The 72089-nt window shown below is 44.8% G+C and overlaps 2 pseudogenes; one reads left to right on the top strand and one right to left on the bottom strand.

The window, feature by feature from the left end:
• Positions 1-9509: 9509 nt before the first annotated feature.
• Positions 9510-10782, bottom strand: LOC115309065 (annotated as a pseudogene).
• Positions 10783-25644: 14862 nt separating this feature from the next.
• Positions 25645-60355, top strand: LOC120836217 (annotated as a pseudogene).
• The last annotated feature ends 11734 nt before the right edge of the window (positions 60356-72089 follow it).

Raw genomic sequence — 72089 nt, 5'->3', positions numbered from 1 at the left:
TGCAAACAAAATATACACTTTCTAGGCTTGATTTTCGTGTAGACAACTATGATATCTACATTTAAACAAAAAATAAAAAAAAAATGTTTTTTTTTGAGAAAATCAGTTTCAAAAATGGTACTTTTTGGTTTTTGCATAATATTAACGTAAACGTACCGCAAAGGATGTCTTATACAGCCAAGGCATTTTATGGTAAATATAAAGAACGTGTTTTGGGCTCTCCATGGACATAAAAAATATCGGTGTAACCCAAGTAGATCGCCAGTAATTAATTGCCAAAGTTCGTCAACAATTGACCGAGGAGGCGTTTTTGACATTTTTACAGAAAAAAAGCAAAAGACCTAAATATATTTCATGGTATTGGAGCCTTTTAAATGTGTCCACAGTGTGCTTCAGAAAAGATAATATAATGTGGACTGAAAATCCATGGCGGGAGATCAAGCGAAACATCCGACCCACGACGGGTGTGGAAAACACTGCTTTTCGCCGCGGCCTGTTTAAAAATTCACAAGTCGAGAACGAAAAATCCGACGAACTTGCGGTTTGTGTCGACTGTGGTTTTAGAAACGGCGCCATAACATATATTTTTTTCATCGAAATTAAAAATTCGACCCTTTTTGCCTGCACGATTTGAGATGAAACCACCCATTATATATATATATATATATATATATATATATATATATATATATATATATATATATATATATATATATATATATATATATATATATATATATAGGTGGTTTCATCTCAAATCGTGCAAGCAAGAATTGTCGAATTTTTAATTTCGATGAAAAAAATATATGCTATGGCGCCGTTTTTAAAACCACAGTCGCCACAAACCGCAAGTTCGTCGGATTTTTTGTTCTCGACTTATGAATTTTTAAAGAGGCCGCGGCGAAAAGCAGCGTTTTTCACACCCGTCGTGGGTCGGATGTTTCGCTTGATCTCCCGCCATGGATTTTCAGTCCACATTATATTTTCTTTTTTTTCAAGCACTCTGTGGACACATTTAAAAGGCTCCAATACCATGAAATAAATTTAGGCGCTTTGCTTTTTTTCTGTAAAATGTCAAAAACGCCTCGTCGGTCAATTGTTGACGAACGTTGACAATTAATTACTGGCGATCTACTTGGGTTACACCGATATTTCTTATGTCTACGGAGAGCCCAAAACACGCTCTTTATGTTTATTATAAAATGACTCGGCTGTACGGTTTATCCTCTGTGGTACGTTTACGTAAATATTATGCAAAAACCAAAAACTACTATATTTGAAATTGATTTTCTCAAAAACCCATTTTTTATTTTTTTATTTTTTGTTCAAATGTAGATATGATAGTTGTCTAGACGAAAATCAAGCCTAGAAAGTGTATATTTTGTTTGTATGTATGTTTTATATTTAGGCCTCAATATCGGAAAAAGACGTCTTTGTTTTGCAAGACCTAAGTCAGACATAGCTACCCATGCGTCTCTATGAACTGTGAAAAAGTTTTCTTGAATTTTCTTCTGCATTTTTGTAATCAATTATAAACGGATTTTGTGGTATTTATATTTATGTATGTTTTGATAAGAGCGGGAACCACGAGATAAATATCTAAGCAAATAAGCAGGCCTAGTAGACTTTCAATAACCAAAAGGCACAGACGTTGTACTGTTTCGATTTATAAACCTTTCACAGTAAAATAGCATGACTAGCTATTAACTGTCATATTACTAAGACAAAGAAAGTCACCACATCGTCGACATATTATATACAATTCTTTCCGAAACCAAACACGGGGTTTGTTCACCGCACATCGCACAGGTCACCAGGGAATGTCTTTTCACTTCCGTAATACACAAAAGTGGTGACACAGAAACGATCCGAAACACACAGAGAGTGTGTCATGGTGCGGGGTAGGAAATAAAAATAAATAAATAGGAATTAAATTGCCCAACTCTGATCTTATCGAAAATTGCGTTATAAAAAATAAAGTATTTAGGTTCGAGCGGTGGCAAGGCGATAGGTCCCCGCCTGGTGGAGAGTCAGGCAAAGAAGTCGACGGCACGTAAAGGTAAAATAAGAAAATCAATAACTTAACTCAGCCGCACATGGCAAGAACAAAAACCAACTCCTCCGGGCATTCCCTAAACGGGACGCAACCAAATGCGTGCGAACACGCTCTCTACATCACCGCCAGGCCGCTGCGCCATGACGAAATAAACCCAACAACTGAACAGTGCTAACAAACAGTTAGTAAGAAAACATTGAAAAAAAAAAAAAAACGTTCAGAAAAAACCGCACCCGAGAAACAAAGTTCAGCGGGGCGAAGAAACACACACGAGTCGGTCCCACGACACTGAAGTCTGGCAGGATGACGGCGTCCAGATGATGCTCGAATCTGTTCCTCCCTCTATTACGCACATCCACGACGGCTGTGCGGAACAGTGGCTGTGCGAAACAAAGTGAAGAATAGATTCGAGCAGTGATGCGCGAGAATGTAACCGTGACTATGCCTCAAGCTTCATATCGGGAGAGGAGCTTTCGAGGTAGTTTCTGCAGTTACTCAAACTTTCTCGTTCCACTTCTCTTTTTCAAAAGAACACGTCAGCCGGCGCTAACTTTTCATCTCGGGAGAGGCCAACTCTTCACAAACGGTTATAGCTGACAAGGAGGCTGACTTCGACCCAACTAGTATCCGGGCAGAATACAAACACAAGTATATTTACCAACACGCTCTTTTTAATGTCAGTCTCCGGGCTTTGCTGTTTCCAAAAGTGATAACCCTTTATAAGGACAGAACGAGCGGGTTGGTGGGGATAATTAAACTTAAACAGTCCCTTCTCGTTTTCTTCCTCAAGTTTAATAGATAACCCTTCAGTGCTATCGGATCTCCCCGGAGAGAGATAGAGCACGGCCGTTTCAAGGTAAAGATAGGGTGCTCGAAGCTAGGGAAAACAGGCGGTATCGTTTCACGCACGCACAGATGGCTGGTTTCAAATTTCCCCACATCCCTCACGAAACCGGCCCATCTTCGTGTGTGCGTCTGCGAAATTTGTGTCCCGCGCCGCCGGTTTTAGCGCGCACGCGGCGTTGGTTTGGCTGGCAGAAGTTGTTGACCGTCGATATTGCAAGGCCGTGGTGTCCTCATCCTTTCAGGCAACGATTCCTTTGCTTCCCCTTGTGCAATTGACTGACTCCTCCTGGGTGGCTGTCACTGTTCGCCGCGTCAACGACACAATCGTACCATTTCACTCCTCGTAACACAGGGTGCGCTGCTCGCTTTACTGTCACGGGCCGTCCTATCTAACACAACGAGCGCGAAAGGTCGTGGTCATCTGCTGGCTCCGAAAGGGCGGGACGTTCATGCAGGCGAATGAGGGCCCTGAATCAATACGACGTCTGCCGACTCCTACACGTTGAAAATTTAAGACACCTGCTGGTCTGTTAAGAAGTGTTGCTTTCTCTTTTTGGAACTCCTCCGATGTAGCTTTCCGCCTATAATAAAATTTAAATAATCAATAAATATAACAGGGTGGAAATACTGTATATCATTTTTATGTGGGAAGGTTGAAAAAAAGAAAAAACTATTTCCAAGCTTGTGAAGACGCGCAATTCGCAAGTCCATTTCGAGCCGTGAACTTGAACACGTTTTTGTACGATATTGATGCTTAAATATAGAACATACAAACAAAATATACACTTTCTCGATTTGATTTCTGCGTAGAAAACTATCACATCTATATTTTAACAAAAAAATGGGTTTTTTGAGAAAATCAATTTCAAAAATGGTACTTTTTGGTCTTTGCACACTATTAACGTCAACGTACCGCAAAGGCTAATTTGTACAGCCGAGTCGTTTTATAATAAATATAAAGAGCGTGTTTTGGGCTCTCCGTGGACATAAGAAATATTGGTGTAACCCAAGTAGATCGCCAGTAATTAATTGTCAAAATTTGTCAACAATTTACCGATGAGGTGTTTTTGACATTTTTACAGAAAAAAAGCACAACGCCTAAAATTATTTCATGGTATTGGAGCTTTTGAAATGTGTCCACAGAGTGCTTGAAAAAAGTTTATATAATGGGGACTGAAAATCCACGGCGGGAGATCAAGCGAAACATCCGACCCACGACGGGTGTGAAAAACACTGCTTTTCGCCGCGGCCTTTTTAAAAATTCATAAGTCGAGAACAAAAAATCCGACGAACTTGCCGTTTGTGGCGACTGCGTTTTTAGAAACGGCGCCATAACATATGATTTTTTCATCGAAATTGAAAATTCGACCCTTTTTGCCTGCACGATTTATTTGTAATTACTCAATGCGCGTTTTCCCCACAACCTTCACAATACACTACAGCCAGAGGGCTACCAAATAAGGGCAACATATACAGCATTTTGTATAAAAAGTTCGTGCCCTAGTCAAAAAAGAACTCTTCTCAAGCAACATCCTCAATGCAGAGAATCGAACCTGAATTCGAACACCCGCAGTGAAAGCTAACGGTGTGCAAATACGAGCGCCAGCACGTAATGACTACCTTTAGCAGTCATGGGTTCCGCGAAATACACCACCTAGTTAGGTGGTACCTAGGCGCCACCCGATTTGTAGAATTCGTCTTGTCCACCGATCCACGAGATAAAGCTCCCGATACACTTACGAGGTCCCGTCCCCCCCTCCGGCTTCGGTGGGACCTTCGCCTCTGTGTGCGTTCCCGCAATCTGACTGCTCGCTCAGTGATAGGCCGTGGTGACAGGTCGGTTGCGGGACTTCCTTGGGAAAAGCTCGAAGGTCATCCCATGCGCAAAGCACATGTGCGACAAGGAGCCCCACACGTTCGCAGCGTTCGCGTTCACGCTTCCTGCACACACACACAAGGACACTTCACAAAAGCTCCGAAAAGAAAGCACTGAAAAAGTCAAGCGAATAGGCGAGTACTCACCAAGTAGACTCAAATCCACATCTGGGTCTATGGGCACGGCGGCACCTGAGACACTTTTTGTTTTTCGGAGAACGTTCTTCGAAGGCACTAAAGGCCTGAAACTGCCCGAAAGTTTGCAGCTTGCTTTGTTTTTGATTTTGGTTACGCTGGCGATGGCGACGCGGCGACGTTCGCTGGTTACGACGAAACTCATTTGACGCAACGTGAATGTTTCTGTTTTAGTCAACATACATTAGAACTTTTAAACGTAAAAACTATTTGTTTAAACATTTATCTAATTCTTTGTAATGAAGTATGTTGGTTGTGTACTAAACTGAACCTTGGCCTGTCTCAGCTTCGTCGTGTACTAAACTGTAGCTTGGCCTGCCTCAGCTTGGTTTTATTTCAACATGGCGGCGACAATCGTTGCGTGCTGTGTTGTGCTCAACCTATTTTCTGTGCATTGGTCGTCCTGTTATACTCCGCGACAACTTTTCTTGGCAATGCAGTGGAAGGTACAGGCCCGCGTCCCCTCTCCCATTTTGAGTGTGCGCGGCCTCTCCTCCCCTCCCCGGAAATGGGGGAGGAGGAGAGCCTGCATACACTCAAAATGGGAGAGGGGTATGCAGGCTCTCCTCCTCCCCCATTTCCGGGGAGAGGAGGAGAGGCCGCGCACACTCAAAATGGGAGAGGGGACGCGGGCCTGTACCTTCCACTGCATTGCCAAGAAAAGTTGTCGCGGAGTATAGCCACCTCCTGCAATCCACATCAGCCGCAAGCATGCTGTCGGAGTATTGTGTGCCCGCCGGGAAGAGTATGCAGTCTTCTCGGAAGCAAGGCTGCTACTAGGGCTGCTCGGATCGTGGCTTGGACGTCGTCAGCTCCCACGAAACGCGTCCGCGAGCCTCACGTCGTTTGCTTTGTTCCTTTACGTTTCCGGTGATGAATTCCCCAGCCTTGGCCTTGGCCTCATCCCTACAGGACCTAGCTGGTGAAAAACAGTCTACGACAACGCGGCGTGTTTGGAATGCGATTGCTACGATCAGTGGCTCTTAAAACCTCAGTGACCCCCCTTCAATTGTGAGCTCTGTGTGTGTGTGTAGGCGTTGTAAAGAGTGTGAGCGCTCTTACCTTCAGAGTGTGGAAACTCTTCGAATGGTTATTCAACAGGCGGCGCTGCGAGACGCGAGCCGTCGGTGTTGCTTCAACTCGCAGTGTGGTGGTGTGGTTCTCAAAATGGCACTTATACTCATTTTCATACATAGCGTGCAAAGCTGTCAAAGGTACTGAAGTGGTGCGTATGAAAATACAGAAAAAAAAATGTGTTCCTGGGCGCGTTTCGTGGACGAGTGGTAGGGCTGCTCTGGCGATACCGACATCTCGGCCGCAGTGGTTCTAACCCACTAGATGCGCAGTTTTTTTTGTTTTTTTTTGTTTTTATAGCCATTTTTCGTGCAAGATTGTGCGCATTGCCGAACTGCATATTTCAATTCCCCCTTTCTTTTTTTTATTTATAAGTCACCGAGAGGCCACATTTCTACCATCTGCTCTGCCGCTTTGCAAGTGTTATTTGCCTCCAGCACTGAGTTATATATTTTTTTCGTGCAGCGTGGAATGAGGAATCTCACTGATAGCAGCCTTCACTCTTAAAAAAAAGAGTCAAAAGGGAGTCACTGCTTCCATGACTCTCTTTGACGCTTCACGACTCTCTTAAAGAGTCAATATCTTGTGTGACTCTGTTTTGACTCTTCTACTTCTCAACGGGAGTCACAGGTCAGCAGCATCTGGCGCATACTGTGAACGACCTATCTTTCGCGGGCTCAATATTTCGCGATTTAAGTCAAAGCTGAAGTTTTAAACTAATTTGCGGGTTCTAATTTTCGCGACGCGGTGGGATCTCACTAGAGATTCCAATGTGTTTACATTTTATCGGAATTGTTCGCGAGGCCTGTTTTTCGCGAATTGTAGGTGATGTGCGAGATTCGCGAAAAATAGGTCCTCGCGAAAATGAAGTCGTTTGCAGTATTTGATTTCTTATTTATTTTACAGGTATTCCATGGCTAATACTTTTTGTGAATATGTCGTTTTACAAACTAGCTATCAATACAGACAAACCCATGCTACCCAAAATAAGTTCAACTTTCTGAAATTTTCAGTCACAATTAGTGAATAGTGGGTGAATAGAAATACTAAGACCAAACCAGGAAAAGACTAGTAAATATTCTAGCATTGCATAAAAACCACATGTAACAAAAAAAAAGCCACAAGATATTAGATCAATATATAAAAATGAGAAAAGCAAGCAGTGATGTCAATACACTCAAAAATTAAAAATTCTCACTAATCAAAATCTTCGTATTAAGACCTTTCAATGTCAGTAAAGATGTTACAAGTATGTTTGAGATTACATCTGTTTACGAATAAAATAGGTTGTCTGTGTTCGTGAAAAACAACACTAACAGTTACCCATATAAGCAAATTGGTGCACCAAATAATGGTTCGAGAGTAAGGAAGACTGGCATAAAAGTGTACTCCTTGTGCGCGTGTAATTAAAGGGCAGTGGTTCTCAACCATAAATATATCGTACACTCGTTCTGCGCTTCTGAGGAACCCCACGGTAAAGGAAAGAGAGGATGTTGACGCATGACATTGTCATAAAAATTGGATTTTGCGTCCGAAATCGGCCGTCATGCCCATTTTATGCACACCTTTTGTGTCCCCTGCTTTCTCGCATAGCTTCGTTGGTGTGCAACAGAGTCAACTTAACAGCACATGCTATGCAGAGAACTAAAGGAGAATGCACATGTCTTAATTGTGACAAAGTCAATTTGCTGCATTGCCACACAAGTTTGGCAGGAAGGAAAGCAGTAAGGGGTCTCACATGTGGCCTGGATCACACCCTAAAACACTTTCAGAGACGCCAAGGTGTCCGGCGAAGGCATTTTTTTATTTCAGAAGCTCTTCTATTTGAGAGTATACAGATAGTGCAGAATTTGTGCAGAAATTTCGTCACAAGATTTTTTTTTTCAAAGGAGGTAAGGGTGAGGGTAGAGGGACAGGTAACCAGATGGATCGGAACTGCAGTGTGCCTAAATAAAGTGCACACTTTCATGAAAAACACGCTATAAAGCCACATTAAGGTGGCACTTACAGAGCATGCTACTATAAAAGTCGGTCTGAAACCATAAGCCGACATATACAACAAAAGCATGTGAAACAAAATACCAACATTAGAAATAGAGTTAAAAAAGGAAAAAGGGGGGGGGTGAGCGTACTACATTATACTATAAAAGACATCCGTAAACAATGGGTGATGTATATGCACAATACCGTGAAACATGTTATAAAACCACCAGATGGAATTTACAGAGCACACTGCTTTAAAAGGCGATCTGAAACCATAAGCCGAAATATACAACAAAAGCATGAAAAACATGATAGAACAGCAGACTAAGACCAGTGGACCTCGTCCAGATTTAAGACAGTTCTAAAGGTTAAAAAAAGCTTTTGTCTCTGGTGCTCTCTCGCCACGACTGTGCTCGGTGTCAAGGAAGTGACCCGGTTCCAGCCTGCCTCTAGTCACAGTCACATGAGAACTCTTGCCACTGTTGCTCATTCACCAGCTAATCATAATCTTGCAGCTAACCAAGAAGCGCTTAATTTCCTCTTCGATAGCTAGGGCATACCTGGCACACTAACGAATCTGTCCAGCCTGGCTTGAACATGAAGCTATGCTGTAAGGAACGTTAATACACAATTGGTGTAGCACAACCTTATGTCCCTTCTCATACCTTGTGGAAGCCAAAATTACACTCGGAGGGTCAACAGCACCTTTTGCTATGCCAACGAATGCCCATTAATGTGCTCATTAACCCTTTCAGTACGATGGGCATACAGGTACTTTTGTGATACTCTGTTCAAAAATTTGCACCTTCGGGTAAAGATGCTTTTTTCTCGGGGATGTTGTCATCTGTCTCATGTACACAGAAGCAATTTTTTTTTCTAATGGCAAAAGCCATTTTATGGATGTAAACACACCTCTCGAGGTAATGATTCCTGTATTTTATACAGGAGAGGAGGTTGGTTAATGCTCGCCAACCGCTAGAGAAGGAAATCTCCAATCGTGCTTCGTCACTGCGTGTGCATGTGCTCTTCACGTTCTTTTCCAGAATGCCCTCTTAACGTGCCACCCGCTTATTAGGTGTTTGCGTAGTGAAGTGTCGTTGTTAGCAAAACAGCACAGAAGAATGCGAGGCTTTCATAGTGCCAATGTGGATTCTATGAAGGATTCGTCTCATCCTGACACCCAGCTTGCCATTGGAGAAGAAATTAAAACAATGGCGGAAGAAATGAAATGGATGAATAAATGTAATTAATGTGTGCTGCACCGAAAATTACATTTCCAAGGTGAAAATATAAAACAAACATCAAGAGCGAAATGAAATCTCTGTTTGCCCGTTTCTCAGGATTTCTTTCCCATGCATATATCCAAGAATAAATTATGACATCTATTCACTATTTTCATATCACTGAAAAAAACACACTGGCAGTGCATCACTCCTCGAAAAGACCTAACACAGAGAGGGTTAAAAAAAACTGGAAAGTTCTAATTGAGCAGGAATATCTCAGATCCAGGGACCACCTCACCTCCAAGACACAAGTCTAGGCATTCTTTAACAGCTTCGTCTCCTGGCCGTGCAGCATGCATTTCACCCGATTTCGCCACTTTGAAGGAATAGCGATGCCTCTTAAATTCCACGAGTTCCATTTTTTCAAGAAACATTACAGTTTCCTTTCCAGCAGAAAAGATGCCGCTGATCTGAGAAAACTGTGCATCATCTCCCTTGCTCATCACAAGCACATCACCAACATGGTATGTGATGTGCAGCACAGTCATTGACATAGCCTGCCAGGCAGTGCCATCAGGGAGCCTGTCTTGAACGCAAGGCAGAAGCTGAGATTTTTGGACAGGCTTGATGCCAGTCATAATGGCAGCTTCATCAGTGAAAAGCTCACTAAACTTATAGCTCTGCAGCAGTTGGTGGCGTTCAGCAAGAGGCTTACAGATATTTTTGTAGTTTTTCACTCTTGCTGCAACATTTTTGAAATACTGGTGCTTCGCCTCGAATCTCATACACCAAACCTGCTTCAGTGGGCCAAAAAGGGAGATCATCCTTGGATAGTGGATGAGGTAGTGAAGCTTTGGAATGAGCTGTACCGAAGGGTAGCAAGCAAGAAATGCGCGAAGTAACTCCTGAATTTTTACCTCTAGGTATGACAAGGACTGTGCAGGCAATTCGTCAGCCAAAACAATGTCCACTACTTCTCTCAGCAGGAGGTACACTTCCCAGTGTTCATTTCCTTCGGGAATGCTGGAGGCAAAAATTTGTGGGAAGAGGCGGAAAAGGCACCACTTTTGTGAAGCAGTGCCCTTCATTGTGCTCGTGCGGTTTAGCGAGGCAGCGCTGAGCTCAGCCGGCCGGTTTGTCTTATCATTGCGGCCATACTGGAATGTGATTACCTTTTCGAGGTCACCTTCAGACAGAATGCGGTCAAAGTCAAAGTCCTTTCAGAACATGTTTCAAAACACATGGGAATGCTCCCTCAAACAAATCATGCATCAAGTCTGGGGGCAGATGCAAGGTGGGGTCAAAGTCTTTCAGCAAGGCCATGGCTGATCGCTCATTTACTCCATACAGCCTCTTGTAGAGGGATGGGTTTACTTCAATAGCAGCCAAATGGCTGTCATGAAGCTGCTTTGATCGAACTTCGCACAACTCTTCTTTCGTCAGTGATGCAAGTTGTGACACATGTGCCATACAAAAACGGCATACTGAACCTCGTGAAAATGAGCAAGTGAAGCCCCCAAGACGATTCATTGAAAGGTTGTCTCCACTGCTTGCAAGAAGACAAACTTTCAGGGAATCTTTGTGGCCATGCAGAGTGACATGTAAGCCATTGCTCTGCAGCCCCTTCAGTTCTTCAAGGAGTGGCTTGAGAGCAATGCCTAGGCCATATTTCTGTATATCAGCATACTTTGCAATAATGGCCATATGCAGGAACTTCAGTTGGGAGTGGAGCCTAGGGTAAATGGCTAGCACACTGTAGTACACAGCAAGAAGTTTGTACATACCCCGGGCAGGACCAAGTGGATTGGCTATTTCTAGCTCGTCCATGTAGAGCAAGCTGTGCACAAATTTCTCATTTGTGTTTGTACGGCTCCCGGAGCCGTCCCGGAAGCTGCGCAACATTGTGGTTTGAGCTCGCTCAGGCTCTACTAGATGTTTATCAACGTCCTTACACTGAGAAAAAATGTTTTGTAAAACTTTGTCATTTGAAACATACTGGAAAGACGCTCGGTCATCGTGTGCATAGCTAAACTGCTGCGTCTCGGTATATGACAGGCTGGCCTTTGCATACTGCTTCCTCTGATATTTTGAGCGAACTGCATCAAATATGCCCTGTAGAAAGGTGCAGTCAAGAACAACCGCTAAACCTTCAGGTACAACGCTAGAGTACGAGGTTAGCTCATGCCTTACATGCTCAGCAAAACTTCGCAAGGATACACGAAGCAGATTCTCGACTTCCTGGAAGAGGCCTTCACAAACAGAATAAGGCACTTTCTGCTTTTCACACACATTGAAGAGGACCTTGGCAACTCTTTTTCGAAGCTCACTGATGAGGCGTTGCAGGGTTGGTCGTTCCAATTCTGGAGATCTGCCGGGCGGTGAGCCAGGCGCACTTTGCTCAAAAGAGAGCGATGACGCAGCACCTGCATCAGATCGGCATCGCCTGCCGACCCCGGGGCTGTCGTGGGATGGCTCTGCTGCATCCCGTCCAGACTCGAACTCATTAGAGCTCGAAGACGCGACAGCAGCGGAACCTTGGTCGATCCAAAAACTGTCGTCGGAAAGCTCCGCTCTATCATGTCTAGACCCGCAAGCGGTAGTCGAAAGCCATTTCATGTGTTGACAGTAGAGATGACTCCGAAAACTCCCCATGACACTGTACTTTTTCTGGCAGCCTTCAATACCACAGGTCACAAAGAAGCTCGGGTCCAAAGTGTGCGTACGTTCAAGATGTAGAACAACACAAGTGAACTTCGGCGAAAAAAAAGGACATCTGGGACACCGGTACAGGACTGCGGTGTCCATGATGACGACAAAATGAAAGCTTTGCTCGACCTGTTTTCGTCACCACTCTACGAAGGCCATGTCCGCATCCTCCACTTTCCGAAACTACGTAGAATTAAACAGCAACTGAGGCGGCTGAGGCATCAGCTGGTGCTCCAGTCGCTCCAGCAGCTTTGACTTCCGCCGCAGTTTCGGATGTGGAAAAAAATAAACACAAAAACATCATTATTTTTGTAAGTGTTGTCTTTGTCAGCTCTTTAATATTTTATTTTAATTAAACATTTAGGTTTCACTACAACTTCGTTTACAATCAGAGTTTTCGGTACAACAGTTACAACCAACCGGCTTCCAGTCTGGCTTTTGGATTCGATACAGGATTTTCAAAACGCGCGCAAGACCGCAAGCGCCGCAAGTCCGGTGGCAGCGGAAGGGCAGAAGCAGAAGTGAAGCAGCCGAGCTGAACTAGCTCAACTTTGTAGCTTGCATTAGCGCGCTCGAAGTTGGAAGGTTACCGCCGATCCACCGGTACGAGGCATTGTACAGTTTCGTGCCTCGGCCGTTACAACGCCGACGCGATGTCTACTGCTGCGTCGGTTCCCTCGTCCTCAACGCCCTTGCATTAAAGCCCGGGAAACATGATGAATGTCTTGTTTCTTTTGGACATTCAAAGAAAGTGATAAGCTTCTCTGGAGCCCAGAAACTGGCAGATTTGCGAGAGGGCCTGCTGAAAAGCGACCTTGCTCACTTGCTTAAGGATCGCCTTCTAATTCAGGTGAGTACACTGATCACTCGTACAGCATTTATGATGCACCGAAATGAGCACAGCGGGCCAACCGGTGTGTGAACTGTTTCGATCATGGAAGCTAATGGCGCCATTACTTTGCGAGATTTTAATGGAAACACGAACCGAGCTTTGCTCTAACGACTCTCTCAGGGAGTTTCGCTATATAACGTGTTACATTTCCCCACGACAAATCGATATAGTCCAAACCGAGATAAGCTTAGCAGCAATGGTATCTGTTTCGGAAGTCATGCGGGGTTGTAACTTATTGTAACGATGCAAGCCACTACTATCTAGCTCTCACTAAATTTAATTCTGGCGTACATATGCAGTAATGTATGAAAAGCAACGTTTGAGCACCAAGGAACGAGCACTTTTGGTTGATTCCTAAAAAAAGTTTTCTCAATTGTCGAGGCTAGTTACGAAACAAGCAAAAGAAAAACAATCACTTTATGTATCGTGCAGGCTCCTTGCTTACAGTAAGATATGCAAGCAGGCAAAACATAGAATCTTGAAGCTTTGATTGCGGAGCTGCACTTTGTGAGTGCTTTTTTGTTTAACTGTTCTTGCTGCTAGCACAGACTCTTTTGTACAAACCTGATTGTGCCAACAAACAAAATAGCGAAAACAGGCTGGTGTTCTGGCAAACAACGTAATTGATTTCAGTAACAAGCAGCTCCATGCATTGATATAGCCTGTCTTTTGGACGTGCTGTTTAGAGTGGTAGGATGTATACATAGTTCTCACGGGCGTCACAGCTGGGGTTTATGTGATTTGGCAGCCCCATTACCAGGTTCTGACATAGTTTCGGGATCGGTGCAGGCAACGCTGGTAGTTGCTGCGTTGGTTGCATCGCTACGGCGTTTGTGGTGCACACTGTGCACATTCCTTTCTTCTGGGGTGCAATCGCGGTCACAGAGGTGCAGTCACACTGATGTGCGCAGTGTTTGGCTGCCGAAGCAGAAGCAAGTCCACTGCACAGCAGAGTAACACAGACTCAAATCTAGGGCTGCACTGTTTGCCAAAGGTGATAACGCGACAGTGTGAGCTTACAAAGCTTCTGTCCGAGAAACGCTGAAGCCTCTGGCTTGCTCGCATAACTCGGAAGTGTCCGTGTCTGCGGTCGTAACTTCATTACCGGTAACAAATACGTTGCTCAGTATGTGTATTGCTGGATGCTTCTGTTTGCACGCTGTACGCATTGCCATAGCGGCCGAGGCAGTGTTTGGTGTCTGCAGACATGCGCTTTTACCTTTCTCTTAGCGTTTCTGTAATTGTTTAGTGTTTGTAGCACACTTGTGTCGATGGTGTTGCGGCAGCGGCGCCGTTTACCCAGCTAAGATGCTGCGAATTCTAATGCGGTAAGGACGGACACATCTCTTCGTTTGCAGGCAAACCTTCGGTTCTTCGGCTCTCATAAAGAGGCTTGTTTTTTTTGCCTGTCAACTCGCCTTGCTTAGCACGACGATACGATTCGATTGGAGACGCATCGCTGTCAGGCCCTTCACCCAGTGGCGTAGCCAGGATTTTATTTCGGGAGGGGTTCAACGGCATTCCTTCCCCCCCCCCTTCCCCCCCCCCCCTCAATGACGCAGGGTGAGCTCGCCAATACGGACGCTCAGGCAGCGCTGTTAATACAAAACGGGTAAAGCTGCATTGTCATTTTTCAAAACAGAGCAGGCTTAATTTACAGGAATACGGGCGTGGTGGCTCAATGTTCAACCGTCGTCGTACTTGCGATCCTCACAGCACAAATCTCCCTCCGCTTTTTGAGGTAGTACTGCATTACCAACGTGTGAAGGCCTGACAAAACACAAGGATAGCCTTCAAAAAAAAAAAATAGGCAGAAAAAAAATCTCGAAGCTGGAAAATTGGAGCAACCGACCTCGCCCTACTGAAAAAAACCATTTGAAATTCAAACGGGTGGCAAACTGGTCGCCCGTTTGAATCAAACCTGTCGGTCCGTTTGGATCAAACGTGATTATGGGATACGGGTACCCGTTTGGAAACGGTACCCGTTCGAAACGGTACCCGTTTGATACAGGTGCCCGTTTGATACGGGTGCCGTATGGTACGAGTACCCGTTCGACATGGCACGTGACCACACGTTTGAACGTGCCCTTCGAAATGGCAAATTATGCGCTAGCCCTAAATGGGTATCGTCTGGGAGGTTGGTTATCTTAAACATATTTAAGACGTCCCGAAACTCATAAACGTATTTATAACATGGAGAAAACACGTAGAACAAATGCACTCGCGTAGGTGCTTGTAAGTGGACAGGAAAACCGACACAAAAGATTGTTTTCAATTCTCCTCGAAGTTTATTACCTCTTCTGTAGACAAGTACAAACGTGCAAGCGATTTGTGAACACTATACAGGTAGACTTTCGGGGAAATTATTCTCCTGGCTGCCGCGCGAATAGGCGCTCCATAATTTTTTAGATAATTTAGAAGAGTACGCGCAGAAGAACGGTCAATCGTTGCCAACACGTAGGTTGCAGTGCACTTACCATAACAATAGCGGACTTGAAAGAGGTAATCCGTGATATTTGTCGACACGGTCAAAGCAGGACAACCACACAAACACAAACGAGAGGAAACGGCTCCTTGGAAGTTTCAACACGATGCGCCGCACAAGCTGTCATTTGCCGAACCCAACCAAACCGCGAGAATTCGCGACTTCTTTGAAGAATCGCTGGTTGCCGACATACACGTGGGTCTTTTCGAACACTGATAGCTTTGATGCACATCCAATACGTTGTCGAGAGACATCCCAATAAGACCGCAGGGTTAGGCGACAGAGATTACGTGTCAGCACATCCATCGAGCCAGTACATCCATCGAGCCATTACATCCATCAATGGATGTAATGGCTCGGTGGATGTACGGGCTCGATGGATGTATTGACATGCGTATGGATGTAGCTGCTCGATGGATGTAGTTGCTCGTTGGATGTAGTTGCTCACTGGATGAAGTGGCTTGGTGGATGTAATTTCTCGCCGTTCCTGTTATCATGCCTAGCGTGCCATTACATCCATCGTGCTTGTACATCCATAGAAGCCAAGATGGCCGCCGTGGGGCCGCAATTATATTTAAGGTGATTACTTTGTTTGCGGTATTCATATTCTCATTGGTTCGGAGCCTCAGCAAACAAGGGGTAAGCCACAGAACATTAGTGAATCACAACTGAACTCAACGGGGCATTCAAACTTTTTTTTTTCTTGTCGAAAAGCGAAATAAAAAGTAAGATTATGTGTACCGTCCTAATCCCCTATTAAAGTAGTTTACTGTAGAAGATTTAATTTTCGCGATGACCTAATATTCGCGAGGACCTGAATTTCACGATTTGATCAAATTCGCGAAAAATTGGTCACGCGAATAAGTCACCCCATGAATACGAATACATTGCGTATATCTCCCTTTTACGAAATGTTCTGCCCGCGAAATTTCCGAAACCGGCACGTCACGAAATGTCGAGCCCGCGAAATTAAACTCGTTTCTATTGAGTTAATTATGAGAGTTAAAGAGCAGTAACTAATGTTTCATACAAGTGGAAACAACAAACAAGGAAAATAACGCCTTGTCATTAGGATCGGCTCCCAACGGCGGAAGTGGTGGCGCATGCGCAAAGCGGGCATACGACGGCCACGTCGGGCCCAAACACTTTCGAGACGGGTTCGTGGACTGTTTTCATATGGCATGACACCCATACTCCCTCTTGATAATTTAAAGTTCGAGCTCCGTTAAATCCGGTAAATTCATCAGGACTAGGGGAGGCTCGTGCGGCTTCGGTGAGGCCGATTGCCGCACAAGGTGCATGACGCACAATGGGTAATTTTACTTGCTTTTGTGCATTATTTTTTTTTTCGGCGTATAACTCCTGAAATAATGTGAACTATTGAAAAATATATGGCTCGTTTGCTGCTGCGTTCACTGAGGTCGGGCTCAGGGCAAGATGATAGGCATGCTAAGCGCATTCGCTCTTTGATATTTTGCCTTGCAGGCACTTTATGGTGAAATTCCGTCACGCGAACCATGTTTACAAATGTACAGATAGCAGAAAAACCTTCTAGGCTTGAGTATGGAAAGCTTCGAACATATTCAGGATTGCCAAATTCGCTGGGTTAAGGCTACACCGCTCCCCACATCAGTATATCTCGTGTTGGCCCGTTATTATGATGATGCGTTTTGCCACCTCTCGTGACGATGCGACTACTTGCAACCAGGTATTACCGTGAGACAAGACCGATTTTTAAGCCTCTTGCGACGGCGGAGGACCGGATGCGCTGCCGCGGAGCAGGTCTTACGCCGTCTTTTCTCTCTCGGTCGTACTCGGTTGCAAGTGTCTGAACAGCGCTTAAAAGAGTCGGTTCAGACATTTGCGTTTGACTGCGTTACAACTGGTTTCAACCAATGGCGATCCTCACGACGAGCCAATGGGGAGTCAACGCAGTCAAAGCAAATGTCTCAACCATCCTTAAGAGAATTACACTAACCCTTTCGCAATTGCTGCTCGCACCGGCACAAGCGGTCGCAAAGAGTCGTTCATAAGCAAACGCAAATGTCTGAAGTAGCTTTCAAGAAAGAAACGAAATGTGTAGCGGAGAAAATTTGCGTAATTGATGCATGCAATGGCACGTTTTTGGATGAAGCTGCTTGATGGATATGATAACACGATGGATGTAATGACACGCTTTGGATGAAGTTGCTCGATGGATGTGATGGCGCAGTGGATGTAATGGCACGATGGATCCAATGGCACGTTGGATTTAGTTACAAGCTGGATGAACTGGCCCGAAATGGATCTACTGGCACTATGGATGTACTGGCACTATGGATGTACTGGCACGATGGATGTAATGGCACGAGATTGGACGGATTTGCTCGATGGATGTAATGGCACGATGGATGTGCTGGCCCCAAGCCGGCGACAGATTGAAGCAGGTAGGACGAGCGAACTTCGAGCAGCAACTGACAACAAGCAGACAAAGAAAAAAGCAGCTGCAAGGCGCGCCCTTCCGGATCTCGATGCTTATCAGCGTGTAGCTCGCGCGCTGCTGTGGGTCACGTGACAGGGGTGACAAGAGAGGAGGGAGGGGGCGAGGTCAAGGCGCTGGGACCACCGGGACAGCCCCTCTCCCTCTCCCCAGGCATTCCAGGGAGATGCGTTTTTGTAGTCCCGAAGAACAAACGCGCGCGCGCGCGCGCGCTCGAACTTTGGAAATGGCGGCGGGGTTGCCAGTAGCTCGGCTTGCGCCCGAGCGAAGAAAGAACTCAGCGCAAGCTCGTAGTTTGAGTGCTGCAACGGCGGGCGTGCTCTCGCAATGCTCGATGTTCTTGCAGCCGCGTGTACGCGTGCTACCTTCGCTGCGTCTTGAATTAAAGTGAAACGGAGTCTAGACGTACATTCTTTTACGCGGTTGCGTCTTCTGCGAGAGAGATTCGAGCTGAATAAGTAAATTGAGGCAACAAAGATGGACAAAGTATTAAAGGTCTGTCAAAAATATCGGCTCACCAACGTCGCGCGTTTACGTAGAACAAAAAAAAAGGTGTTAGTTTTAGTTGCAGTATAATCGAAAATCAGCGCAATTGAAATATAAATATAATTACTTGCATTACGCGGACGATCTGAAATCGATGAACCGGCGCTCCCAGCCTTCCGCAAAACATTGGCTGCCACGGCTGAAACGCTAGGCGTGCCCACGCCGCCGATCTGTACGTTCAATATCAAACGGGCTCCGGAGAGCCGTTTGATTAAACCGGTGCAGTTTGCAACATGGTCGCCGGTTTGAGCAAACGTGCGACAACTTTGCCCAAACGAGTCGCCCATTTGCCCAGACGAGCGACCCGTTTGCCAAATAGGTGACCGTTATGGCTCATACGGGGGACCCCTTTGAGCCATACGGGCGACCCCTTTGACAAACTGGCGACCAGTATGGTTAAACGGTTACCGGTATGGACCCGTTTATTTTCATATGGGCGCCAAATGGTTTTTTTCAGTAGGGCGCACAAACACTAGGGGCCCAAATCTAGGGCGAAGGTAATTCTGAGCAATCGCACAACCAAAATCTATTATCTGTTAAAGGTTTATTTGCTAGGCGGCTTTATCTTGTAGCGTGGTCCAAAGGCAGCAGCAGCATATCCTCGGAGTAAGAAGTCATCAGTCCGAACTTGTCGTTCGGTCACTCGGAGAAATGGCATGACGTACCACAGAGAAACTACACGCCGAACGTGGAAAGGAACTTGACTACCTTTGCGCCTATGCGTAGTGAGAATATGAAGGCTTGTCTCTTCGGAGTTTCTGATGTTCCGAGCAACGAAGAGATTAATCTCATGAGGAATTGCATCGGACCTTGACATACAAAGCAGAAAGCAAGACGGACTTCGTCGCATTCGTGAGTGACGATTTTTTTAAAGTGAGGAAAACTTCGCCAGAAAATAGGAAAATTTTAGGTGCCCAATGCAAGAGGAAGAGACGTGAAGCGCCCGTCACGTCTGCGGTGTATACGCGGTCGCCCTCTGTCCGGAGGCCCTATTTCAGAACGGCCATCGTCTCCTCAAGATCCCAGAGACTTTGCCCTTAACAACGGCGGAAGCTGAGCGCTCGTCCTCTTCACTACGACGGTTGAAAACATAACTGGGAGCGTCCACTTCGATTGAGCGACTGCTCGGTCTATACTTCGTTTCAGCTCAAGTCCAGACGCAGCCGATGCTACAAGGCCGGGCACGTAGCCAGGGGGGGAAGCCCACGGGGCCCGGGCCCCCCCCCCCCCCCCCCCTGAAATCTTCCATTTTGCTGGGACCTCCCCTCCCCCCTCCCCCTCGTACAGCATTTTGTCATGGGCGGCCCCCCCCTCCCCCCCCCCCCCCCCCCCCCCCCCCTGAAACAAAATCCTGGCTACGTGCCTGCTACAAGCACGAGTATGTGGCCCTGAACAGTGCTTGCTCTGCACGAACGCGCGTGCTTGGCAGGGACGCTGAAAGCCCGGAGCTCGCGCTTTTTGCATCGGCTGCGTCTGGACCTAAGCTGAAACGCATTAAGTATAGCGCTTTTGAATGTTCACCGCGACATTAAACTTCACGTCCTCCTGGATATTTTTTTCCGTGAACGCAGGCGGCTGCACTTTAATGTTTGGGTGCTTGGAAAGCAATTTACAGAGAACCAGTAAATTGCTTTCTAATACAACTAGTCACAGTTGCCTTTTTATTCGCTACAATTTCTAGTCGAAAGCATGTAATTCTGATCACGAAATGTTTCTCGTGAGTGCAGCGCCACCCGTTGCTTACAGTGCAATTGTTTTTTACAATTGATTTATTATTCCTTACATCACTGACATTGTTTTATATTATCACCGTGGGTTTGTTTTATTATGTTCACTTTGGTTTGATTGAACTGTGTATTTCAGTAAAAAATAGTTTCTTATACTTTTCCTTGAAATGAATAATAATAATAATAATAATAACTTTATTCACCATATCACATATGGTGGGAGCTGGAGAAAAAAGCTGACAAAGCAGCTTGACGGGTCTCCAGCCCCCTCAACAGGTACACTAAACAGGTAAATTTCCATCCTTCACACCACAAATGTTTCGAAATATTCGTTCTCTATATATCTGAGATGAAGTTCCGCATTCCATTGAATAAACATGAATTAAGCAATAATGCATATTTTGTTAATTTGAACATTTTCTGCCCCACAAACAATTTTCCCAAAAGCATATAAGTTGGAGATGGTCCGCGCTTTCCCGTTGCTCCGTGCCTCGTGTAAAACCGACTCCGTGAGCAGGAAGGCGAGCGGGCCCCGCGGGGGTGGGGGGGGGGGGGGGGGGGGAGCTTTGGCATTTCGGAGGCGGTTTCGACCCCCCAAACCCCCCCTCTGCCTATGCCCCTGTCTTCACCCATCCACTTGTGACAGTTGTGGGCATTTAGGACCTTGAAGGCCTTCATCTGTTGCAGCGACATGTAGTTCGTTGACAAAACCAGGTAGGTAATTATGTCCATGTGCGTCGTGGCTGGCTGCACGTCTGCAACTGTAGTGCTGTCCGCGCCGACGCGAAGCGTGTATGAATCGACGCCGTCGTACATCTTCACTTTAGACTCGTATCGAGCCCGTGTGGGGCCCACTAGCTCTTCAAAATAGGAAGGGCGGAACTCATGTCGAATGGCTTTCGCCATCTCGCTGCACGGGCGAAACGAATTCCGCAGCGAAGTAGCGGCGGCGACAGCGTCCGCGTCTGCTTCTCAGTACCTGGCAATGGCGGCTGGCGGGCGGGAGTAGAGGAAGTGACGTCATGTGGGGACTATGTATCGGTATGCATGAATTAGGAAAACCCAAGTGTTGCATTTATTTTGTTGCCTTCATTCATAGACTCATTAAATAAAATAGTTTGAACCCCTAACCTAAATTGTGTTGGTACAAAATAATGCAAATAAGTAGGTTTTTTTTTTTTATCTTGCAGATGCACAATGAACGGTTCAACTGCTTTGTTGATCTTGACGACGACATCATAGTGCCTGACGGAGCACTGATCAACGTGATCACTTTAACATCTCCTGACGAGACTGCTGAACACCCGTAAGAACCTTGACGAAACGTTTTTCATTGAAGTGCCCACTACCTGTAGTTTCGTTTTGTGTTCTAAATGTAATCGGAATGCATTCTGCTGTTTCCAGCGAAGCCTTAAAGGGGCACTGCACCCCTAATCTGAATGGCACCTATTGAGAAGTGTCCTGGTAGGGGGTTGGTTCCTCTTATGGATTTACAACAGAGAAGGCATAGTCAACAAAAGAAGCACAACTTAAGCCTTATGAAAACCAAACATTGTGCCTATTAGACAATCCAAATTACAACTTCCACAACTTGGAAACAAAACCATTTCAAGATGTAATAGCATGGTATGAAATAATGCCCAATACTAACTGATTACAGTTTTCATTATTAGGAAATACAAATGTTCCAAGTTCCCTGTTTAGCAAATACGAAAGTATTCCAATATCTAAGCTAACAGTGTGGAAATCTACTTTATCTGAAAAAAGTAAAAATGCAAAATATTGAAAACTTTATATTTTTGCTCATGCAGACGCGCTTAATTAACCCTTACTAAAAGGACATGACTGAGTAGAATAAAAAAAAAAGCTTGTTTAGGGGTTCAAGCAAAAAAAAAAAAAAAGACTGACAAAACTAGCAAGCAAACCAAAGGCTTTCCTCACAAGTCAATTGTTTGGATGCCAATAATAATCCCTGGAGAAGGGGAATTGGGGACAAAGGACAAATACAAATGAAACTCGTGATCTAGCACAACGGTTTAGAGATTGCGTTGCTCAGCAGGACATTCCAACTGTTCTCCTTGTCCTCCCACCAGCTTCCTGTTTGTGTACCAGCACATGTATTCGCCGCATACATCATTTACAAGGAAGTTTATAGATGAGGCAGCCAACTATGGCTTTTATTCTTATGTTTAAGACACAACTCAGGAGCGCAGAAGGGGTCACAGCAAAAACGCACACCCCAAACACGCAAAACAAAATATTATGCCCAACGTTTAATTTTCTAGAGCAGTTATCGCTTTCCCTAGAGGTTAGATGATTGGTGAACACATGGCTCTTAGTTATTTTTATATATCATAGAGCCCTAAAATAACGCCTACCCAGAATCAAAAGATAAATGGTGCGTGGTGGAGGGGCACTGGCAAGTTACGGGAATTGAAAACTCAGATTTCAAACTTTTCTATTTGTTCCCTCACCACAGTGTCTGGTTTTAAATATCATGATTAACTATCAGCAGCTCACCTGCAAACTCTCTGTATTTTCATTAATGAAATCACAGATCGCAGACACAGCGAATTTGCGTTCCAAAGGACTGTAAGTATTCGAGAATTTTCTATGAACTCCCCTGTCACGGGCACGGCAGCAGGACGCGGATGCATGCGCATTCGCGCTTCACAGTGCAATGTACATGCAATAACCCGCTACAAACTTAGATGTCACGGGAACGAGTTAGCAAACAAACGCAGGAACAAGTTAAGATTATGCATGTCAGGCGGCAGATAACCCGCAGATTGCGGACGCTGCAGATTCGCATGTCACAGTGCGATAAGCACGAGGGAACCCGCTGTGAACATGCTTTTTACACTTACCGATACCGCAGATCACGTGGTTGATGTGATTAGAAAAACGGGATGGGTGATTTTTCGGGGCTGGGCGTTCATACGAGACTTTATGGTATATGCGATTTAATGCGAGCGGTATTTCAAATACACGCAGCCATGTTCAATGCCACTGTCCAAAAAAAAAAAAAGAAAATTAAATAAAGAATGAGATGACGAACTGGTGCGTCAGCGCTTCTGACAAAGGCACCTATGCATGTCCTTTCGGGATCAGGCACCTACACGCTGCTGACACGACCACATCTGTATGGTGGTTTCATAGCATTGCTTTTGAATTATTTAAACGAACACAACGCGGTGAACCACTGTCACAAATTTTTCCAGGCTAGTTTTGGTGCAACATTTGCGCTTGGGAGCAGGATGGCACAGTGAAAGTGGATTGGCGCAATTGGCGCTGCACTTCCACCCCTGCAAATGTCGTATTTTTACTTTTTGTCTTGAACGATGCAAGTAGTAATCATAGACACAAAAAAAACACCACAATGAAAAAAAAATTCTTACGTGCGCGCATTGTTTTTTATTTTTGGCTTTTTCTTTCCCTCTTACCTGGTTGCTTTTTTTTAAATTTGTAACGTCAAAAATTTTGAAATTTACAAACTTTGTAAGCGACATCTCTACAATATTTAATAACGACATTCGTAAGACACGTTTTCTAACTGAATTGCTAGCGCACTATGAAATACCGAAAATCGAAGTCCAGAGTGATGTCGCCTCCAAATTTTTTATCCTCCCTCGGAAAACGTGGCGGTGCTCGGCACATGTAGCTCTGAGGATGATCAGTGAGTCGGGGAATCAGAGGACGAAGTTCTCTTTTTTAGTGACAACCTCTCGAACTTTGAGAATAAAATCGTCAACTGGGTTTGGTGTCTGTGTTCCGTAATTTCGGTTGTTACTCCGCCGGGGCAGCCTTTCACACGAAACCGGCGCAGCGTAGCCCCTCACGTCGCTCACAAAAGTCCACTGCGCGTCCTCTTCAACCTCACACCGTTTCAAAGAATTTTAGATCGCTGAAAGGGCCCCAATAGAGCTTCTAAAACTCGAAAGTGAAGCGTCATCTGTTCACAGCAATAGCCGGCAGGCACGGAGAAGAGCACGATCACGGGACTCGGGTGAACACGACACATTGTGTCTGTACCATTCTGAGGCGTGAGAGAAACTCGAGTTACAGGACGACTCAATCTTTGACATCATTGCACTGGTGCGGATTGCGCGGGAACTTCAAATTCGGCGTCGGGAAATTGTTCTTTTTACTTCACAAATACTGAGTTCCAGAGCTTAGAATTTTGAGAGTAATGTCCAGGCATCGTTTTCAATCGTTGCGAAGTACAGAAAAAATATAGGATTTTGTCCTGTCAGTGCCCCTTTGATGCAAGCCTTTCCTCACTTTCTTATTACAAGAACCTTCAGTTTTTATCTTTATCAATAGATGGCAGATAGGCATGAAATACGTAGCTGGGAGAGGGGTAAAAAACAGAAGCCTGTGCACAGGCATGATGATAAGAAAAGCTTCAGAGGGAGAAGAAAACTAGGAGCATAACTGAAACTAAATTGAAGTGCGTCGGGCAGCCTGTTGCAGTGGCGTAACCAGGAATTTTTTTCGGGGGTGACTGAGGTGGCTGGGAGTCCATGACTTGGGGTGCGGAAATGGGGAGGGGGGGGGAGTCAAATTGGCATGTGTATATTATAGGGTCGGCTAGATTTTGGGGGTGGGCGGGGGGGGGTGCAGAGAGGGAGGGAGGGAGGGAGGGTGGCTGAAGCTCCATTGGAGCCCCCCCTGGCTATGCCCCTCCCTGGTGGTTGGGTCAGAGTCAAGGTTCCTTTGTTATCATCCTATAGACATATGTTACCGTCAAAAATTAAAAAAAGCCTAGTGTTTCAGTTTTGTACTGCATACAGCTTGCACTTGATTTTAAAAATAGCCTGTACACTAGGCTTGCTCTTGTTTCCACAGACAGTATGCAAACAGAAAATATGCTTGATTGTAGCATGTGGGAATGGGCTGAGTTTAGTACAGCTAAATGGTAAAAAGCAGCAGCTGCTTTTTCGCTCTTGTGTTCGCTACTGGGTACTCTGAATCTATTGAGGTTTCACTGTAGTGGAAACTGCTATTTTGCAGTTTTACAATTACCATAATTGTTGTCTAGTAAGGGAAAGTGACTGCAGCTATAATTTTGAGTCTTGCTTTGCATTTTTAAATGTGGAGCATTTCTACACGGGCTTCAGCGGTTTTCTTCGTCCTTGGGGTATATGACTTCTATTGTAGAGCACTACTACTAATGTTACTGCTACAACTAGTATCACTTCTGGTAAAACTATTACCATTACTACTATGGTTACTGCCACTAATACCACTAACCTGCTACTACTACTACTGCTACTTTTTAAGACTTCTTTATTTTCAAAGTGGATGACACAGTATTACAGTTTTATATAGTTCATACACCGCTAATAGACCAACTCTACACTTGTCACAGCTAATGTGCTGCCAGTAAGTGTGGTTGTTTAAATTTCCACGCACCAGCTTACTTTCAGAATTCCCACTTTGTGCTTCATAACATTTTTACACAACTCTTTATTCTGATGCGCTCCACCCCAGGACAGCCACGGGAAGAGATTCATCCCCCCCAAGAAGTCGCACTTGTGGAAGTAGCGCCAGTGGAATGGACAGTAGTGGAAGTGGCGCAAGGGGAGTGCTTCTACAAAGGAATGAATACATGTTGCCGAAAATGCCTCTTAATATAACAGCTTGCCTGAGCAAAGTGAAACAAGGAGATGTGCCTGACGATCTGAGGAGAAGGATCATTGACTGGATCTTTTACGGGATATCATCAGGAACACTGTAAGTAATGGCTGCTAAGTTGTACAATTGAGTACACAAAATTTCTGAGTAGGCAGAGCCTGTTCTTGGTCCAATAACGCCATTAACTCAAAGTCTTAACATCCGGAAAATAAAGCGGCAGCCAATGGCAGTCTCATATTTGCCTCAAATGATAGTAAGAGTGCTCAAAAACATGGCAAAAAAGATTTTCCAATTAATTTTAGTGCTCTAAAATAGGACTTGTCTTGGCTTCTGTTGAGAGAAAGAGGCTTAGGCTGCCTACCACAAGCATCTGCAGGAATGGCCTGCAAGATGACCAAAATCACGGTGAATTGACGATTTCTCAAGTTGCGTCGTCTCATTCGTACACATGTTTTGCCGTGTTCTTTTTCGAATTCAGTATTCAAATTTGTCTATATGAAAGAAAAATGCGAAAACATGCTAAAGCAAGCAAAAACAGCCAAAAAAAAAACTGGACAAAAAACATAGTTTTTTACCTGCACCCTTTGTTTGGATGCTGTTTGCGTTGTTTTTGGTACGACCTGTGTCAGCTGTGCGCACCACTAGCACGAGAAGACTTTTTGTCGATGCCGGCGGCATCAGTGATGACAACGAACACCAAAGTATGATCTCCGAAGGCAGTTTACAGGATTGGGTCAACCCAAGTTGCGGTGCAAGCAATGTGCTCCCCTGAGAAGCCGAGTCAGTGAACGAGAGGGGAAAGAGGAAAAACTCGTTGGAGGTTGTTTATTAGAAACGTTTGGCACATACTACAGCCAACATATGCACATTTTTTATGGAAAAAGTCTTCTTGACAGCACCCTTGCACTGTTGTTTTCACCGATTCCCTAACATCGGCTATGATGGCAAGTCAGTAGGGTAGAATTTAACAGATTGCATGCAAGTTTAACCGTGTAAACTGTTTATGAACAAACAAAAAGTCGACATTAACCATGAGACACATAAACCCACATCTGGAAAGCTGAAATTGCATCAAACTGCATTGCAAACCAGTTGGATGTCATTGCGATAGTGCAGCGACCGCACGGTGTGCTTTCTCTTCCGAGCTTTACAAATAAACCTAGGCTCTCGATAGTTAAATAAAGCATTACATGAGTTGAACAACATGCTGCAGCCACAAATAAAGGAGTTCGACAAATTTACTTGAGTGTACCTTTAAAGTCGCTTGATGCGTCTCATAACTGAATGCAACCAAAACGAATTACGAAATGGGAAGTGGTGACAAAGAGGTCCGTCATCTGCTGTGAGAGGGAGGAGCGTAATTAGTTGCTTTGATATTGTAACCAATAGAAATGGCAGTTTGCTGCTTACGAAGCTTGCAGTTTGCTATTGAGTTCCATTGTACCTTTTAATTACAGTGTTTTTCAGAACTTTTGCAGAGGGATCTCGTGTTATTCAAAGTATGCCCTGAAAATCTTTTCAACGTAAGCGGGTAAAAATTCAAGATGGCATTGGCAATCGCTTAGGCTTTAAAAAGAAACTCCAGAAGTTACCCTCATTTTGAGTTCACTGAGTTAAAGGTCCTACTGTAATTCTCAGTAGAAACTAATTATTAAAACTTAGCAGATGGGTGTGCAAAATAAAAACATCATCTGGAGAACTTGGCCAACTTTTCGCCATTTGGCTACCGAAAGCCAGACATACCTATAAAAATTTATTTATGCCCCAATGTGCGCCCGTTCACATTGCTGTTTTGTGCTGTAATGCACTTAATGTTTTTTAGAGTTCTGATCCATCTTTTTTGCATTAGGTACCCACGGAACTACAGCTCTATAGCTGCGTCTCTCGTGGCTGTGCATCCTGAACTGAGGGACTCTTCAGACACAGTTTACGTGCGGAATTTGCTGTGCTTGAAGCTTACAAATATGCAGTTATGTGATCGCTGCGCCATTTGCGCCAAACTGTGCCATAGAGCTTACCCTGCTACACCCTGAAACATTTGACCAAAATGTGAGGAATTTGCACCAACATTGTGCCAGAACTTAAGTTCACTTAAATAATACTGAAAGTATTACAGCTGGAGGCCTCGCTACTGGGCGAGATCGTTAGGGTAGGCTCAAGCGGGTTTTCGGGACTTAAAATAATCGGAATACACAGAAGGAATAAAACACATCAAGGACGAACACAGACGCTCACAGTTCTTTCAATGAGCAACAAACATTTATGAAATGCCCATGGCACTACGACCGTGAACTTCAAAGGATTGAAAGAAAGAGAGCAAAAAAGTAAACGTGAATGCTCATATTTAAGATAAAATAAAATTAAATTGCTCGAAAATTTTAAAAGACCAAATTAAAAGGATAGGACATTTATGGAAATTAACCCCTGAATAAAGGGGAAAAGGAAGAACAAAAAAGGAAATTGACCCCTGAATAAAGGGGAAAAGGAAGAAGAAAATAAAGATTAATAATTCATCAGAACTGGCTTTTTGATAGCTTTGGTGCGAGGAACTCCAGCTCTTTTGACGATAACACAACAGAAGGCTCAGAAACATTGTTCGCGGCGCATTTGATCTCAAACGCCTCAATGATTTCTCGCCCACACTTATCTCTGTGTGTTTCAAGCACAGTAGTGTATTCAAAATTTGGGGTGCATTCGTGGCAGGTACGGGCATGCACGACTATGGGGTGAAATGAGCCCGATGATGCCTTGGTGACTTCTAAATGGTGCTCCCTGAGGCTAACATTTAGGCATCTTCCAGTTTGGCCGATGTATTGACCTCTGCAGCTCAGTGGAATTGAATAGATTGGCTTCTCTTTACATTTAACATACTTGTTGAAGTGCTTGATGGCTCATTCGGGTGGTCGACTCTCGTTGTTCACCCTCTGGCACATTTGCTTTAACCTCATTCTGCAAGTGAAGACCACCTTCGTGTCAAACTGAGCAGCAAGAGTCTTCAGTCGGCGGGCAGTGTTGTGCACGTATGGAATGCATACTGGTCGTGAATGACCATTTTGTTTCAATGGAGGACGGATGGGGCCCGTGATGAGACGATGAAGGGTTGTACGGAGGAGGTCGGCTGGATAACCTGCTTGGAGCAGGCGGTATTGCTGTCGCAGGACACTTTCTGGTGAGAGGTGTGAACCGGATTTCGAGCGAGAAGAGGCAAATAAGGTTCGAATGATTCCAAGCTTTACCGACTTGGAATGGTGACTGCAAAAGGGAAGAACGGGTCTTTTGGATCATTGCTGGAAGCTCCAGCATAGACCTTGAGGATGAAGATGAAGTTTTAAATCCAGATACTGTAGACCTTCATCTGTTGGTTCTTCACTCGTGAATTTGAGACCCTAAGAAGCAAGAATTGAAGGCGTCGCAAATGGCCGGTGAAGAGATGGAGGACGGATGAACAACTAGATAGTCATCTACATATCGGTACACTCGGATTTCTGGAGCTATAACGTTAAGTTGGGTCCTCACGGCTCGGTCTATGTACATAAGAAAGACTTCGCTAAGCACCGGGCTAAGCATGAACCTATTTCGACTCTTCTCTTCTGTCTAAAAATGTTTCTGTTGTATTCGACAAGCGTGAACTGAAGGTATACGGTAAGGAGATCAAGGAAGTTCTTTGTGGATATCCCTGATGTATTTTGGAACTCGCATGGACCGTGCTCATGTATAGCATCTGAAACGGATTTCTCTTGAATTCCGTTTCTGATGCTATTCATGAGCACGGTCCATGCGAGTTGGACATTGGCGTTTCGGGACCAGTTCAGTCCCTTGTTCACGGGTGAGTGAAGAAAAGAAAAGAACAGGTGTCGCCTAAATGCACATACGGATGTAGGGAGCTTTGCTCACGTCACGCAGTCCCGAGACATAGCTGCTGGGCAGGGAACCCGAAGAACGATTCACGTTCCCCTTTGTGTGCTGGATAGACCAGGACTCAACGAAGAGCCGCTTTCGCCAATTCCTCTTCAAGGCCAGCACGGTGCTTCCCTCGAAGTCCCTTGGTCTACCGCATACCATGCAAGGATTGCCCGGCCTCATACGTTGGCGAAAGCAAGAACTTCGCAGAGAGGCTTACGCGACACAAATATGATGTCCGGAAGACGGATGTAGAGGCGAGCGCCCTCGCGGAGCACGCAGAAGAAGCCGGCCACACTGTCGGCTTCGAGGGAAGCACCGTGCTGGCCTTGGAGAGGAATTGACGATAGCGGCTCTTCGTTGAGTTCTGGTTTATCCAGCACACAAAGGGGAACGTGAATCGTTCTTCGGGTTCCCTGCCCACCAGCTATGTCTCGGGACTGCGTGACGTGAGCAAAGCCCCCTACATCCATATGTGCATTTAGGCGACACGTGACTCAACCGTGAACAAGGGACCGAACTGGTCCCGAAACGTCGGGTAAATGGTTATTAAACTTTCGGTTAGAGTTCCTATTTTTCACGTCATGTCTACTCCTAACCAGGCAGAGGGCTGCCGAACGTTTACCTTCAAGTCAATACGCCGGCCAAACTGGAAGATGCCTAAATGTTCGCCTCAGGGAGCACCATTTAGAAGTCCCCAAGGCATCATCGGACTCATTTCACCCCATAGTCGTGCATGCCCGTACCTGCCACGAATGCGCCCCAAACTTTGAAAACACTACTGTGCTTAAAACACACAGAGATAAGTGTGGGCGAGAAATCATTGAGGCGTTTAAGATTAAATACGCCGCGAAAAATGTTTCTGAGCCTTCTCTGGTGTTATCGTCAAGAGAACTGGAGTTCCTCGCACCAGAGTTATCGAAAAGCCAGTTTTGATCAATTATTAACCTTTCTTCTTCCTTTTCTTCGTTTTCAGGGGCTAATTTCCTCTCTTTTCTTCCTTTTCCCCTTTATTCAGGGGTCAATTTTTTTTTCTGTTCTTCCTTTTCCCCTTTATTCAGGGGTTAATTTCCATAAATGTCCTATCGTTTTAATTTGGTCTTTTAAAATTTTCGAGCAATTTAGTTTTATTTTATTTTAAATTTGAGCATTTACGTTTAATGTTTTGCTCTCTTTCTTTCAATTCTTTGAAGTTCACGGTCGTAGTGTCATGGGCATTTCATAAATGTTCGTTGCTCATTGGAAGAACTGTGCGTCTGTGTTCGTCCTTCATGTGTTTTATTCTTTCTGTGTATCCTGTAGTTTTCATGCGCTCTGCTACGTGAACTTTAAAATAATCACCTCAAATAACATACCATTCTATTTGATTTTTCACCAAGCACTGACAGTATTCGGATGTTTCACAAGAAGTCTCGTGGTCTGTTGTGGTGGGTTAGTTAGCTTTGTTGAGTGCGCTTCTCATCGCATACTGGTGTACTGCAGTAAGTGACAATTGCAAACTAGGCGTCGCAATGTTACGTGTCTTGCTTCTCTGCAGCGCACCCGTGTGCTAATGGGAAAGATACTCTTCCAGAGCAAGACGTGGTGCGAGAAGAAATATATGGACACTTTTGTAGGTTTATTTTTAAGGCTTTGTTTGTTTTCTGAATTAAGAATTGCAGTTTTGTTACAACCCCCCCCCCCTCCTAGAATTTCAAGGACACATAAATATAGGTGCTCAAAATGACTGTATTTTAACATTTCTTCAGTGGGATTACGTACCTAAAATAATCATTCACGGCAGTTTGCGCTGTCCTTCGTCAGTCGTCTTCGTGTTACCGCGTCTGGTGCTTCCATAAGCAACTAAATAGCTAGTGTTTGTTCTCCTAATAGTTGCCGTCTCTCCTCCTCACATTTGCAGTGATATAAATGAAAATGAAGTTTGCGGTCATGCTCCAAAAGCACTTTTTGCTTTTCCAATAACTGCTTCAAAATGACTATGACCAATCACATCACTGAATATGCTGAAACCTCACTTGTGGTAGGCAGCATACACTAGATCACATGCTGTGCACCGCCGCCAAGATGGTTTGTTCAAGACTGGCATTATTATGTTGCTTTGCAGCTGGCAGTTTTTTTAATGCACAACTGATAAAAAGATGTTTTTATGCTTTTTTTACTAGCCATTTGGTCAGAAATAAGCCATTTGGTCAGAAAAGAGTGTGATGCCATGTTGTAGTACTATGAACCAGATTCCTAAACAAAGCTGGCTTTATAGTTTTGCAGTGAATGTTTTTCTTTCCATTCCATCACAGTTCACCAGGACCATGTCCATAAAGAACAAATTTAAGAACACACGGAAGCGAATGCCAGAAGGCAATTCTCAAGTTGACAGAAAGAAAAAGTCAAAATGCGAAAGCAAGGTGGGAGTGCTGCCGGGGCATCAAAGACTGCCTTTCGTCGAGAGGTAGTAAAATCTACCTTCATACCATTTTCTTGTAGTGGTCAACAACTGTACTTTATTAGTTAATTTGGGACAGAACACCTCAATGCTTTTAAAAAGATAAGTCAAACCGTGATAAGCATTCCATTATGCATTTTTTTTTGTCTGGCAACGTAACAGTTTCGCATTGGGAGCCAAGCCAGTACTCTACCTTGGTGTTTAAAAAAATGGAAACAAGTTAATCATGTTAGCAAAAACAGGGAAGCACACAATGTATTCAGCTAAACCCGAAATAATGTGTTTATATATAGTTGTCTTGAGTAGACTCTTCTTCTGAAGGTGCGATGACTGTAGAAGCTTCATTAGTTCTGAAGGCCATTTCTAGCTTCTTGGCAATCCGAAGTTGAAAATATGTGTCATTTTGTAGCTCAGTTATGCCTTTTATGTGGTTCATTGTTTGTTTGTGGACTTTTTGTTTCAGAATGCAGTCAAGGCATTTGAACTCGACCTACTATTTGTAGACGAGACGGTGATTTTCATGAAAAAGGAGCTTAAAAAACCAGCTCCAAACATGGCCAAAGTCAGTGACGCAATGAAAAGGACTGCTGCAGCTAGGAGGAAGAGCGTAGAGAGCATGAACCTAGCAGAGTTCCTCGGTACCTATCCAGCCCTGACTCTTAAGGAGCAGGTAACTTTCGTAGTGCCCAGTAACTTTTCGGGATTCAACTTTCGTTACAAGCTGCATGTTTTCTAAGCCTCCTACTGATTTATGCATCAGTTGCCTAAAATTAGTAACCGATGTTTTTTATTTGTCTTTCAAGAATAAGGTAGCACTGTAAAAATCTCCAGGTTGCAAAAGCGGGGCTTTTTTTGTAAATTTGCATAATTTCAGGGTTCTTGATTCAGTTTATTTGTATAGTAGGCTATCCAAATTTTTTAACATATCACAACAAGCTGTATTTGAAATTTTAGTGATGTATAAGGAAGCACGGGAAGCCATCAAAACTGTTTAGCATTTAATTTTAGCAAAGCTGTTTAGCATGGTATGTATTCAATAGGGAGGATCACCTTTGGGCCTTGGGTGCAAAGAATTAAGATTTAACCCCTTAAGTGCCTTGGATGAGTTGAGCTCATCGGCCACTTTTTATCTAAAAATGCCGTGGACGAGCTCAGCTCGTCGAGTAGTCAATTCGGTTGCCCTCAGTTCCACAGACGTGTAGTTTTCCGGCGCTGATCATAGACTGCAGCACTCGTATTAGGTGGCAAATATTTTTATCGCCTCCGCTGATCTTTACGTAACAAACTTTTTAAATTTTATGTGTAATACTATAGGAGTAACAACTAAAAATTAAAAAAAATCTGGCACTTTTAGGTTTCTTTTGGAAAAAAAATTGGCACTTAAGGGGTTAATGAAGTACACAAAAATTTACCACATTTCCTCTACCATGTAAGGTGAGAAACAGCAAAATCCAGTAGCATGTTGGTAATGAATGCACAGGCACAGACAGACACCCGAACAGGGCTATGTCAGTAATTTAGCGTTTGCTGTAAATTGTACTTTGGCGAAAACATGTGGTTATGAATGCACGAGCAGGGGCAATTTGGTTCTAGACATGTGAAAAGAGTAAAATTTTCTTCTTTTAAATTGGCTTTGTAACAAAACTTATTCTGTTTTGGGTGACGTGCTCAGGATGAATGCTGGAGAAAGTTCCATTCACAAGTCTCACTGTAAAACATAGTGGCATGACCAGCCACAATGGGTTGTGCCGCCAATGCCAACCCCGATGATGTTTTTCATCTGGATTGGCGCATCACAAGGGTTCCCAGAATTTATAAAATCAATCTGGATGACTGTGCGGCTTAGTGAATATCCATGAGACACTGTGATTCAACACAGCAATTCTCCCTATTGAACGAGCTCACTGTACAGCTTAGTTGAATAGCCTTTTACCACTCTCATAGGCCCCATTCGCTGCCATAAAAACAGTGTTTAAAACGAAAACGTTTTCGTTCAGGTAGTTTTATGTGAATACAACTGTAGTATTTATTTATTTATTTAAACTACAGCCCCTCAAAGGGCTATGGCAGGAGTGAGTTGTTTGAAAATGCGACACTCAACAAGAAAAGGAAGGAAGAGGAAGAAGAAACCTAAAGTGCAATGCAAAAATGGAGTAAACACAAAAATATGAATAGATAAAAACAGATAATGTATGCCCAGCATACATTTGCAATTCATAGGTAGTTTGTGGCAGAGCAACATTTTTATATGAACATGTAACAAAAAAAAATTCAGGAACAATCGTTTGCACTTGTGTTTCAATATGTGACAAAATTGCTTTATTGAGAAGTACCGTATATCCCCAGGTTCCAATGTTCAATAGTTCTAGGAAAAACATATTTAACCGTATAAGTGCGGGCACAAAAAGGTGTGAGGTTAAGTTAGTGGTTGCTTTGGGTCTTGCTTGGTATGGCATACGCGAGGTAGCTGTCCTCGGAAGGGAAATAAACTCAATGAACAATACCGTGAAAAATTTTTCGAGAACCTACATCGTGTCGCGCAGAAAGTGATGTGAGGTTTAAAGAGGGGAAAGCGAAAGTAGGTGAAAAGCCATGGTCGTAGCAACAACAGATAAAACGAATTTCTTTTTTTTTGGCACAGCTTAAATTTTATTTTATTCTTCTTTCTTATGCGAGTACCAAACAATCGAGGCATATTCAAGAACTGGACGAACGAGTGACCTGTACATGAGTAGCTTTGTGACCCTTGGTGCAGCTGTTAGAATGCAGCATGGATAGCCCAGTTTCTCAAGAGGTTCGGTGCAAATTGAATTGATATGTTGAGACCAGGAGAGGTTAGGGGTCAAAGTCACGCCAAGGTATTTGTATTCCATAATCCTACTAAATTGTAAATCGTTAAAAGAGTAACTAAAAACTGAAAGTCTCCGTTTTGGTATTGGAGAACATTACAATAGTTTCACGAAAATTTGTGAGCAATAGTAATGTTGTGAGGGTAGGCAAGACATGATATTGGGTGCCTGACACAAAAATGAATAGCAATAGCATGGAACAGCAATTTAAGCTGCGGCAAAGTGGTTAATTTCCAGCAAAAGCTAATTAACTTGGTGTCTGTCAGACTTGAAAATATTTCCATTAAATTTTGAAACAATTAAAAATGTAATCTGTATTAATAAATTACAGGCCCAGGATTCTGCAGATTACGCTAATTCTTCAGTTAACTAATCTATCTTTGAATTATTGAAACACTGCTATGCTACTTTTTAGACTTCCTGCTTTTTTATTAGATAGTGTTTCAATTGCTCTTTCATTGCTATGCACATTACTAGTGCATTCTAATACTGCAAAAGGGTATGATTTTGGGTAGTGCGACAAATTATGTTGCCATTACTAATAATACTTGTGGAATAAACAGACACTAATGTCTTCTTACGTTATCAATAAACAGCAACTCTACAAACAATGTTAAATGAATTCAAATCTTACATTACTCAGTTTTCTTGAGTCCACAATAGCTAAAAATGGCACAGTTAATTTTAGTCTTGGAAAATTTTCCAATTTCCAAGGTTTCATGAATTGTCCAAATTATCTGACAGTTATTCGGTCAAGCTGACATGAACAAAATTTGTATGTCGTTTAAGACAGGTGTTAACAGTCTCTGTATGCTTGCAGATCCTCAATGAATGTTGTCTGCTGACAGGCATTCAGGCAGACAGGGCTCTACGTGGGATGCTGCAAGAGGTTGGCGATGCTATTTTCAATGCGGCAGAAGGGAAACGAGCAGCAATGGCTACACTTGCTCTGGCTCGGGCACGCATGGACGCAGTGGAGGGATTTGCCAAAAGCTGTAAGTTTCAACACTCGCTCAATGTCTTTGGATAATGAGCCAGAGACAATATGCATTCATGTATAGTAATTTGCATTTACAAACTATGTAGTTGATGCTATAAATCTTTAGCTCTTCTGATTCAGTGATTAATCGAATTTCTCGATTCTTCAAACCGCTGTCATTTAAATTAAGTTAAAAACAATCTCAATCAATCACAATTTTTTTTGCAGTATCTCTATATTTTTTGCGTTAACAGCCCTTCGTGGCGGCGGATCTATTAGCACTCACAGGCGGCGCAGATTCTGCTGCGCCCTACCTCAAAAATCATGTTACCGCCAAGGTTGTAGGCTGATCTGTTTGCAAAGTCACTCCGCTAAGATGCTACACGCCGACTGTTGAAACAAGCACCGCGAAGCATGTTACAGGGTGGCGCCTCTCAATCGCTCCGGCCCATGGGCATTTTCGGGTCGGTTGTACGAAATGTATCACGAATTTTCCCTTCACAACTACCGTCGATGAAGATACCAGCTTAGCTCATGCTCGAGCGACGACAAGGCAGCCGTTTTCGGAAAAGTGTTGGCCGAATCCTTCGCCTGGCCAGGGAAGAGGCCCAAGATATCGCGTTAATGTCGAAGACGTTGTGCGCACCTATTCAGATGAAGAGCGAGGTATGTCGTTTCTTTGTTGTGGTCTCTGTAATGCAATTGGAATAATTACAAGACTACGCCAAATTGTCCGCAGACGGAAGTCGCCTTCGGAGATGGTATGATCGCTTTACGGCATATGTGTTTGGTATTGCTTAATTGCATCCTACAGCTCGTACAAGTACTTTCGGTTGTCCTCCTCGGGTAAGGAAAAATAAATTCAGTCTTGACGTTGTGGTCACCGTTAATCAAGTAGTAAACAATAAAAAAATTTGCCAAAGAATGAAGTTCCGATCAAAACTTCATGCTTTCATCAAGATAGCAACGGGAACCGAAAGTGCTAAAAAACGAGGGCAGACGCTCTAAAAGCGCTGGGAGCGTTGTGCTTGATTTGCTCCGCAGGGCGTGCCACTGGAGTGGATCACGTGACCGATCGCTCATGGAGGCCAACTGCTGTACGATCGCTAGCGCCGAGGGCTCGGCATACGCCAGGAGAAGGGGCTATTAGTCAAATGCTCCTGTGTGAGCAAATCTTGTTAATTTTTCCTGCTAACCAGGACAACAATATGTCATGCAAAGATGAACTATATACAGAGCAACACGCTGGCAAATTTTGAAAACGTTAGCTTTTATAGGTTTCTAAAAAAATCTTAGCGGTTATTGCACAATCTCCCATATTTGCGATTTTTTTTTCTCGAAATAACGACCCTAATCTTCGGTGATTAATACTTTTTGTCAATCCTTCCTCTGCCTAATTTGTCAGTAAATATTTCTAGATTCGTAGCCAGAGCAACTTTTTGGAGGAAGCCGCCCGAATGCTAACGTCGAGCGATACGCAAAATGCACATGCAACTGGGAGGGTGCTTATAATTTCTTTTTCTTTTTTTTGCAAATTCATTTTTTTAAACAAGGATCAGTTTTGTTCTTCTAAGCACAAAGCCAGCAAAATATTTTTTTTTCATCAAAAATAAAAATGGTTGCCGGACATGGTTGCTCGATATTTTCTGAAAGAGCCCACTTGCAGAAGGTAATATTGACGTACTTGGATGAGCACAAGTTAAGATTGCCGACCATGTCAAGTAGGAGTACCCTTCATGCCTAGCCATATTTGACGCAGAGAGTGTTGTGCAGTCTCTCAGATGGCAAAGCTGGAGGGTATTTCTTGCATTTGGCTGGGGCCACGTGACACTGTCTACCGGCCTACTTCTGTTCAAAACATTTTAAGTGCGCAAAACTGATCTCTTAGTTCATTTCATGCTTTAAGCATTGTGCTTGCATTGCTTTTTTGAAAGTCACCATGCGAAATGCTCATGCAACATACAACACAACATGTTTTTTTAATTATTACCTTTGTGCACTCTTAACGCTGTAATAAGTGAAATTGAGATCGGCTTGATAGCTGTTGTAATCCTATACTATAGTACAGTTTGACAACTTTCTTTTAGGGGCGAAGCTCCTTAGTGTCTCGCCTTGTCCGTCCGGCGTCCGTGCTCACATAAAAAGAAAAAATGTTTGCGCAGTCAACAGGATTCGAACCTGTGCGGGGAGACCCCAATGAATTTCTAGTCCATCGCCTTAACTTGGCCGCGACTGCGGGACGAGTAGGGGGCTCTGAGATGTGGTAGTAACTCAAGAGCTGGGGATGTCATGAATGAAACGTTGCTTGTAGCCGCTCAACGTCTATACAGGAGAGGGCGCTGCGGTCAAATGCATCTGTAATCGCGTTAAACTTTGCATACATTGGCTCAACGTTTATAGACGAGAGGGCGCTGCGGTCAAATGCTGAAATGGGTATATAACCACGTTCCATACCACACATTCTCTTTCTTACATGGACCGTTGACTTAAGCGGTGGAGATGCGTTCCCACGGCTTCTAGCGGATCCAAGGTGATCCGCTAGAAGAACCACTGGCTCGGCCTTTCACCGACCATAAAGCAGTAATAATGAAGTCGAAACGCAACCCGGAACTCAGCACTACCTATGAGCAATAAAAAAAATCAGCACCATCAGCACTACCTATGAACAATAAAATCAGTATCATCAGCACCACCCCCGCAGGGGGCACCTGTGAAAGCAGGTGTTTGGAGAGTGGCGTCTCCACGTACCCCGAGCCCCGCAGGGGGCGCCTGCACCTTGTGGGCTAGGTGCTTGGTGAGTAGCGTCACCACGGACCCCAGCCACGTGGGCCACCATACCCGCACGCAGGGGGCACCTACTTTAGAGTAGGTGCTTGGTGAGTGGCGTCACTACGAACCCCGAGCCATGTGGGTTCGCCCACCCACGTCTGGCTGTGCGTGGCTTAACCCGTGTCCGGGGAAAAGGGGACCCTGGTGGTTGAGCTAAGCCCGGGGTATGTTTGGACCCTTCGGGGCCCCCCGGGCGAGGCAATACACCGCTTCGGCTCCTGCTTCTCGTAGACGGGTGTCCTGGCTTGGCCCGACCAGGATGATTCAGCCAGTCGCCTCTTCTACTCTATTCTTCCTTCTTTTACTATTCCTCTTACCTCTTTCTCTTTTCTTCTACACTCTCTTCCTTCCTTTTTCACCTTCTTAGGCGGCAAGGGCCAACCTTGAGTGGAAACAGGTCCTGTCCCTGCAACCACACTAGGGTATAGTGCCGGGGCAGCACTGGTAGAGTAATTGTGTCAGCCAAGCCCATCTTGCTATGCACATTACCTACCCCCTTGTTGGGCTCCGTGGTGGGCGGTGCACCCGGGCACTGAACATTCCTCCCCATGTTATGGGTTCTCGCGCTAAAACCTCCCTCGATCGGCCCCTGAAAAGGGTCCGCACTGAAGTCCAAACCACAAAGAAGACACCACCTACACCTGCCAGATTCCCGAAGTTTTTGGTTCTTCACTCTGAAAGTGAGAAACAGCGGTCGAACGTATCTCCATTCCTTGTCGCAAAAACACTCGAAGGTGTTGTCGGAAAGGAATTTAAAGCCAAGAAAATGCCATCAGGTGACCTACTCGTCGAAATTGAATCAAGTGAGCAAAGTGCTGCTCTCCATGCCTTGAGGACTGTAGCTGATCACGAGGTAACGGTCACACCTCACCGCACCTTAAACTCCATCCAAGGAGTTATCTCCGAGGATGACCTTCTTGAGACGAGTGACACCGAAATAGTTGAGGGCCTTTCTGATCAAGGAGTTATTGCTGCAAGGCGCATCTCTTTGCGTAGTGATGGCCAAGAACGTAAAACCAAGCACATAGTTTTAACTTTCCAATCCACCACACTTCCTAACGCGGTGAAGGCTGGGTACCAGCACTGCAGGGTTCGGCCTTATGTTCCAAACCCTCGGAGATGTTTCAACTGCCAGCGGTTTGGCCACGGCTCTCAGAACTGCCGCGGTAAGGCCACTTGCGCCAAGTGTGGGAAAAATGAACACTCTGCAGATTCTTGCTGTAATGAAGCCCATTGTGTAAACTGTAGTGACCCACACCCCGCGTATTCTAGATCTTGCAAGACATGGAAGGAAGAAAAAGACGTACTTACCTTAAAGGTCAAAGAAAACCTCTGCTATCCGGAAGCACGCCGTCGCTTTGCGTTTTTGCACAAGGGTGGCTATGCACAGGTGTTGCAGCGGGGACCTGCACCACTGAAGGTTACAGTGGCAACCCAGACGTCCTTTCTGGATTATGGGAAGCCACGGCAGTCCCCCACGCCCCAGCTGAAGATTCAGCTTCCAGGGCGTGCAATCTCGGCTGGCGGGTCTGCTGGCCCTCCCAGCCAGAGCGCAAACACTCGCGCTCCTGCGGGAAAACAGCCTCAGCCCTCTCACGTAGAGGGTACGCAGGCTGCTTCCCAAGCTCAGGATGAGCCGGCGGCTGCGGCAACCGTCCCTCCTCTGCGATCTCCTTCCAGGGAGAAGGGTCGACACTCTCGCCCACACTCCCTGGAGAGAGCATCATCGAGGGAGCGGCATGGCTCTCGTGCCGCTCCTGCAGCACTTAAGGGGCAGGAGCGGGTGCACTTGGGCGATTCCCCGCCCAGCACCTCCTCCGCCCATTTGGCTGGGGCTGGTCGTGGACGGGGCATGACACCCCATCCTCCGAGCCTGCCCAAACCAGCAGCAAAGGCCTCGCCTCAAGAAGTGGAGGCAATGGATGAGGACACGGAAGTCTCCATTCATGCGTCTGACCAAGACGACATGGACTGGCAGACTCCTAAGAGTAAACAGAAGAACAAAAAACCTGTCATCTCACCAAAGTGATGATGTCAGTCTATTGCTGCCATGAGCGGCAGATTTGTAAGTTTTTATGTATTCCCTTCTAGTGTTACAAGGTCAACAACGTTTTAACGTTTTAGTTTAATTATTTTTTTCTATTATTTTGTTTTAGAGGCATGACTAAATTTCATTTTATGCAGTGGAACTGCCGCGGTCTTTTATGTAATATTGACGATGTTAATTTTTTTATGGACAATTTACGTCCTATAGCTCTCTCTTTACAAGAGACACACCTCAATGATCATCATAAGTCAATATTGCGCCGCCATCAAGTTTTTAGAAAAGATCGCCCTACATCTAATTCATCTGGTGGAGTAGCTGTGGTTGTCCAGAATGGAGTCGCCTGCACTCAAGTTCCTCTATCCACGCCTCTTGAAGCTGTGGCTGTAAGACTTCTTTTGGACCGCCTTATTACTCTCGCTTCTATTTATATTCCGCCTGACACTTCACTGCATATTCATGATCTTCAACGGCTGGTTACACAGCTTCCTCATCCATTTTTACTGTTAGGAGATTTTAATGCTCACCACCCCCTGTGGGGTAGCGCCCGTCAGGACTCGCGTGGTGGGGTAATTGAGCTATTTTTATTATCTTCTGGGCTGTGCCTTATGAATACGAGAGATCCAACCTTTTTTAGCGTTGCTCATAACTCATTTACATCTATTGACCTTTCAATCTCATCCCCCTCACTTTTTTTCTACATTTACTTGGAAAGTCTTAAATAACCCCTTTGAGAGCGACCACTTTCCAGTCGTTTTGGAGAGTCAAGTATCTATTCCAAGCCTCATGAAACGCAGTCCACGTTGTAAACTGGAAAAGGCAGACTGGGGTCTTTTTAGCCTAAACTCGGAGCTCAAACCTTGCATGTTCTTGCCATTAACACATGATGAAGCCACCACATACATTACAGATCAGATCAGATCAGATCAGACTTCATGTAACATTGCAAAAAAATGTAAGCCATGGTGGAGTAAAGAATGTTCCGCCACTAAGAAAAAACAGGATAAGGCTTGGGGTATATTTCGGAGATATCCAAAAGCTGTGAATTTGTTGGAGTTTCAGAGAAATAGAGCTCAAGCTCGTTCAACCAGGAAACAGGCAAAGAGGAAGTTTTGGAAAGGTTATCTGACCTCTATCAGCAGCTACGTCCCAGCGAAGGAAGCGTGGGAACGACTACACAAGGTCGAAGGCAAATACCGTTGCTTTACAGTTCCTCTTTTTCCTTCAGTGGATTCGTTGCACGACCAGGCTAATGTGTTGGGCGAACATTTTGCAGCCATTTCCAACTCCTCCCATTACTCTTCAGCGTTTTTGAAGTTTAAGACAGAAGCAGAAAAAACGAAAGTCAGCTTGGCAGGAGGAGCATCTGCACCTTACAATCAACCGTTTACGATGGTCGAGCTCCAAATGGCACTTAATGTCCGGAAAAACTCGTCTCCTGGTCCTGACCGAATACATTATGAGATGATCCGACACTTGTCGAAGGAATCACTCGCTGCCCTTCTCGTTTACTTCAATGGTTTGTGGAAAGACTCGCATTTCCCTTCCGAATGGAAGCGGGCAGAGGTTATTCCACTACTGAAGCCTGAAAAGGACCCTTCCTTTCCTGCCAGTTACAGGCCGATAGCACTGACGAGTTGCTTGGGGAAAACTTTTAAAAGGTTAGTTAATAAACGGCTTGTTTATTTCCTCGAACAACACAATATTGTGGACATAAATCAGTGGGGCTGTCGACCTGGACGCTCCACGACCAACCATTTAGCCCGGCTGGAGACAGTTGTACGTGAGGCATTCGTGAATAAGCAGCATTGTGTTTCTGTCTTTTTTGACTTGGAAAAGGCTTATGATACAACTTGGAAACATGGTATCCTGCGTGACCTATTTATGTATGGAGTACGTGGCCGATTGCTTCATTGCATAAAGAACTTCCTGTGTGGACGGACTTTCTGTGTCCGGCTAGGCACTACATTATCTGATTCGTATGTTCAAGAAAACGGTGTTTCTCAGGGCGGAGTCCTGAGTGTAACTCTGTTCGCCGTAAAAATTAATTCTCTCTGTCAGGTCATACCTTCTTCCGTGTCGTACTCCCTGTATGTGGATGATATTCAGATTTCTGTGGCATCTTGTAATATGTCTAGCTGTGAAAGACAGCTGCAGCTAACCATGAATAAAATTACTAAATGGGCAAATGAAAATGGTTTTAAGTTCGTTTCAGAAAAAACAATCTGTGTCACCTTTTCTCTGCGGCGTGGGCTTCGGTTAGATCCGATTCTCAGTTTAAATGGAAATAGCGTTGCAGCAAGACCAGAGCATAACTTCCTAGGAGTTATTTTCGACCGTAAACTTAGCTTTGTACCTCACCTCAAGTTGCTGAAGCAAAAGTGTATGCAGACTATAAATATCCTAAAAGTTTTTTCTCACAAGTGTTGGGGCTCCGATAAAAGGTGTCTACTTCGTCTCTATTCCACTCTCGTACGATCACGTCTTGATTATGGTGCAATTGTGTAGGCATCTGCTCGACCATCTGCATTGAAGATGCTTGATCCAGTGCACCATGTTGGGTTACGTATAGCAAGTTGTGCTTTTCGAACATCTCCTATCCCAAGCTTGTATGTTGACTCTAATGAAATGTCACTCGAGAAAAGGCGGCAGCTCTTTAGTCTACTCTATGTTTACAAAGTTTTATCAGATTCTAGTCATCCAGCTCACACTTATATCCGAGAGTCGAGACTTTGTCGTACCTTTGACCACAAACCAACTGTTGTTCGACCCCTGAGTCTTCGTTTTGAGAACCTTCGTCTCTCTCTCGGCCTGCCTCGTGAAGATGTCTACCTCATAGAAAGTGCATGTCAAATTGCCCCATGGGATATCAAACCTATAGCTTGTGATTGGTACTTCACAAAATTTAAGAAACATAATGTCTCTCCACTCATTTTACAACAGGAATTTCTTGCACTGCAAGAAAAGTACAAGAATTATCATCAATTTTACACTGACGGAGCCAAGTCCTCAACGTACGTAGGCTCTGCTGTTCATTCTGATTCGTTTACACATGTGACACGGCTAAATAATGTTGGTAGCTGTTTCACTGCCGAGCTATATGGCGTGCTGTCAGCACTTGACTATATTATCCAGAGCAAAGTAATGAAAGCAGTTCTTTTTGTGGACTCTCTGAGCGTTGTTACTGCAGCGTGTTCACTTAATTCAACCAAGAACAAGCTGACTCAACTTGTACGTGCTAAAGTTCAACTGGGCCTCGGAGATGGAAAGGATACTAGGTTTTGTTGGATCCCGAGAAATGTGGGCATTGCAGGCAACGAGGCTGCAGATAGGCTGACCGCCCCGTCGCGTAACCTCTTACCATCACGCGCATGCATACCATACCAAGACCTAACAAGGCCCATACGACTTTCACTTTTAAAACTGTGGCAGTCTGAGTGGGATTTGGCCGATAACAACAAACTTCATATCATCAAGCCAAGCATCGGTACCTGGGAAAGCTCCTATAACCGGAGCCGTTTCCGTGAGGTTCTTCTGTGCCGGTTGAGGATCGGCCACACCTTCCTTACCCGTCGTTACCTACTTGTTGGTGAGGAACCACCAGTGTGCGACCACTGTGGAGACTCCTTGTCCGTTCTACATGTTTTCCTTTGCCCTGGTCTTCTACAACAACACAAGTTATTTTTTCCTGAGCTTTTCAAGTACTGTATTCCTTTCCATCCTACTCTGTTCCTAGGAGAGCAGCCTCTAATATCAATTGACCGTCTTTTAGCTTTTCTAGAAAATATAGCGATTTTACACAAACTATAGCCGAAATACTTTCTTGGTACATAGTTTCTAAATAATTTTAGTTTACCTAGTTTGGCGCAGTATGGCCATTGTAGCTCTTGCGCCATAAAAATCGCAAACAACAACAACATCATCAGCACCACCCCAATCAACATCATTCACCATGTGGAGATGCAGTCATTTTTGTTCTCCCTAGTTCACATCGCAACGATGCCTTATTACTTGCTTTGGCCTCGAGAGTGCTGAGTCTTACTTCTTAGGACTTTAATAAATAGATTATAAACACTGTTTTAACTGTTTATGGCAATCTAGTTTCCTTTACAAACTTATGATTCACTTCTGTTTTTTTATTACCATTAAAGCCAAGTGGTGTGCAGATTTAGAGCATGATATTAAAAGGACTGTCAAAGGCATCGTAAGAACATGGGGGATTTAGTAATTGTCAGTTTGCTTTTGTAATGTTGGTGCACCTTACACTCTAAAAAATGCCTGCGCATCTACTAACCCGAACAAAACTCTGAGCCAATCACTGCGATCTAGGAAGTCAGCTCAGCAAATGATGAGGCGGAACATCCGTTTAGACCTAAAAATGAACTCTGCGCTGTGGCATTATGCAATGCAAAGTGTCAGGCTTGGGTTGCCTAATGCCACAGCAGAGACTTAATTTTGAGGTCTAAAGAGATGTTCTGCCTCATCATTCGCTGAATTGATTCTGTAGATCATTGCGAATAAGTAGACGCGCAGGCATTTTTAAGAGAGTAAGGTTTCATTTTTGTTCCTCTTATCGCCTGCTCTATATCCCCTCCCGCTTTCATTGGTCTCCCACACCCTATTGCTTCTGGCACCTCAGACAGCAGTAGTTATATTTGTCTGCCTTGATCCTATAGCTGCAAGAGAAGTCGGGACACTTGCCCTGTTGTCATTGTTGCTGAAGGAGAGAGGTGACGAAGTCTTTAGAGCACTGGTAAGAATAGCACTAAAATCAATAATAATGAAATTACTTTGCGGCAGCTCCAGTTGTGAAAGAAGGCCTTGGCGCTTGAAGAAATTAAGATAAATTTTTTCTGCAATTTCAAAAGGACATTAAAATAAGTAAATCTTGTGAATTTAATTAAAATTAAGCAAAATAGTTTGAAATTTCACTTTTTTTGCACCCACTAAAAAGAGCTTGAAGAAATTGAGGCACACAACTGATCAGTGGTGCCGTCAGTTTTGACAGCCCATGTTCCTTTTCCATCAGTATTGTGCATAATTTTGATAACCTGATTAGCCATCAGCAGTATCCAGTGCCTCACGCTTAAAGGGAAACTGAAACACTTCATGAAAAATACGAGTTAGAAGTGAATTCTGGCATATTTTTATTTCGTGAATCTGAATATCACGTTCGTTTCCCCCGAAGAAGCAACTAAACGCAAGCAAACGCGGAAAACCTCTGACCAGTCGTGACGTCATACTAGAATCTTTGGGCCACCAAGCGCGTGCCGTTCGTGTGGGCAGCGCACGCAATTGCAAGCTTGCCAGGTATATTCCCCCACACTGACACCGGTCGTGACGTCTCTTTCTGAATTTTTTTTTTTAAAAGCAAGAGTGCGCGTGCATAGCTTTGACAGGTGTTGAAGATGCACGAGAGCGGAGATTCTGAAAACTCCAAGTACGATGTCACGCCCCGGGAAGGAGGGGCTTTGGCGGTACTTCCAAAATTAATTTCTGCAGGCTCCATGCACCAAATTAAAAAAATAATCTCGATATTCGTGATCCTGAAGGTTTCTCCTCCAGGATCTCTCTGGAAGTGTTTCTCCTCAAATACAGAACTGCTTCAGTTTCCCTTTAAAGGGTAACTCCGCTCCATTCCGAAGCTTTCGGGATAATGAGTGATTTCGCATAAAAATGCACTAGAAAAAAGACTACGTCAATTGCTTCACGAAAATGGTATCTATATTGTTCAATCTAATTTCAAACATGAGCAGAAATTGAAATCGAAACTTCGGCTCCATCCGGCGACATTGGCCTCTTGCCGTTTGTGGTAGAAATGAAAACAACTCTTACAGGGACCATGAAACGATTTTGAAATTGAATTTCATCCACCGCACGTCGTAAAAGGTGTGAGAAGAAACACAAAAATAGGGAGACCAAAAAAATTCTTCGCTATAGAACTTTAAAAAAAAAATCCGGGCTCTTTGGCGCCTTCTTTCCTTCGTAAGCGCTCTGCCTTTTCACAGTGACGCATCCGCGGAACCGCAGCACATCAGCCAAATCCATGTTGCCTATTGGGTAAGAGCCTACCTCACCAGCACTGCGATCAAAAACAATAAATAGCCGGCGAATGTTCCCTAAAAGTTTTGTTAGAGAATATTCAGATCCCCTTTTTGTAGCATAATTAGAGATGTGACGAAAATTGCCGAATTTGATAATGCTCAGAGCCAAGTGCCATCTATCGTGTGGAAAACGAAGCAAGAGAAAGACCCTACTGCGCTTGCGCAGTCAATCCCCTAGCGTCGTCTGCTGAACGGGTTGGCCCCTGGCCGTGCTTTCTTCGCGGAGCTGCCGGAGCAGACTTTCGTTTTTTGGCTGCTCGAGTAGTGTTTACGTTGTTTGTGATCGATCGCTCGATGGCACCGAAGTTCCCAAATTATAGTTTCTGCAGTCCGGTGGTTAAGAAGAAAAGTTGCATTTTCACCGCTTGCCACTCGATGAACCACGTTGTCACAGAATTCGACTATTTTTCTCGATTTTGAGGAGTTTTCGTGAGGGAGCGCATCTGGTTGTCGGTCGCTCCTTGCCCCGCGGGTTGAGCGGGAGAGCTGGGGCCATCAGCTTGTGCTGTTTCGCGGCCCCTGCTGATTGGGAACCGCAGGAGAGGTCCCCTCTCGAAGAGGGTGCGGCGGAATGTTTTGTCCACAACTCGGGTGATTTCTTCTTTTTTCGTTGTTGTTTTGACAAGGAAAGTAATGGGAAAGTGAGGACATCGTCTTGGTTTTGAGCCGAGTCAAGTCAATGTATGCCGAGACTGAACCGGTGTTTGGAAGCGACACGAAAGTTGGGAGCGACAGCGTGTGCGGCGGAAGGCCGATCGCAGGAAGAGCTTGGAGCGGCTCTGCAGGCCCTCTAGTTTTTGTGCTCGTGGATGATTGTAGTGCCAAGGAGCATCGCACGGAGCATCCAAGCACACACAGACTTCCCCGTTTCGACCAGCGTCGCAACGGGCCCACGTCACCCACACCCGCAACATATCTGTTTTAATTTCGCTCAGCTCGGATGTATCTATGGCTATTGTGGCGATGAGAGGCGCCGATTCAGAAAATACGTCGCAGCAACAGTGCCATCAGCGCAGTAAAACCTACCGGCACACCCCCAACTCACTGCCGCTAACGCTTTCATTCTCCTACTGCCGAGAGAACTTCAGGTTCCTGTGCCAGAGTATGTCACGACCGTCAAAATTACGCCGCAGCTTGTTTTGCGGTCAGTTGGAGGGAAAGAAAAAGTCGGTATTTCATTAATATTTTGTGTAGAAGTTAATAAACCGAGACGAAAACGGATGCCTGTTCGGCATTCAGTGAACATTGAAGGTTTGACGTAAAAGTTAATTGGCAAAAGTAAAAAGGTTATTTCATGGTCTCTTAAAAAACAATTTCTGTGATGCGAGAAACATCAGCATTTACAATTTCTGCATTAATTAAATCATGAGAAACTGGATGAAAATGCCATGTTTGAAGCTAAATTAGCATGTATGAATGTGTGCTTTTATCAATGACCTTGGTCCAGCTATGTAGCAAAAGAGCAAAAATTTATTGAAAGAAAATTAATAAGCAATTGATTAATCAAGGCCCAACTTCAGTTGTCTTAGTGGAGAAATTTTACACACTGTAATGGCACCATCTGGGATCAGTTGCTGCAACTACTGGCAATCCTAGATGTATTGGTCACAGAAAAATTTTTGCTCATGTAGCCGTGCCAAGTGACGCCTCAAATATTTCAAGTTTCTGCTGTTGTGTGCTTTAGGCTTCTATTCCAGCAGTCAACAGCAGGTGACTTGATCTTTAATAAGGTGCATTGCATGCTCCAGTGAAAAAAATGGCACTGGTGTAAGAAGAGGCAGGGAAGGATGATGTGCTTGGCTTATATGGTCTGCAGCCTGTGTGCTCCTCAGGGTTCTGTAAGATCCAACACATGGCCATACTATTGCCTGACAATAGCCCTTGTCATACATTGGCATGCATAAGGTTGAGGCATTGCACTTTTAAGACATTGTAAAAAAATTGCAAAACATTTTGTGCGCGTTTCAAAACATTAGTATCCACGTGTAGCTACTCTTGTTTAAAGGGGCACTGACACCCCAAGGGTTGTTTTTGTTTTTCAGTGTCTAAAACGATGCAAGTTCTAGTCATAGACACGCAAAAAACAAAAAAGCAATAAAAACTTTTTTTTCTTACGCGCGCGTGCGCCTTTTTATTTTTGGCGCTTTCCTCTGCCGCTCTTCGCCTCCTCGCTTCTTTTGATCGGTGACGTAAAACATCGGGAAATTTAGAAGCTGTGTAGGCGACACTTCTATAACATTTAACAACGGCAATCATAAAAACATGTTTTTTAACGCAATTGTGAACGCACTACGGCCCATCTCTTTGAAATACCGAAAATCAGAGTTCGGTGTGATGTCGTCTCCTAGATTTGTATACTCCCTTGGAAAACATGCTGCCTGGGCAGGCGACACCGCTCAAAACCGTTTTTTTTTTTGGTTCGCCGGCACCCTTATCTGCCGCTCCTTTCCACCTTGCTTTGGGTCGCGATGGCAATAGCACGGAGTTAGGAAAGAAAGTGGACTCTCAGGACTCCGCATTACTTGACATCAGCGCACTGGCGCGGATCGCAGGGGAACTTCGAATTCGGCATTTGGAAATTGTTTTTTTACTTCACAAATACTGAATTCTAAAGTTTTGAATTTTGAGAGTAATGTTCCATCATCGTTTTCGGTCGTTTCGGATAATAAAAAAAAATATGATTTTGATGTGTCAGTGCCCTTTTAAGATAAATCTCTTCAAAGGGTTTTCTTTGCTATATAAATCTGTTAACATATTTTTTAAAAGCTGTAGACCAAGCGAAATAAGTACCATACACTTCTCAACTGGTTATGTTTAAGGAGCACCTTCCATGACTTCAAACAAACCAAAGACCAGATTTAGGCTCATATTCTAAGGCTGTTCTTTCCTGCCAAACTTTAGTAACATTTACCCAGGTAGCACACCGCGTCGGCCGGTATCGGGACTACGCCGGCCGGTCCCGGTAACAGGATGGCGGCGCCCGGCCATTGGCGCCTGTGAGCTACCGGCCACGGCCGGCGTCGGGGTTTCGTCTTGCTCACTGGCCAGTTCCGCCGAAGAAGTTACAGTGACTGGCCGGCATCGGGTTTTTGCTGTCTTTGCTGGCCAGTCTTTCTATGGAGGTTCCAGTAACTGGCCGGCATTGGTATTTTGCTGTCTTTGATGGCCAGTATTTACATGGAAGTTCAGTAACTGGCCGGCATCGGCACTTTGCTGTCTTTGATGGCCAGTATTTACACGGAAGTTCAGTGACTGGCCGGCATCGGCGCTTTGCTGTTCAGGCTGGCGAGCCCCGCCATGGAAGTTCCGTTTACTGACCGACATCGTTTTATCTTTTTTTTGCCGTTTTTACTATGCAGTCAAGTCCTCCAGATTTTGACGAACTGTGGCAATTCATGAATAGCGAGTGGAAATATTTGCGTAGATCAATCCTTCGCCAATAACTGCCGACGCTGGTGTATTTGATCCCAGCATGGCAGGGCTGACGTGTTTTATCGCGAAAACGCGAGAAAAAATAATGCGGCGTGGAACATTTGCAGTTCAGGATTCGAGACTCTGACCACCTACGCTATGAAGAATAAATTACACAACACCGAACGACACCTTTTCAGGAAGCTAGTTTAATTTGATGCACTATACTTAAGGTCAGTGGTATACGCACGTGTTTGGCACTGATAAGAAAAATAAAATAAAAACGGTATAGCGGAGAATCCGAGTGAAGAACAACAACCACAATTAACAAACACGTGGCATGATTGAGCACGCGCTTTGAGTTACAAAAACAATAATTTGCATTACATTGCAGAATCTGTACAAGAAAGAGATGTGTGTTTTGTTTATGACGCTGCGAGATGTACACAACTTTCCTGAGATCATGTTATTGGTGATTTTAATTCAGTGTGAAAATATGCTATTTCAGGCAAGAATCGACTATTTTCTGTGGAACCTACGACCATCTAACAGAAATATTTCAAATGTTCACATAGCCAGATGATATGTCCCCGATAGCTTATGTTATACGACATACCGCACCAAAAAAAAAGTAAATATAAAAACTTTTTTTTTTAACACGATAAAACGGGAAACACAAAGGCGTTGTGGGTGTTTACACTGCCGGGTTTGTGAATGTGACCCCTTGGCGCTACAAAACATAAATGTTATCACACCGAACGATACCGTTTCTGAAAGATAGTTTATTTATCCGCACTGTTCTTCGATCTCAGGAATAAAAACATTATAGGCCTAATAAAAAAGTAAAATTGCGGAGCACAACCTCAATAAGTAAAACCAGGGGGCAGGCGATGGATATCACAAATGTGCCAGAACAAAATTAAGTACTACTTCCCGGAAGTCAGAAAATTAAGAGATGTGCTCAATACGTAGCGCGCTATGAGCTCAGGTAAATAACTGCCTTAAAATAGCGGTATTTTTGTTTTAATAGTGGCTAAAGGTGACCGCCTTCAGACAAACTTCGGCTGCATCACTGTGGCAGTTTGACCATTTACATACACATTTTCCCATTTTTCTCTCAATATTCCCATTAATATTAGCTTCTTTACTTCGTTGAAAGCACTTGCGCTGTTTGCGTACTACACCAACCCACCTATTAGCACGGAGGGAGCGATTTATCCCGGCAAACAGAAGGGCCACGGTTTGTGCATTGCATCAACTCAAATTTGGGCTCGCAGTTTCTATTTTCACATTCTGCGTGACTTTTACCCTAAAGTAGGGGGCCGGCAACTGCAAAAAACACAGCATATATTTAAAATAATAAAAACAAGAAAAAACGCGATAAAAAAAAATTAGAAAACTTTCTCTCTAGTGCGATTGGAACCACCGACCTTTACGTTACCAGCAGGACGCGTTAACAACCAAAGCCAAACCGACATGCGGAATGTCCGATGTTTTAAAATATTATACGTCTGCTAAAGTCGGTTGGATACATTGTGTGGTTAGTTTCGTATTTAATTTTTTGCTACGTGTTCAGGACGCATTTATATTATTGTGGCAATGTTTACATGCTAAATAAGTTATTATTACTGTGTATACTAATGTTTTTTTTTAATTGGCATTGCTCGTCGTTTTATTGCAAGCGTGTTGAAGATAGTTTCCGTAAAGTCGCTAGATATCCATAAGAGCCAACCTGTGCAATCCGATCCAATCCACAGCCCTTTTTTGCACCTTTGGCCGGGCGTGTGGGTTTTCATATCTCTGTCTTCAGGTCAATTCACCGATTAGTCGTGATGCGTGGAGTTTATCTTAGTTTCAAATGTGTCTAAACAAGAAGGAAGCGACTGTGAGCCGTGGAACTACGTCAAATCTGCTCAACAGCCAAGATCATGGTACGGTCGTTCCAAAGTAAGTTCCTTTCTTTGTCTGTTAGGGCTAAATTATTCTTTCCTCCGTTCAAAATCCTTGTTATTGTCTAGATCGCTTGCTTTTACCAGTATTACTAATTGTGCGCGAATGGGGTAATGCGAGGCTGTTTTTCTTCGCTCACAAATAGGCTGCATACTCGCTCGAGGTCCATCAGTAGCGGCGGAACGTTTGGGGGAGATGGAGGGGGGGGGAACCGCGGCAGCGCTTGGGCAGCGGCGGGCGCGCGCGGGGGGGGGGGGGGGGGGGGGGGGGGGGGGAAACCGCGGCAGCGGCGGCGCGGGGGGGGGGGGGGGGTCGGCCCGCCGGCGGGTGGAGGCGGAAAGGGGAAGGGGGGTTGTTTGATTGCCTCCCTCCACCGTATTGTTCACTGGTAAACTAGAATGTCTGCAAGAGCGCGGTGCCCTCCGCCTCTATTATTTGTCGCGGGCGTTGGCCGTCGCAGTGGGACAGCATCGGCGACATGGAACTTTGTGGTGTCGTCGGACGAAAATCGGTGTTTGTCGCTCTAGTGGGACGAGGCTTTTAGAGAAAACGTGAATAATTAGCAGATACTGTGAAAACCATACAAGGGGATTATTTTAGGCCTTTATTATTCTTAGTATGGGCGACCAATGTGTCCGCACATCCGTCCGCACATCCACCTGACCTGCCAAGAAAATTGTCTTTACAGTCTTATGCATATGGGTGGGAGTTAGCACATTCCACTTGGACCTGTTCGAACTTTTGCTAAAGCTCCTTTCGCATTCTTTATTTTTTTTCTTGTCCAATTTGTGAGTTGGGAGTCTACACTCGTATGTAGTGTATGTATTCCTCTCTTTTATTCCTTGTTTTTTGTTTGTTACTTTTCAGGATGTTCAATCAGAATGAACTCACCACCTTATTACATGGAAAGGCTGTTGTTATTTCCAAAGTGTCTGTAAAACAGTCTACCTGACATGTTTTGCTCACGCCCTGGTTTCTGAAGCTCGCATTCTCCGAACACAGCCTTTCTGATTTCTCTGATCCTTTTTCTTTTATGTTCAATAGATCAAGTTGTGAGTGTGCACCAGCCAGCGTCCTACGTGTTCCTGTCCTTTTGTCCTTGTCTTTTTGTGCACTTTTTTCACGTTGGTCTATGATATTTTTTATCGTATATTCTAATCTGTGTTTTCATGTTTATACTTACTGCAGTCCTTACCGAGTAGAAGTTGGCATTCACTTTCGCCATTCTGATGCGAGTGTCCTGAGACGACACAGAATGACAGCTTCCTCTGCTGAAGGCCAGGCTTCATGGAAGACTGCCAAGGCTGTTCATGGTAAGGTGCTCTATATATTGAGCAATATAATAGAAACTTATTGCTGATAGGATTGTTTTTAACGCAGACTGTGTTTATGGACTGGCCTTTAGCAATTCCGATGCCATTCACGTGGAATGAAATCCTGTAGGGAAATTGCGCGTCCCATTCGTAAGCGGAATGCTGAGTTTACAACAAGTGCGTCTCGAATTGCTGCCAGTATTGCTGTGTGTGTTGTGTTTGCATTTTTATTTGTTTAGTTAGTGTTCCCAATAATGGCTGAAGCCTTCCCATTGGAAGTGGCAACCCACAAACACAAATGAACGGCAAGAGAGGTGAACAGCGCCACTCACGCCGTTCGCCACCGCACCCATTGGTTTTCGATGAGGTTTGCAGTATTGGTCTCTATGGTATTTGGTCATATATCGCACATGAACACAACCAGGGCACTGTGCCTACAATTCAGCACTCACAAGATTTGCATTAATACACCCTGCAGCTGGTCGCAGTTTCAGAGTCATTTTAATGTTGCAAAAATGAATAATGACATTGGCATATTTCTCGTGCCAAATCCTTCATGCCTGTTCCGAACTCTGATCCCCACGAGATCACAGTAGAGTCGTTTCTGTTGTACAGTAAAACCTCGTTAATTCAACCCCCGCTAATTTGGAAATTTGGATAATTTGAACTGCCGATTCGGTCCCGTCAAACGTATGTATTAGTCAATGGCAGCAAACGCTCATTAATTCAGAGGGAACGCGGCGCACTATCGTAAATTGGGACGAATTCGGCAGGTGGCGCTATCTACCGTCTGTTCCAAAAGGTATAACCGATATCCATCCGAGCTGCGCACGTGATTTTTCCGGTTTTCCCATGGTTTTTCGGTTCTCCGTGTTTCGCACCAGTTTTGCTCTGGATCGCCGTGCTTCAGCGCGTTACTCTCCTGGCAAGGAAGCGGCAGAAGCATTGCTGCAACGGAAAAAAGGGTAGCACAAGTGACCGACGACCGGAATGGCAAAATCTCGACACGCGGAGCTATTGTTCCCGAGCGTGCCAATAGCGAGAGTGACAGTCACGTTTTATGCCTCAACGCGGGGATCCTAAAGCCCGCCATTTTAACAACTATCCTATCCCTCAATTTTTCGTCGGCCACCCCCGCATTGTAAATTGCAACGTGACTGGCACTCTCGCTATCGGCGCTCGGGAAAAAGGGCGCCGGGTGTCGCGATTTCGCCGCCCCGATTACTGCTCAGTTGTGCTACTCGTTTTCCGTTGCAGCTGTACTAGGCTAAGAATTTAGCGACGAAAGTGGAAATACTGAGGGCCTTAAAGGGCGGCGTCTTTCGACAACTTATGGAAAGTTACGACGTCAAGAGAAGCACTTTGGCCACGTACGTAAAAATTTTGGCCGATATCCTACGGGCTTTTGAGAGCGAGAAGTTCAACGCGAAAAGAAAGCGGCCTTGGAGGTGGTGCACCCGAAACTAGAAGAGGCCTTGCTGTGCTACATTGTCAGCGCACGGGATGCGTAGCTCCGACAGTGCGAGTGCGGTGGAGAACTCGACCGCGCTAAGGAAAGTTGCCGTCTTCGTCCAAGTGTCGTCCAGAAAGCAGGCGGTAATAACAGATTTTTTCTCAAAATAAAGGTGGGTCACAGGGCAACGTTTTCGCGCAGCTTTCTTTGTCCTTTCGATATTTCTACTTTCGGTTAATTCGGACATTTTTGCCGGTCCCATGAGATCCGAATTAACAAGGTTTTACCTTAGTGGCACGGCAGATTCTATACTTGTTTTGCTTCAATCTTTGTAAGGGGGACGCTGTAATCCAATTCTACTCATCTCTGATGTACTAGATAGCACCATATTTGCAGAGATAGTCTTCAGATTTTGTAGTTCCAGCAAAATATATTTCAGCTTATAAAATATTTGTTAATTGGCTTGTAAATTTTCAAGCAGATCTAGATTGAAGGCAGCAAATATCTTACCTGCGTTCATGGTATGTGTCCGAAGTATATTGCATTAAAATAATTGACCCAACCTCTTATTTTTGTTTTCAGTGCCTCTAGCAAATTGTGGATGCTAGGATTGTTTTGTTTGTTTCACATAATCTACAACACTTTTTTCATCTTTATACTCAGTGCAGCCCTTGCCGAACGGAAGCTAGCATCGACTAGGCCAATTCGTTCCTGCATCATCAGCCAAGCCGAGGATCAGGTCCATGGCAGTCTGCGAAGGTTGTTGATGGTAAGCTGCCTTATATATACAGCTGTGTAATAGCAGCTTGTCCTGGATGACAATTTGAAATGCGTGTATGTTTTAGAAAGTGAAATTTGCATGGGCATACTTGCAACGTGAAACCTCACCAAGCCTGTTCTGATCTTTCATCCTTTTGAGATTTCAGTACAGCCGTTTCTGCTGCACACATACTGCCTACTTTGGCCAAGTAGAGACTTGATCCATATGAAGGTAAGCAGGTGATTATCAACTGCTCAGTGCTGTCCGTGGTGACGTTCTCTCCTTATCAGATGACTTACCATGCTTGGTTCGCAAGGCATTTTAAAAGGAGAGCAAGTCCGCTGGTGCATGATGCTCCCAGTACTGAGCAGTCGACGATCGCTTGTTCACACTCGTAAAGATCACGACTGTACTTCAAGCTCGGCAAGTGTGACACTTATGTGATTCAGCCAGTGGCTGTGCAGTATAAAACGCGCCCAATTGGCAACTTTAATGCAGTCTCGTGTAGTCCCATTGATGTTTTCTTTTGGCATGCATGATATGTGTTCACACTTTTTTTTCCCTCGCTTGCCGATAGTCCTAGCTGTCTGCAGAGAGTGAGTGTGAAACATGCCAACAAGCCTCTAAAGCAGTATGCAGTGCAATTTTGGTCTATTGTGCAAGCGAGGAAGAAGACTGCTCGTTTGGCTGTTGAGGCTGTGACATAGACATTAGATAGTTTTATCTGAGCATTGTTAGGCCCGCTCCACTCAAAAGGAAAGCACCTGCATGCACACAACGCTCAGTCAGCAATGACCAACCGGAGCGCAGATGCCGATGGAGAAGACAATTCCTGCACCCCTATGGCCACTGCCGACTGAGCGTTACGTGCATGCCTGGTTAATTTCCCGCTCAGTGGCTGAGCTGAGCGGGCCGTAAAAAGCGCTCAGCTAAAACTTTTTCTGATAGGGGGTGGCTGACGCATAGATATTTCAGACAGAGGGATGGCCGACACTGCTCACATCAATTCTCAGTGTGAGCAGCTCTCATCGCAATACGGAAATTATGATTAAAACTTCCTCTACCCGTTTCTGAAGGTTTTGGGACATGTGCTCCTGGCAGTATTGTCGGGCTAGACATCATTACACCCAGATCCACTCTAATAAATTCTAAGAGGATGAAGTCAGTTGCCACATAACTTGTGCAAAACTAAATCTGGAACTCACTCCTCCTTCCTGTTTTCCACTGTATTGAGAACCTTGTCCCAGTATGTGATGGGTATGTGAAGAAAATTGACCAGATAAACAATATCACTTAGAAAATAGATGTCCCATACATATTAACCTGCATCTACCAGCCACTGTACACTACCTCACTACTGATTTGGTATCTTTCAATTGATATTCCTGAACTGTTCGCACCTGTAGACATCTTAATGATGATAACGAGGGAATGTTTCATCTCATGGGATGTCATATGCTTAAAGTAAGTGAGGCTTGCGGGCATTTTAAAGGGCTAGGGCATGCCGATGGAAAACACTCAATGTGAGTTTGATGGTGGACGCTGATAATATATACTAGTTTTTGTGTAAGTCGCTATTTTTTATTTCATGAAGTCTGCAGATGACTTTTAGTCGTCAAGTTGCCATTATGTGGGAACCGGGGTGTCATACTCTGCAATGCATTGCATGTTTACCTGTGTCTACCCAATCTCATTAGTATGTGTACAACGGTGAGCTGTATATGTAAAGGATATGATTTGTCATTGTCTCAGTAATGCTAATGAATCGCTATGTTTACCTAAAAATGCTGAATGTGGATATCGGGGACTGCACACCTATCGTAACAAACGTCAGTGTTAAACAACATGCCAACTACTCTGCTAAGCTCGCCCGTCTCTCGACATGCCCTTTTGAATTAAAATAGATGATTTCCATAAGCCTTTCTCTGAAGTAGGCCTTTTTCATACAAATAGCTGACCTTGATTATGAGATAACTGGACCATTTTCGCCCCTTGGTCATCCAGTGTGTTGTTACAGGTGTGTCTCTTAGGGATTCTTGTTTTGATATAGTTTCCAGATTGAAAATAAAATAAAGACAATTAGTGCATTAGCTACAAAAACATTTCCTTTTACATGGGCTGCTTGTCTCATGCCCCTCACCCCAGTTTGGAATTTCTGGATTGTCACGTCCAGCTGGCATTGATTTATCCTGTCATTCTACTGTGGTGTCGATTCTCTTTACAGGTGCTGTAATGAAGGACTTGCCTTCTCGGGTGCATGGTCGACTTGCATCACAAACTGCATGAGAAGTGTGAAGAAAATTTCCTAGGCCCGTGACATGCAGCCTCTTTCATTCAGCGCACTCCTCTGGCGACAAGCGCATGATTACCAGCCGACTGTAGCTTCACTGCAACTGACAATAAACAATGACGGTAACAATTTTGTATGTTTCATTTATTGTTTACACACATTATGTGTTAAAATAACCCTTGTTATGAACTACATCGTTTCTATCCAGGTGTGAATTGCTCACAAAACCAAATGTTAGCATGGAAAACAAGACCGTGAACTGTATGGTTTTAGCCCGCTAGCCTGGGGTCTTGCTGGTATCTTGCGGTACTGCTGGTACTATGCCGGGGATTTGTGCTGGCAGCAGCCCGGGAACTCGCTGGGAAAAAAGTCTGGGAACCGTATGGCTTGAGGCCGCTAGCCTGGGGTCTTGCTGGTATCTTACTGTATTACTGGTACTACGCTGGGGGTTTGTGCTGGCAGCATCCCGGGAACTCACTGGGACGCCCAGTGCCGGGCGTCCCAGTCAGTCCCAGTCGCTGGCCAGTGACTGGCAATCTCACTGGCCCGTTGTCGCCCCACGGGGCGTTTCCAGCGTCAGGCCAGTAGGATCTTGCCGGCAGACCGGTACCGCCCCATTCCCAAACCAGCGAGTTGTGCTACTTGGGTATCTGAGCAAAATGATAAACAGGTTACTATCACTTTACTAGCCATTTCTGCCTGCAAAAGATGCCTATATCGGCACACCACGTGAAGAGTTATGGTATACTTTGTAATGCAGAGACGCATTATTTTGTTACTCAGAGGGAAAATTGTGATGGTTACTCCATTGTAGGTCTTGCAAGTGAAGTGTTCCCTCACATGCACAGCAGAAGTAAACGCAAGCTTTTATCCCTCTCTGAAATTCCTTTGTGAAATGCTTCCGTTACAATGGAAAAAGAGCACAATAAGACTGGGACAAGAAAGGAAGAAACAAGACAAGCGCTCACTACCGACCAGTTAATTCAGGAAAACTGCCTTCCTTTCTTTTCTTGTCCCTGTCTTAATGCGCTTTCTTCGTTGCAGCCGCAAACCAAGTTGCCCAGCAAAGCGTTTTATTATGCTTTCGCTAACTGCACTAAACACTGTCAGTAGATAAGCCCAGCCTTGCCTCGCTCATGGCTTATGCAGGGTGCTGCAGAACAGGTAGAGGTCGACTTTGCACCCTCCCCTGCTTTTCCAGTAAGGACTGTGCACTTTGTGCACGGTCCTTACTCTCAGCGCACTTGCTGATTTTTTACTCACATTTCCTATGAGCCTTAAAGTGATATGTTTATACTACCAGAAGTAAACAATATCAGCAGCAGCCTCCCCTGCCTCTCCACTCTCTATATCTCTCCCTGGCAATATTTTAGATTCCTCCTGATGGCTAAAATAATTTTTGGATGCAATGGTCTGCATTTCGTGGTGTCCATCTGTAACCTGGTGCATATGCACCAGGTTACAGATGGACACCGGTAGACACCCTGATGATATCATCAGGGTGTCTACCGACCTGGAATTCTCGGGGAATTCAGGAGATCTGGAAAAGTCGGAGAATTATCAGGGAAATTATCAAAAGTTGGCTCCATCAGGGAAAATGATCAGTAAGAGTGGAACGGCGATGCGGAACAAAGCTCGACGGTTGCGCATCGGGATGCCTATGCTGAATAACGTTTCCAAAATATAATCCTTCGACCCAGATATTGGTCAGGGAATTTTATCAAAATAATCAAGGAAAAACCTGGAAAAGTAAGGGAATTTGAAATTAGTAATTTGAGTAGACGCCCTGATCATGCACTTGCACTACTGTATGAAGCACTTCACAACCAAGTGAGAATTGGGGAAAGCGAACACATAGAAAGGCAACAACAGGTGTCTTCCTCACTTGTTTTCGCTCTGCTGCCTTGCCTTTCCATCTGTGACACTGTGGGCACTTAACATGTCCTCAAAAATTTGACTGTGCTCGCCTACAACTTCATCCGACTTCCAGAACGTATTCCTTTTCATTGACTTTTTTTTTCTTGCAGGACCCCGACAAGTCGTTCGGGAACCCGACATTAGCTTTTAGTGGGGAGGACCCGTGGACATCAGGCAGCATGTGTGTTGTCTGCGAGGATGTACAAAACGACGTCCTGGGCTTCGCAGCGGGGATCTCTGTGGTATTTGGAATTTACTGGGCATACAACATTGAGTATGTGGGATCGGCCAAACACACACTGTGTGTGCTTGAGCGCCTAATGGGTATAAAAAATACAAAGCTTTCGGCGAGAGCTGTCAAAGTTCTGACAGCTCTCAGAGCACGTTCGTAGAAAAGGGAAAAAAGTTCTGAATAAAGCGCCGTTCACACTCTTTCTACTGAAGAAGACAGAGAGAGGCCAGACCGGTTTTTAAGCCTTTTGCCACTTCTTAGAACCGGATGTGCTGCTGCGGAGCTTGTCATGAGAAATTGCAAGAGGCTTAAAAACCGGTCTGGTCTCTCTCAGTTTTACTCGGTCGCAAGAGTGTTAACTGGCCTTAACAGTTTGTGTTTTACGTCGTGTATCCTAAATTCTCTTGTTAGCTTTCTTTTTTTTTCTGCATCTATTAATCTGATGATTTAAACCGTAAAAAAACAGCAAAAAGAAAGATACATCTTTGAAAAACAGCTAGCAGCTAGCTAACAAATTTATTGTAATTTATTTTCATTCTAGTTTTACCTTGCAAGCAAAGCAAGCTTTGACGAAACTTGTCAGTGTGATTTATTTTATTCTTGTCAAATAATTAAACCTTATTTGTGGATTTTTATTATTTTTAAGTTATTCTTGTTATTCTGATAAGCCTGTGATACACCAGTGATAAGCCTAAGCAGGCAGTTGTTTCAAAATGTATCATATTAGTTTTTAATGAAGTAATTGTTTTAAAATACTTGTTTTGTTTTGCAGTAGCTGCATGGTAGCTGCATGTGCTTGCAGTGATATAAGCTGAGACAAAACTGCTACCTTTATTGTTAAATTTGAAGTTGCCTTCAATTTATTGCCACCCACCTGTGCACTCAAAGCAAGCATGAAGCAGCAGAACATGCTGCTTCACGCCAGCTCTTGTCAGATGTCTAGACAAGTGGAAAAAAAAACAAAAAAACTATGGTAAATGATAAGGGCAATCAAATTAGAAAGTTAAGCTGTGTAAAAAAAAAAAAAACACCGCGGGAAAGCTTTTGTGTTTCATGATAAATTTTAGAGCAGCATTGAATTCAGCATCGTTCAGAGCATCATCCTTCATTGTATATTTGTTCTCCATTTCGACGTTAACACTTGCAGATGGTTGATGTTACCGCTTCTTTCGGGTGGAATCGAAGTTTCCAATTCAACTTTTATTCTTTCACACAGTTGATGTTACTACCCTATTTTTAGGGAAATTCAGGTTGAACCTCGCAGGCGGCAAGAAGTTTCCTAACGATCACAATGCCTCCCTTTGTTCAACAAGCTGATACTTGACTAGGGCTGCTATACTCCAGACAAAGTGAGAGTCAGCACTGACTATCTTTCGGAGAGTCGCCCATACACTCCCATGACTCTTTTGCGATAGGAGTCGGGGGACTCTTCATAGAAGGGGGGTCCTCACAACTCTTGTTAGAGAGTCACGGGGATTACCAGGAAGGAGTCGTGTGACTCTTTTTCTTCGTTGGATAAGAGTCGTTAAAGAGTCGCAGTTGACTACGTCAACTGGAGTCGCCCATACACTACCATGACTCCAGTGTGATGAGAGTCGCAGGACTCTTTTTTAAATACGAGTCAAGTGACTCTACAAATGAGTCGTGGAGGAGTCAAATCTGTAGCGCGCAAAGACCCCCCACGGGGAGTCGTGGCGACTCTTTTTTAAAAAAAAGTCGAGGAACTCTACAAACTGGAGTCGATTCTGCGGTGCGCCAAAACCCCCCAAAGAGAGTCATAGCGACTTAACGATTCTTTTTTTTTTTTTTTTAAGAGTGTTGCCCCAAAATTTATAATAGGACAATAATCTACAATAGTTGTGGCCTGAACAGTTTATTTTGAAATAGCTGTCAAGGGTAGGAATTCCCCTCTCGGGGTACTTGCTATGCACCTTGAGGCGAATGGTGTTGTGTGTGAATTCGGCATGCTTGAGAGTCCCCATGCTCGAAACTTCTACATGGCGAGGTCTTCGCTTCGGGGACGCCAGCTTGCCACTGCGCCTTGTACTTCGCGACAGTACGGGCGCACACTCCGGTGCTGTTACTGACCGTCTCCAGGACTTCACGACCGACTTCTCCGGGAAACGCGTTCTTGTACTCGTGTACACGTTGGCGATCACCTGCTTGCACTCTTTCAAGGTCTGCGCACAACGAATCTTCGAAAATATCCGAGCAGGAGAGGTACTTGAGCTTGGTGCGTAAGACGCCATCTTCTCAAAAACAGCCAGTGCCACACAACCCGAAAACCCGGAGCTGCTGCCGCACGGACGAAAACGAAAACAATTTAAAGTAGTTTACATTATCTTTTCCTTTTTATTGAAACAAATTTCTGCTCCGTCGAAATCATAACACCACTATCAGTTTCTAGCTCCAAGGAGGCACCTTTTTCGACTTTTTTTATAAATGTTTTCGCAGGGGACGCACTATTTTATGGGGTGAACGTAGACACGGTCGGCGATGCAAACCGGTGCGCTAGCTTTGACTGCGTTGCATGCTACGTATGAAACGGAGTATAGTCTTGAATAAGCTGCTGCACCTTCACTCACTTCCTGAGACGCACCCCACGACAGTTCTAGAAATATGTAAAATGCAGACGCAGGATTCGGTTTCGAATAATATGCACGACGCGAAACTTGTTGAATCTCCTATAAAACGAATTCTCAAAATGAGTACTCGCAGGTGTAGCTATGTGGAAAGATGCCCGCTTACGGAGCGAACCCAGGTTTGATGCAAAAAATAAACATACTTTTTTTTTTTTTTTTACAATTATTCTTGAGAAAAGTGAATGTCGACGAAACTTTGTGCTTTATTTTTTTTTCTTTCCTTTTTCATTTTTTCTTTTTTTTTTGCACAATTATTATTGAAAATAAAATGTCGACAAAGCTTTGAACTAAATGGTGTCGGACTCCCTTTCTAGAGGTGCATAGAGAAATGGCGGGGCTTGGTTTGCCGGATGGACGCCGCGAAGCAGCATTCATACTTTTTTTTCGGTAGGGCAAATGCTGCTGACCTGTGACTCCCGTTTAGAAGGGGAAGAGTCAAAACAGAGTCACACGAAGAATTGACTCTCTAAGAGAGTCATGAAGTGTCAAAGAGAGTCATGGAAGCAGTGACTCCCTTTGGACTCCTTTTTTTTAAGAGTAGGAATAAATCTAAGCGGTATTTGCTGGAATAGCAATAAATGTTACATCGGTTGCAAGGACGTAAACTGTCAGAAAGTGAATTGCAGAATGAATGCACTCAGTGTCAATACCGTTGTCACTTAAGCATTTCCACAGGAATTTTAGAAACGCACTTAAAAATAATAATAGAATTCGAAAAGCATGGCGGTGCCAGACTGCACAGCTGCTAAGTCTCGGGCCAGTCAAAACAGTGGATTAGCTAAATTACAAGGTACCGCTTCCGGTACTCAGAGCGACATGCAAAACAGAGAACTCAATACAGCTGTTCTCCTAGCTGGCATAAATGCTGAAATTGACACACTCTTATAATTAAGGAAACAGTAGATGGAATATATCAGACAACTATAACATCGTGCCGAAGCGGGTTAGTGAACAGGACAAAAAGTTAGAAGTTCAAAGAAACGAGTTACAAACTTGAAAAACACGAATGCAGACGTGGAGATTTAACACTTAAATAAAAAAATGCATTATCTTGGTAGGAGAAATCGGCGGAAAAACCCCAAATTGCATGTGATTTCTGCTCGCGAAAATGAAGGTATTTTGTCTAAAACAAATGAGGTGGCAAAGACCCTGGAAGTGAATGATCTGACATCTGATAAAATTATCGCAGCACACAGACTTCCATCACGTGCAGGCAAGATCCCCGGAGTCATTGTTCGCTTCGTCAGTCAGGCGACACGAGATATGTGGCTAGACAGGCGGTCACTACTAAGGAATGCTGGGAACAAGACTCAGATCTTGGAAAACATAACTTAGCAAGATAAAGCACTACGGTGGTATGCGAAAGAATGGGGAAAAACAAACAGGTTCCAGTACGCTTGGCATAAAAATAGCAAGATTCTTGTCAGGGAGAACTACGGAACTCAAGCACATGTAGTAAAAACTAAGGGTGACTCACGAAAAATTGAGTAGTCTTCCTCTAGGTATAGCAATTTTTTTTAACTTCACTCGCAATGACGGATTTCTCTTACTTATTGCCAAAAAACAAACAAAAAAAAAAACACCGACTTGACATAACAGAAAAAAAAACAATTTCATTAGACGTTTCGCATTCCATGCGGGAGGCATCATCAGTAGTTACACAGCAAATGCAAGGTTCAGCCTCAGGTCAACGCTATTTATCACGAATTTCCGAGTAAGCTTCGTGGACAGGGCCACGGTTTTTGTTGCACACGGATGTGTCCCTGCGAACAAACCACAACTCTAGGAGCTTTTGTGGCCCCCATCTGTCCTCCCTCGCCAAGGTCGTCGCGGCCGGAAAGTCGAAAGAATTCCCCATTGTCCACACATGGTCCACCAGTTCAGTCTTCAGTCGCGTCCCGTGGGATCCGTACGTGACGTAACACTTGTGTTCTTTGAGTCTGGTATCTCTCGTCCGTCCGGTTTCACCAATGTAGGACGCTGGGCAGTCACTGCAGGGGACCTTGTAGATAACGCCTCTTTGGACGTTGGCCGGAGTTGGGTCCTTTTGTTTGGAAATGAAATTTCCAATAGTTATGTACGGCTTGAAAACAGTTCGAATGCCAAGGGGCCTCATAGCGCGACTAAGAGGTTCGGAGACTCCTTTGACATAGGGGATGCACACTACATTCTTATCTCTTTCCCTTTCGCACGGTTGCACATTTGGCTTCATTTTGTTTTTGACCTCGTCAACAAAACGCCTTGGGTTGTGACGTTTCACCAAAGCTCCCTGTAAATGAGTAAACTCATTTGCGCATAGAGCTCGTTAGATGACACGGTCTTTGATCTCTGTACAAACGATCGCACTACTGATTTCTTGTGTTGCACTGGGTGATGGGACAAAAAATCCAAAAAAATTATCTATTTCACATGGTTTGCGGTACACACCCATTTCAATCCTGTGATTCGGTTCGCCTGTCCTCATTACAGATACATCTAGGAAGGGCAATTTGCCCTGCTGTTCTGCCTCGCAAGAAAACTGTATCGCGGAGTGAACACTGTTTAACTCCCGGTGAAAATCGTTAGCATGACTTTTATCTAAAATGACGAAAATGTCATCCACATATCGGCGGTAAAATTTGACCGGGAACAGAACTTTTTTGAGCACTTTCTCCTCAATATGCTCCATAACGAGATTGGCAACACTGACAGATACCGGGCTCCCCATCGGACACCCGTTCACCTTATGATACGTCTCCCCACGGAAAGCGAAAAAACATTGGTTTAAGCAAAAACGCAAAAGTAAAATTATATCATCAACGTGAAGTGACGTACGTGCTCTTAGGCTTTGATCATCAAGGAGACGCTCGCGTGCGACTTCAATGGCAACATCATTAGGAACATTAGTGAAAAGGGAAAGTACATCAAAAGAAAACACGCCTTCATTCGGAAGGAGGGTCTGGGCGCGGACTAACCGAAAATTTTCTTGCGAATTCTGCACACAAAGACCATTTTTACCTTTCACCGGCGCCAGTAGCTCTGCCAAATATTTTGACAAGTCGTACGTGGGGCTACCGATAAAGGATACAATGGGGCGCAGAGGAAATTCTGGTTTGTGCACTTTAGGTAGGCCGTGCATTTTAGGTGTGCGTCCGTCGGAGGAAAAAAGGCGGTGGTACAGAGAATCATTCATCGTACCCTTCTTTCGAAGTTCCCGGAGCTGATCAACTAGCGAACGTTCGGTTTTCCGAGTTGGGTGGCGAGCTAGTTTGACAAAGTGTGCGGGATTACAGAACTATTGGAAATTCCGTTTCCAAACCAAAGGACACAACCCCGGCGAACGTCCAAAGAGGCGTTATCTACAAGATCCCCTGCAGCGACTGCCCAGCGTCCTACATTGGTGAAACCGGACAGAGGAGAGATAGCGGACTCAAAGAACACAAGCGTGACGCCACGTACGCATCACACGCGACGTGACTGAAGACTGAACTGGTGGACCATGGGTGGACAATGGGGCATTCTTTCGACTTTCCGGCGGCGACGACCTTGGCGAGGCAGGACAGATGGGGGCCCCGAAAGCTCCTAGAATCGTGGTTTGTTCGCAGGGACACATCCGTGTGCAACAAAAACCGCGGCCCTCTCCGCGAAGCTTACACGGACATTCGTGATAAATAGCGTTGAGTTGAGGTTGAACCTTGCATTTGCTGCGTAACTACTGATGATGCCTCCCGCAGGAAAGGCGAAACGTCTAATGAAATTGTTTTTTTCTGTGATGTCAATTGTGTGTTCTTATTTTAATTATGACGTCTCTTGGCTTTTGGAGTATTTTTGCATTTATCCGTAACATTTACGGTTCTGTGGCCCTCAGCAATGTAAGGGAATACCTGAACTTGTCAACGACTATCGTACGACTGGAGTGCCACCAGGACTTCAACCGTCAATGCATTTAATGTGGCCTCATCCCTCAAGGGCTGCGCTGCAAGCCGCTCGTGGATACCCCTACGGACGCAAGCTCGCTCGAGATTTCAGCCCGAACTGTGTCAAGGCCCGTGTTCAGAATAACAAGCAACGGATCAACCACGCCAAAAAACGAGAGGCGACGGCGGAACGGAACCTTCGACACGTGCTGCAGTATGATGACCTCCGCAGTATTTTCGTCGCACGGAAACAGGCCGAGGACATGGAAAAGAACAAGCAGTCAGAACTGCACAACAAGAAGCTCGCACGGTTAATGCCCCCGGAACCAACTTCCCAGAACGAGAAAAGGACTGTGTTCAACTACTCTTCCAACGAATTGACGGGCCACCACGTGAGTCTTCTTTCAAAGGGTCTCAACTTTGCAATGGCACCTCGATAGGTCCCAACCCAAGCAGCACATAAACGTGAAGAAAACGTCGAAAGAACGTCGAAGACGTCTGTAACGTGACGTCGTAAAACGTCGAAGGTCCGGACGTTACCTTCCTTCGACGTCGATGAAACCTTTAAATGTCCGCGAGAAAAGGTGCACAGGAGGTCGAGGGGACGTTCCAAATGACGTTTGTTGCACGTCACATCCACGTCTCAGTGGGCCGTTGCGTCCTCCCTCGACGTTTATGATACGTGTGTTTACGACATCCGGACTACCAACGACGTTCACAGAACGTCGAGAAACCTTTCCAAATTACGTTTCCTAGCCGTCGTGGGAAAACGTTGCGTCCCCCCCCCCCCCACAAAAAAAATAATAAGTATTTTTTTAGTATTATTGCGAAGGCAAGCTGCTATCATGCAAGAACGAAGGAAGTAACTAAAACACAGGTTTGGTACGAACTGTTTATTTGAGCATGTTCAGACACGAGATGCAATACGGAGCGCCTCCAAAAGACGTCCCTGGATGGGCTAGCCTCAAAGATATAAAATAACAAACAAATTCACGTAAATAAGTGAACAAGAGACGATGTCACGCGGCGCGGAATGTTCCACCGCTTACCTTGTTCTGCTTCTGATTAATGCGCTGACGACGCGCGTGCTTTAGCCGTCCCATTGCGCGTAGCTGGTGCTCTCCTTGCGTGCACGGGAATGGTTTCAGAAGGGGGATCCCGTCCGCTGGGCGTTCTTGATTGGGATCGTCGGAGGCGTCTGAAGGGTCTTGATCGGAGACTGGACTTGACGCGCCGTTATGTGCACTGCCACTTGTTTTCTGGGGGGCGTCATTCATATCCTCACAGGCACCTTGATCCGAGCAGTAGTACGATTCAACGTGTGAAGCGTTATGGACTTCAAAAAGGTCCTCGAGCCGTGGCTGAATACGACGGCGTTTTTGGCGGTCACCGACTTTTTTCATGGGGGCGACTTGAACGACTCATCCAATCGCAGCACTTATACTGTATGCAGACTCGAAAAAAAAAAAAAAATTACGGCTACACAGCAGCCTGCCTCGAAGACCTGTAGACTTGACGGCCGGTGGTACTGGCTTTCGGAAAAAGCTGGACCGGGTCCCAGAGCTGTTCTCTCTGGGCCAATTCGAAGAACAGAACATTCAGTGAAATATTTTGGGAACGACTGAGAAAATACGTGCACCCGGAACTTAGGCTTGTCAATTGTTCGTCCGTCGCTATCTTCACCCACGTTTCTCTCTCGCCCTCTTCTTGCCGAGTTTCCCGACGCATCGCATGGGGCTCTATGGAGTTGCCACAGGCATCTCCTCTGCCTACATTTCCCCCTCTCTCTCGCGCCGTGCCAGCTGTTTTTTTTTTTTTTTTGGCACGTAAGTGCAGACTGGGCTTGAACGCTTTTTGGACCGTCATCTGGGCCATTCAGGGGTTGGCATCATGAATGTCAATTTCCACAAACCGTTGACAGTATCTATCGGATTTCGTCATTGCCGGGCATTTTATTATTTTTTTTTTTTTAGTCAACTCCAAAAATGCGCAAGTATGCAGTGAAGTTGTGCACTGATATAGTGTGTGCTGGCATGCAATTTTCGTTTGGGTACGTCACCAGTGGCACCGAAAGCCAGATCTGTACTGACAGTCACGTGACAAGACTTTGCGCCCCGATCTACCGAAAGCGCTAAGGCGCTGGAAGTTGGTGTTATGGATGAACTGTGATGTTGATGCGAATTTTTTGGTTGTGCGCAGGTGAGCATGGGTTACAAAATACGAAAAAAAATTGACGAACCTTAAAACAATCTCGGGTAGTCGCGGAGCAGTATGGATGCTCCTAGGAAAGTATGCAGGCCTGAAATCACCTGGAGTGGGGATAGTGTAGCGGCGCCCCTGAGGCGCGTGCCAGGGCCCAGGACCCATGGAAGACGACAGCGCGCGTGCAAAATGCAAGAATAGTACAATTCGATCCGTTCTAGACGCCATGATCTTCGCAAATTAAACCTTTAACAATATTTTAAACAAACCAAAATTATAACAAGCACATCTAAAAGGAATGATATTCCCAACATGCTTTCATATTATTTTTTTTCTTCCGTGTACATTGAGTTTTGTAAATGCCCTCTTTAGCGTCATCGATGTGCAATTAATAGCATTTGTAAACTCTCTCTCAAAAAACTCTCAAAAATTAAGGTTTCTTTGCGGCTCTTGAGCACTGTCACCTTGACCACAGTGATTCTGCGGCTGGAGATTGAGCTGGAAAATCTAAAAACGTCGAACAAAACGTGAGTGGTCGACGTTGCCAGCACGTCTTGTATGGCGTTTACGACATTTAGGTGTGAACGCGACGTCACTGAAACGTCACTGACGGGGCAATAATGTAACGTCACCCAGGACTTCATTTTAACTTTGAAGACACGTGAGTGTTCGACGTTGCTAAAACGTCTTATCGTGACGTCGAGGCGACGATGACGACGTTAAAGTTGAAACGTGACGTCGCCAGAACGTCAAGGACCGGACGATAATGGGACGTCATTTATGAACTTCAGTTCAACGTCAAAGAAACGTGAGCGTTGGACGTTGTGAGAACGTGGTGCATCGACGTCGTGGGAACGTTGACGACGTTTGAGTTGAAACACAACGTCGTCGCAACGTCACTGATTGGACTCTAATGGAACGTTATATAAGGACGTCACCTCAACATCGAAAAAACGTGATCGAAGTCATGCGGGACATCACGAACGTCGGGGACTTTTTCTCGACGTTTCCACGACGTTTTGTGCTGCCTGGGAAAGCGTGACTTCATTGCCGAAATCGAGGAGAAACTCCGCCACATATCTAGCGAGAATGGCGTCAACCTTGCCCGAAGTCGGGCGCTGTCCATTTTGTACAATGCCAAGCCGCCGCAGGCAAACCTGGACCAGCATGAACGCAAGGCGTTGCAGGAGTTGAGAGCTGATGAGTCGATCGTCATTGTACGTGCTGATAAGGGTGGGGGAACGGTGATTCTCGACAAGACCGACTACGACCAGAAAATGTATAACGTTCTTAGTAATCCCGCACACTTTGTCAAACTAGCTCGCGACCCAACTGGGAAAAGCGAACGTTCCTTAGTTTATCATCTCCGGGAACTTCGAAAGAAGGGTAAGATGAATGATTTTCTGTACCGCCGCCTTTTTTCCTCCGACGGATGCACACCTAAAATGTAAGGCCTACTTAAAGTGCACAAACCAGAAAGTCCACTGTGCCCCATTGTATCCTTTATCGGTAGCCCCACGTAAGACCTGTGAAATTATTTGGCAGAGCTACTGGCGCCGGTGACAGGCAAAAATGGTCTTTGTGTGCAGAATTCGCAAGAATTCGTTCAGTTAGTCCGCGCCCAGACCCTTCTTCCGAATGAAGGCATGTTTTCTTTTGATGTAGTTTCCCTTTTCACTAATGTTCCTAAAGATGTTGCCATTGATGTTGCATGCGAGCGTCTACTTGATGATCAAAGCCTAAGAGCAAGCACGTCACTTGACGTTGATGATATAATTTTACTTTTGCGTTTTTGCTTAAACCAATGTTTTTTCGCTCTCCGTGGGGAGACGTATCATCACGTGAACGGGTGTCCGATAGGGAGCCCGGTATCTGTCAGTGTTGCCAATCTCGTTATTGAGCATATTGAGCAGAAAGTACTGAAAAAAGTTCTGTTCCCGGTCAAAGTCTTCCGCCGATATGTAGGTGACACTTTCGTCATTTTAGATAAAAGTCATGCTAATGATTTTCACCGGGAGTTAAACAGTGTTCATTCCGCGATACAGTTTTCTTGCGAGCTAGAACGGCAGGGCGAATTGCCCTTCCTAGATGTATCTGTAAAGAGGACAGGCGAACCGGATCACAGGATTGAAGCGGGTGTGTACCGCAAACCATGTGAAACAGATAATTTTTTTGGATTTTTCGTCCCATCACCCAGTGCAACACAAGAAATCAGTAGTGCGATCGTTTGTACAGAGATCAAAGACCGTGTCATTTAACGAGCTTCATGGCTCAAATGAGTTTACTCATTTACAGGGAGCTTTGGTGAAACGTCCCTACCCAAGGCGTTTTGTTGACGAGGTCAAAAACAAAATGAAACAAAATGTGCAACCGTGCGAAAGGGAAAAAGATAAGAATGTAGTGTGCATTCCCTATGTAAAATTAGTCTCCGAACCTCTTAGTCGCGCTTTGAGGCCCCTTGGCAATCGAACTGTTTTCAAGCCATAGAGAACTATTGGAAATTCCGTTTCCAAACCAAAGGACCCAACCCCGGCGAACGTCCAAAGAGGCGTTAACTACAAGATCCCCTGCAGTGACTGCCCAGCGTCCTTAATTGGTGAAACAGGACGGAGGAGAGATACCAGACTCAAAGAACACAAGCGTGACGTCACGTACGCATCCCACGCGACGCGACTGAAGTCTGAACTGGTGGACCATGCGTGGACTAGAGTGCCTTCATGTGCGCACATGAAGGCTCCCTAGCGTGGACAATGGGGCATTTTTTCGACTTTCCGGCCGCGACGACCTTGGCGAGGGAGGACAGATGGGGGCCCCGAAAGCTCCTAAAATCGTGGTTTGTTCGGAGGGACACATCCGTGCGCAACAAAAACCGCGGCCCTCTCCACGAAGCTTACACGGACATTCGTGATAAATACCGTTGAGTTGAGGTTGATCCTTGCATTTGCTGTGTAACCACTGATGATGCCTCCCGCATGTGAGGCGAAACGTCTAATGAAATTGTTTTTTCTGTTATGTCAAGTCGGTGTTCTTATTTTAATTATGACGTCTCCCGGCTTTTGGAGTATTTTTGCAAATGAGGTTGTTCAACTTTTTAAAGACCAACCAAATGCGCCTTTTTGTTATTTCACCCAAATGTTCAATCAGTGCGAAATAA

Source organism: Ixodes scapularis, unplaced genomic scaffold, assembly GCF_016920785.2.
Source record: "Ixodes scapularis isolate PalLabHiFi unplaced genomic scaffold, ASM1692078v2 PGA_scaffold4__175_contigs__length_147842914, whole genome shotgun sequence".
Classification (NCBI taxonomy): domain Eukaryota; kingdom Metazoa; phylum Arthropoda; class Arachnida; order Ixodida; family Ixodidae; genus Ixodes; species Ixodes scapularis.
The sequence above is the reverse complement of the archived record's forward strand: the minus strand, read 5'-3'. Positions and strand labels throughout refer to the sequence as shown.